At 36.2% G+C, this 71,797-nt stretch overlaps 6 protein-coding genes, 2 long non-coding RNA genes and 3 other non-coding genes across 11 annotated transcripts; 8 read left to right on the forward strand and 3 right to left on the reverse strand.

Moving 5' to 3' along the window:
- Positions 1-10,903: 10,903 nt before the first annotated feature.
- Positions 10,904-11,052, forward strand: LOC145161879 (U4 spliceosomal RNA). The gene has a single exon (XR_013738741.1). It is a non-coding gene; the product is annotated as a U4 spliceosomal RNA (small nuclear RNA).
- Positions 11,053-19,232: 8,180 nt separating this feature from the next.
- On the forward strand, positions 19,233-20,525 carry LOC145160112 (uncharacterized). The gene is made up of 2 exons (XR_013738018.1): positions 19,233-19,578; positions 19,667-20,525. It is a non-coding gene; the product is annotated as an uncharacterized LOC145160112 (long non-coding RNA).
- LOC145161880 (U4 spliceosomal RNA) lies at positions 20,366-20,518 on the forward strand. Its single transcript, XR_013738742.1, has one exon. It is a non-coding gene; the product is annotated as a U4 spliceosomal RNA (small nuclear RNA).
- A 741-nt stretch (positions 20,526-21,266) lies between the features above and the next one.
- On the reverse strand, positions 21,267-22,882 carry LOC145160113 (uncharacterized). Its single transcript, XR_013738020.1, has 2 exons — positions 22,378-22,882; positions 21,267-21,664 (listed from the first exon to the last, which is right to left on the reverse strand). It is a non-coding gene; the product is annotated as an uncharacterized LOC145160113 (long non-coding RNA).
- On the forward strand, positions 22,629-22,781 carry LOC145161877 (U4 spliceosomal RNA). Its single transcript, XR_013738739.1, has one exon. It is a non-coding gene; the product is annotated as a U4 spliceosomal RNA (small nuclear RNA).
- Positions 22,883-24,837: 1,955 nt separating the features above from the next.
- LTO1 (NAD(P)H dehydrogenase (quinone)s) lies at positions 24,838-27,217 on the reverse strand. The gene is made up of 7 exons (XM_079079220.1): positions 27,015-27,217; positions 26,527-26,809; positions 26,125-26,381; positions 25,938-26,050; positions 25,653-25,800; positions 25,426-25,563; positions 24,838-25,283 (listed from the first exon to the last, which is right to left on the reverse strand). The coding sequence occupies exons 1-7, from the start codon at positions 27,129-27,131 to the stop codon at positions 25,158-25,160; spliced, it is 1,182 nt and encodes a 393-aa protein (XP_078935346.1). The 5' UTR covers positions 27,132-27,217; the 3' UTR covers positions 24,838-25,157.
- Positions 27,218-37,926: 10,709 nt separating this feature from the next.
- Positions 37,927-40,742, forward strand: LOC145160115 (RNA-binding (RRM/RBD/RNP motifs) family protein). Its single transcript, XM_079079221.1, has 6 exons — positions 37,927-38,016; positions 38,125-38,144; positions 38,941-39,172; positions 39,246-39,395; positions 39,967-40,036; positions 40,277-40,742. Exons 1-6 carry the CDS (start codon positions 38,014-38,016, stop codon positions 40,570-40,572), a joined length of 771 nt encoding a protein of 256 aa, XP_078935347.1. The 5' UTR covers positions 37,927-38,013; the 3' UTR covers positions 40,573-40,742.
- Positions 40,743-42,254: 1,512 nt separating this feature from the next.
- Positions 42,255-43,417, forward strand: LOC145160117 (pentatricopeptide repeat-containing protein CRR2, chloroplastic-like). Its single transcript, XM_079079223.1, has one exon. The coding sequence runs from the start codon at positions 42,383-42,385 to the stop codon at positions 43,322-43,324; it is 942 nt and encodes a 313-aa protein (XP_078935349.1). The 5' UTR covers positions 42,255-42,382; the 3' UTR covers positions 43,325-43,417.
- Positions 43,418-43,470: 53 nt separating this feature from the next.
- PLDDELTA (phospholipase D delta) lies at positions 43,471-47,017 on the reverse strand. The gene is made up of 9 exons (XM_079079222.1): positions 45,916-47,017; positions 45,504-45,821; positions 45,118-45,426; positions 44,964-45,032; positions 44,724-44,868; positions 44,494-44,642; positions 44,234-44,386; positions 43,865-44,065; positions 43,471-43,767 (listed from the first exon to the last, which is right to left on the reverse strand). Exons 1-9 carry the CDS (start codon positions 46,828-46,830, stop codon positions 43,471-43,473), a joined length of 2,556 nt encoding a protein of 851 aa, XP_078935348.1. The 5' UTR covers positions 46,831-47,017.
- Positions 47,018-54,497: 7,480 nt separating this feature from the next.
- On the forward strand, positions 54,498-55,191 carry LOC145156758 (methionine-S-oxide reductase). Its single transcript, XM_079076010.1, has one exon. The coding sequence runs from the start codon at positions 54,610-54,612 to the stop codon at positions 54,988-54,990; it is 381 nt and encodes a 126-aa protein (XP_078932136.1). The 5' UTR covers positions 54,498-54,609; the 3' UTR covers positions 54,991-55,191.
- Positions 55,192-64,460: 9,269 nt separating this feature from the next.
- On the forward strand, positions 64,461-66,704 carry LOC145156759 (putative prolyl 4-hydroxylase 10). The gene is made up of 7 exons (XM_079076011.1): positions 64,461-64,877; positions 64,979-65,057; positions 65,476-65,573; positions 65,842-65,939; positions 66,025-66,154; positions 66,253-66,440; positions 66,512-66,704. Exons 1-7 carry the CDS (start codon positions 64,672-64,674, stop codon positions 66,583-66,585), a joined length of 873 nt encoding a protein of 290 aa, XP_078932137.1. The 5' UTR covers positions 64,461-64,671; the 3' UTR covers positions 66,586-66,704.
- Positions 66,705-71,797: the final 5,093 nt, after the last annotated feature.

A 71,797-nucleotide genomic window follows, 5' to 3' on the forward strand; every position in this document is an offset into this window, starting at 1 on the left:
AAGGTACTTCTAATCTACTTATAGTTTATTTGGGTTAGATGCAAGAAATATCAGTACACTTACATTGAATTGTTTACTAATGACATCCTACTTTGAAAATTCAAATTAACTTAAGGACCAAGATTGTTTTTTTGCCGATAATATAATGTTGTCATGATGAAACAAAGTTGGTATTTGTTTCATATTTTATGCTAACACATGATATGATTGAAACAGGATTGAGAAGGACATAACTCCAATGGGTGGATTCCACATTACGGAGTAGTGAACCCATGCAAGCTAACAACTTTATTGGGTTACAAGGCTGGGATGACTCACATTGTCAGAGACGCTGACAAGCCTCGATCAGGTAAGGATTTGACCAGTGAACTCTGACTAAAGGTGAGGACTTGTTTTGTTTTTTTTTTATTATTGTGAATCTGATTAAGATACTAAAAACATTATAATTTGGGCATATTTTTTGAATATTCTTTTGGATCTATTTTAAAACTAGTATTTGGTGTATTTATGATTGGCATTTTGGATGGTCAATAATTAGTCTCAGATGAGTGTCCGAGATTGATTTAGCTAGTCTCTAGCTAGTCCCTGAAAGCTAGTCCTAGATAGTGGTTTTTTTTATGTATTTATGACTGAAAATTAGTCCCTAATTTTTTTATTAAAAAAAAATAGACATGGATTGATTGAAAAATGAAAGTTCAATACATATCGATTGAAGGCAAACGGGCAACAAGCTGCGCCGTTAGCCATTTCTGGTATTAAAGACAGTAAGTCAGTCTTAGATGGTATAGCATTCAGTCTCTAATATACATTTCTTGAGCTAACGATTTTATGTTAAATAAGTCTTTGATACTATCTTTTGAAGACTGAATATCAGTCCTTGAAACTATCTCATTCATTCCACAATATGCCTTAGGATTCCCATTTTATGTCAATATCAATCCCTAATACGATATTATAATTCAACTATAATGCGTTTCTAAAACGCTATTTAATATCCTGTAAGTGCTTGATAACATCAATCTAAAAATGAAAAAGAAACAATCAGGTTACCCGTTATTATATGCCCAAAAACAAATCAGCTCATAAAAAAAACTATTGAACTAAATCATTTAACCAATAAAACCCAATTCAACAAATAATAAACTTATAGTAGAAAGGCGTGTTCCAAACCCGTAATTAAAAACTGACTCAAACAATTTAAATTGCCTTGAACAATCGTTTATACTTGGAAATCTTACTAAGTGGAAAAGCATATTTATAATGGAAGCCCCCGCCGCATGTTTCATTGTGGTCTCGATGTGGGATCACATTTTGCCACTAAAAGATATAAGTGATCCTATACATCTGTGTTTATTTTTTCCAAAATTTTTATTTAATGAATTTTTCTTTAAATAGTTGAACACACAAATGAATTTTTATTTAATGTATCAGGACTATTTACAAACCGTTTTTTGTGTTCCCAAACTACAAAAATATAATTGAATTATAGGTTTTTTACAAAAGTTTTATATTTTCATTGGTATTTTAGTTATAAATTTTTTTTAGTATATTTTGTATTTTTTTAATATAATTTTATATTTAGTTATGATGTAATAATGATGTCTTTCGGTTTTTTTTTAAACCGGTTGAACCATCAAATCAATAAGATGACAAGTAAGATGACAAGTGACCGATCTGGTTTTCAAAATGTTATAGAAATTTTCTAACTCAAAAACACGGCCATGTACTCAGCAATTTATTTGGACTCGACCCTCTACAAAGATGAGTTCGGCCTACGCAGCCAAAAAAACTTAAAATTTAGTAAAACTTAGGCAAAGTAGGTCCGAGTCTTAAAAACTTGGTCCACGTCGATCTAACTCATAATCAACTTAAAATCGATCGAGTACAAAAAGCGGACGCTTTAATTAAATATGATGGTTCTGTGAACTTTCGGTTAATTAAAGAACAAGATGATCACTATTGTGGAGTTGCTTCATGGAGGAGTGCAAGATATAAATAGTTTTATAATTTTTTTTTCAATTTCTTTTGGACATTCTCTAATGAAGGGGGTTAGGGATGAAATATAATACACGACGATTTTAGACGACAAATAGAAATAAAAATTGAAGTGTTGTATTGTCCTTTTTCAAATTTAGAAAGTACCACAATAATCATACTTTTTAGAAAATACCACAATAAATAAAAATTGAAGTGTTGTATTGTCCTTTCTCAGTAATTATCTTTTCTCGAATTGAAATATAACACGATGATTTAGACGACGAATTTAGAAAATACTTTTTCAATTTCTTTTGTCATTATAAGATTTTTTTTTCTTATAGTGGATTGAAATTCAGTCTCTAAGGCTTTCCATACAAACCAAATTGGTGCTAGTATATATGAAACCGAAATTCAATCCTTAATATGTTACAATAAAAATAGTATACGATACTGATTCATCAGTTTATGATATATGGTATCTATGACTATATAATTTTCCGTGAATAGTAAAATTCAATCCCTAAAAGGTGCTATGGAAAAATCAATATTGTCCATGTTCATCTAGAGCTGAAATTCAGTCCCTGTGAATTTAGTCCATAATAAGTTTCTTAAAAAAATCAAATTTTGTGCAATTAAGGAATGGAATTTAGTCATTTATAAGTTTCATTCCAAAGTCAAAATTGGCATTAGTCTATTCGAAACTGAAATTCAGTCATTAATGTGTTTCTCTCCAAACTTAAACTAATGTGAACGTATTAAGGACTGAAATTCAGCCCCTAATAAGTTCCCTTCAAAATCAAGTTTGGCGGTAATTTATTCGAGACTGAAATCCAGTCCCTAATGTGTTTCCATCCGAACCTAAACTAGCACAAACATATTAGGGACCGAATTTTAGTCTCAAATAGGTATAGCTAGTCTCAGATTATTCACAAATTAAAATCAGTCCTAGATAGTATATGAGGCTGATTCATCAGTCCTAGATGCATGGTATCCAAGACTGATTAATCAGTTTTTAATAATTCAGTCACAGAAGACCATTTTTCTTGTAGTGACAATACTTCATGATCCATATGAAGCCCTTTGAAGTTGGCCATGCTATTTTAAATCAGGTCTCATTTTCTCTGATCAAATCTATATATTGTAATAGCATGCAGAATTGTTGGGTGGTTATCAAAATCGACATGGAACATGAGTCTGAATGTTGGTAATTAACTCCAATTTGTTTTTGATTGCAAAATACCTCACTTGCAAGGTTCCATATTGCAGTCTATATGATCAAGGGTAATTCATATCTTATATGATAAAAATTATGGTAAGGAAAAGTTCAAACCTACATATATGCTTTCAGATGGAAGATTATAAAGAGTTGGATCCCTACAACTTCAATCGTAGTTGTAGGTGATGAAATTTTGTAAGTTCCTTGATTATTATTTCTATTATTATGATTATTAGATTGCCATTTATTATGTGTTGACTAATGTTGATGATTAGACATATCTCGGGTTTGGAAGGGTGGAGGGTCAATTAAGTCATTTACAAGGAATCTAATGAGGTAACTGGAATACTAGAATTATAATTTTATTAAAAAAAAGTATACTACAAATTTTAATTTGAAATGTAATAATAACATCATAATACAAATTGTTTTTGGATTTTATATATTTTGCATATAACCAATTTGTTGACATATGAAAAGCTTTATGATCCATTGGTAATTACTAATTAAGTTTATTTTTAATAAAAAATAAAATTTGAAGGTCGAAAAAGTTATAATGTGTGTGTATGTTTTTTTACAGATAAAGTGTCGGAATATAATTGTTCTTTCTACAACAAATGTGATCGTTTTTGACCAGTAATGAGACTCTTTGACATATTCAAAATTATTAGCAACTATTTGATCATTTGTATCTAAACATTTCACAACTTCCCTCTCATATGTATGAATGTGTTTCATTAGTTAACAAAGGTCAAACTTTTGCTCTTATTTTGAAAAATCGCATTCATAACTCCAAATTATGTTTCACTTTGTAGGTAGAAGTTCCTCAACCTTAATCAAAGCTTTGTTTTGAATTCCCAAATTTCAACATAGGTATGAATTCTTTTTCAACTATTTCTCAAAAAGCATAATTATATTTGTTTCTTGATTTTTTTTATATATTTTAAAAAAAAATTAATGATGTTATCGCAAATCAAGAACATGGGCACTAACTATAACTTTGGAAGGGAAGGTGGTCACTAATGAGTTTAAACAAATTCCATGTACATAATCTTTCTCTTTGCCTCTTTTTCATTTTCATATTTTTATAAATTTAACATAGAATTAGAATTATGGCTCCGGTTTACTCGAGCGAAGGTTGGTGATGTGTTTGACATACGATTCAGGTAGAAGTATAAGGTAAATTACATTAGATAAGAACACACTTTATCCTTTTTTACCAATATGGAAAAATCTCAGACTTATAGCGTTGTACTTTCAGTTTTTCTATTATTAAAGAATTGGCAATTTCTTAGGATGTCATAAATTTATGTTTCTTGAATAGGTAGTTGGTTTTGGGGGAACTCTTTCATTTTATGATTGTTTATTGATGTTCGTCAATGTAATGAAATATGTGTTGTTTAAAAATGTATGTAAATGTATTTCGTATACTAAACATCGATATACGTATATATTGTTTTCAACCGATAAATATAAGTATACATTCTAAAAGAACAAACGTCTTAGACAAACTTTATATGCTAGACAATTGTAACATGCCTTAAATACAAATCACAATATTCATCCTATGACACATGAAGTGCATTCGTCTATACATCATACTGGCTGAAAAACTGATTAGAATCTACCAACAAATGTTACAAATTATTAAAAACGACGCATGAAGACATCAACCAAAAAAAAAAGAACTGAGTGGCGCGCCGGGTCTTCATCTAGTTCCAATCAATAGAGTCAAACACGTGTGTGTATTTGATATCTTTGCACCAAAATCAACACAACTGTTTTTTAATTGTATTGTTCTTTGAAAAAAGGTAAGATAAGTTTTTTGTTAATGAGATTTCAGCACACATGTACCAAAGAAAAAGCTAAACTTTGCCCTAACATTGCAACACCACACAACGCATAAGGTCATCATGTGCAAGCGAAATTGTAGAACACCAACGGCCAAAAAAGTTTACATGTGTTTGATTTCACAACCTCCGTTATGACTTCATTCATCAAGGCAACATATGTACTTACCTATAGAAGTGACATTTTGACTCGCTTACATATGAAGTAGTCAATTCGTGATATATTTTATTTTTAATGGATCAAATGAGCGAAATAACAAAATTAACTACGTTAAAGGGGTCAAATGGTTGAAATTGTCCAAAAATGTATTTTTACACCATTTAACCTCCTACAACATTTTAGAGAAAAAAAACGGTTATTATTATAATAATATAAATTGTGTAATTCTATTTAACACATTAATTATATAAAAGGACGTACAAAAAGCATTTTGAATCAACATAATCTGACCCGTAACAACACTTATTCAACCCATGTCAGCTTTTTCCATCTAAACATGAAAAGCTTTGGTAACACACAGAGCCAGCCCTAGGGCATGTGTAACACCCCGAATTCAGAAGACCTAGAAAGGAAAGGAAAAAACCCCAAGTCAAGAGGTCTACTCGTCGAGTCTAGGGAGGAACTCGACGAGTAGGAGCGAGTTCCGTGTCGCAGATTAAGTGGCCGACTCGGCGAGTCGGGGGACTGACTCGGCGAGTTTGGTCTGGGTTGGGAAACCCTAATTTCGGGACTTGGTACCCTATTTAAGCATCTCATTCTCATTCTACCAGCCTCATTTGTAGCCTCCATTGTCCAGAGCCTCACCCACGAAACCCTAGTGCCTTTCTTGTGTTATGAGCCATTTTTGGAGTGTGTGTGGTCCACTTGGAAGCTTGAATAAGGAGAAAAGCCTGGAGGAATCAAGAAGAGGATTGTAGATCCATAAGTAGTTTCTCATTTTCATCATTCTCTGGTAATCAAGTTTCTACCTTGACTTGTGATTTCATAGATCTCTTCTTTGTCACTTTTGGGGGTTTTTGGTCCAAGAACCCTAGCATGAGAGGAATGGACGTCCCAAGGGCTTGTGTTTTCAGATCTAGTACCACAAAAGGCTGTTATGGCATAAAGGTGCAAGCTTTATGCCATTAGAACTCCACATGCAAGGTTTAAGGGGGTTGTTATGGGCTTTTGAGCAAAAAGGGTCATGCATGGATGTAAAGGCATTAACTTTGCGTGTTATTCCGACCCTAGAAGGTTAGATCTGGGTTCTGGATGCTTTGTGCTCGACTGAAATCGTCTTAATAGAAATGGACGTAGAGTGACTCGGCGAGTCACTTATGGGACTCGGCGAGTCAGACCGTTTTCTTGCCCCAAAACCCTTATGTTAAAGGGTATGAGTTGAGTTGGAAAGGGGCTCGGCCACTCTGGGTTCTCAGGAGACCTGGAGATCATCGTACTCGACGAGTTCAAGGAGGAACTCGGCAAGTCTAAGGCAATCTCCCTAATTTATGAAGGTGGACTCGACGAGTTTAAGGGAGAACTCGACGAGTCAGATGAAGGAGGGTCCCGATGTGTTGAAGATGTACTTGACGAGTTCACGGAGAACTCGACGAGTAGTATCGAAGTCTAGAGTTTTGTGTGGAATATAGGACTCGACGAGTTGGTAGGCCAACTCGGGTAGTTGAAGTCAACTCGGAGCGTTGACTGCGACCATGGACCGTTAACTTTGACTTTGACCAGAGTTGACTTAGTTTGACTTCCGGAGGGCAATTTTGGGACTAAGTGTTATGTTGGTATTGGTAGCTCGGGGAGCTAGGGGAGCAACGGTTCGGGAAATTGTCGGATAGCAGCCAGGGGTTTCAGTCAGTCTTCAGCAGTGCGAGGTGAGTCTCCTCACTGTGTGAATGGGTCTACGACCACAATGCCGGCCCATGTAGTTTATGAGTAGGAAGACCCGGGGGTTAGCCATAGGCACTGTATGCTAGTATGTTATTCTGGACCAAGGTCCGATGCCGGGCGGGAGCCCGAGGAATGTTTGCATGTTAGTTTATACTTGTTGTCTTTGTGATACTTGTATGTGCCTGGTAGGGAGGTGAGTGTGGGCGAGGTCCCATATCTCACCATTAGCAGAGTATGGACGAGGTTCCATATCTCATTAGTAGCAGAGCAGGGGCGAGGCCCGAGGTAGGAGAGAGATGAGTGTGGGCGGGGGCCCGTATCTCACTATCAGCAGGAGCATGGACGGGGTTCCATGACTCACCAGTAGCAGGACAGGGGCGGGGCCCAAGATAGGCGAGGCCTTAGTACATGAATTCAGTAGAGTATGTTTAGTTTATGTGTTATGTGCTATGTTATATGATTGTATGTGTTGAGTGGGCGGGGCCCGGAGACAGGCGAGGCCTAAGAGAGACAGATCTGTATACCGAGCGGGGCTCGATGTCAGGCGGGGCCTGATGTCTGGCGGGGCCCGATGCCGGAGCTAGCCCGATGCCGGGCAAGTCCCGATGCAGCGGGCGGGGGCCCAGTATGTGGCTATGTATGTGGTATGTGGTAGGTTGGGGAACTCACTAAGCTTCGTGCTTACGGTTTTCAGCTTTGGTTTCAGGTACTTCCAGTAGCGGAGGGAAGAGCTCGGTGTGATCGCATGGCACACACCACTGTTTGTTTAGCCTGAGATGTTTTACTCTGAATAAAAGAGTATGTTTTGAGATTATACTCTGATTTGATATAACAGTTTTGTTTATAAATGAAATTGATGATTATTATGGCTTGCACTAATGTTCAAAAATGAAATTTTTGAACTGTATTTTTGGGATGTTTCAGCATGGGCAATCTGGGCAACCGCCCCGGGCCTCGCTAAATCTCGGGGCCCCTAAAATTTACGATTAATGTATATATATACGGTTTTTATGATATAAAATAAAATATGCCGCTAAAAAAGCATATGACGCTTGTAGTTGAGATGGTAGATTGATAGTAATTAATGTTGTAGATGCCCAGTTCGATCCTTGGTTAATGCATCTTTTAAATTTTTAATAGTATATTTTACTTAATAATCTATTAAATGTTGTGTGCCTCCCACGCAAACAACTTCTCAGTCATCAAGAAATATGTTTTGATTTTTTTTATATATTTTACTTGTTTAATTATTAAAGGCTGTCTAGGGATACTTTTTGTGGCTCTCAAAACGACGCAAACGATTCCCTCTCCATTCCTTTTTTTATTTATTTATTTATTAATTTCTATCCTATTTGCTAATTTCATTGTAGAAATCAAATTTTTGTATTCATATTTAATTTGGTATTACTTTGGTAACAATTTGAATATAAAGTTCAACAGTTAGATGTAAAACAAAATCAACTTTCTTTTTCGTTTAAAAATGTTGTTAGAGACTTTTTTTTTTTTTTTTTACCGTATGGCAATCTCAAATTGTCGATGTGTCTTATGGCTTGCTTCCTCCATTAGGTATATCTCTAATGTGGTACAAATATAGTGGCTTTGTTCACTTTTTTTGCCTGGAGAATGAAAATTTATGGACATGACATAGCTATGTTATGCATCGAGAAAGATACATTTATCGAAACTTGAAAGTCCTCATACATGCGTTTATCGATGAAGTTTCTTTTTTAAGCGGTAGCAACCTCAAATAATTGTACATTTTAGTGAATTAGTACATAAAATTATTTGATTATAAAATTATGTAATTTCAAGGGCCTCATTTTCTATTTCGCCCCGGGCCTCAAATTGGCTAGGATCGGCCCTGGTAACACAACATTAGGGTTATACCTGCTTACTAGCCTGCCAAGAGAAGTGAACGTTATCCATTCTTGGTCAATAACTTGGTTAGATGTAGTAACTGCTTCCTATCTTTTCATATGATCATATGTCAAAATTTTAATTTTAAATGATGTAAGAAATAACAAGGACAACATATGATACAATAATACCTTTGATATTTCTTTTAATGGTATAGTTTAGCTTTTTTCGTTGCCTTTAACAAGCCAAAGGCCCAAAAGACACGATTTATGAGTTTGATGTATCTTCATTCTTATGGTTAGTAATACGAACCTCATCAAGGTGGCCTAGTGGTGATCACATAAACTGCCTGCCTGCCCCACATGCTTCAACCTTGGATGGACAGTCATTAAAAAAAAGTACCATGAACCTATAGAATGTTAAATCATATTTACATTTTCCATGTAGTACTTAACTACATTTTACATGTAGTACTTAACTGGTTTCAGGTTTTGGTTAGCACCTTCCTTGCTCTCTGTAATTAAACACTACTTTGATATTGACCTTCCCATTTTGGCCATGGAACCGGTTGCTCTAATACCATTTTTATGTTTAGGCATGAAGATTAATTTACTAAATTAGTTGCGTCTTCAAATGGAATTATCATTTATAATCATCGGCTTCTGTATGTTCGTTTTTTTATATGAGTGGCACGCCTATGATGCACCATAAGTGCCATGAAAACCATGTTATGCTCAAAGTTCATCAAAGTTTTGTTGTAAGTCAAATATTTAAAACGCCCCTCAAACTTGACAAGATAAAGATATATTGTGGATGAAAATCAATGTCATCAATATTTTGATGGATTACAAATGGGGAATATTCTGTATTTATTCAACGTTGAATAGTAAATTTAACAATCAACCATCATTAACTTCGTCATTTTCAAAGACTTAGAGAGCATCCACCATTGAGTTTTTTTAAGAGCTTATTGGGTCAAAATAAGTTAAAAAAAAAACTATTTGAGAGATTTTTCATCCCAAAGCTTTTTCCACATAGCTTGTAAATTTACAAGCTCAATCAATAGAGGTTTTTCATATTTTTAATACCATGTTACCAGTGGCGAATCTAGAACCAAAATCAACGTAGTTCCTTATATAAATGAAATGGAAAAAAAATATGAAAATATAGGTCTTTTGGCAAAAATAAAGGAGTTCCTTATGTTTTTGTTATATAGAATTGTTGTATTAAAAAAGAAAAAAGGTAGGTCGTAGGACCCACCTTCACATAGTGTAGCTACGCCCCTGCATGTTACTCATTTCTTTTACAAACTGATATTAGTAGAATTCATAAATAAGCTTTGTGAAAAAACTAATCTGATTGTGGATGTAGTCCAATTGTAGATGCTCTTACTATAGTTGATACCAAGTATGAATTGAACTAGATCATATATTAAGTTACACCACGTTTCAGGCAATTGAATGTTTTTGGTCTTTCCCTCTATGCATTTGGTAACTAAATCATCCAGTTCCCACTAAACTTGCTACATAATCATCTTCAACCTCCTCTCACCTAAACTTGCTTCAAACTAGCACATAAATGTAGTTATACTTATACATAATCATGATAGTCTACGGATTCTTTTTATGCATGAATAAGCTATTTACACAAGGGTTTTAATCATTCTATCAGATTTGCACCACGTAAGTCGGTCAATAAAACACCCTTCACCATCTCATAAAAGGGCATTTTAACCACATTGGATTGATCGCACAAAAGAACAAAATCTAAATTAAAACAATCTTAATAATAGTTGGCAGACAAGAGACTGAATCATAGAGCGACATTGAGAGGTATAAGTTGCAGTAACAACAGTACAAGGTAAAAACTGACCCTTGTGATAGACAGCATCGTGAATCGATCGCCAGTCCTCATAAACCCTAGTTTTCCACCAGCATACGTAGCCACAATTTCGAAATCACCATCATCGCTTATGAATGGATTAGCCGAAACAACACCTTTCGACTTAGATCCTTGAAAAGAACACTCAGTTGCCATTGTTTAGGAGTCCCACATCGGATGGAGCATATGGATGGAAGAGGGGTGGTGTGATATAAAAAGAGGTGAAGGGGTAAAAGAAGAAGCATCTTTGCGCTTGGGGCAATGACGCAGCTAATGAGGTAATAACCGAGGCGCGTCAATTGCTGGTTGAAAACTATGTCCAAACCCCCTCCTTGGCCTTGGGTCTCCCTTGGCCATCGAGAATTTCTGGAAGGGCTCCCTTGGCTAAGGCCCTACAATTCCCAGTATAAAAAATTGATTCTCTTATTTTCTCCAAAAACACCTTAATAGAGCTAATTAAGTTATAATATTGTGGTAATATGTTAATTTTGTATAAGATAATAACATACTATAATAGCATTAATATTGTAATATAAGTTCATTTTTTGATATGTAGGTTGTGCGTGTATTATTATTGATTGGATTCACTCACCAGATAAAACAATAAACATAACTCCTTTGAGCAATGCTTTAAAATCTGGTTCGAATCGGGCCGAGAGCGGTTTAACAATGATCGGTTTTATGTCGGTTTTTAGACCGAACTGAACCAGACTGTTTCTTTTAAAACCAGGTTGAAGTGGTATATTGTATTTGGATAGTTGGATTTCACTTACCCGTTAAATAGCAATTTATTTCCAAAACAGAATAAATAGTTTGATTGATCATGTTATTATCCGGAGTGTACACAACTCGAAGGCCGATGCACACCACCACCATATGTAGACCGGTGGTCGAACCGGAAACGGTTATTAAAACCGGTTCAACTAAAAATCGGTTTTTAAAACATTGTCTTTTAGTTGGAGTATCTCATTTTATAATGATTATGTATCTCGATTAGAACAAAAATCGGAATCAACATTCAAAACAAATTTCCATTTCTAATGACAACCTGATTAAAAATAGGATGCACGTGTTTGATCTTAATACCTCATTTATAGGCTTTCAATCATCAAACGTTGGATTATCATTCATGTTTCGTATGTTGAAGGCCACCTATTTGAAGTAGTCGTTCTACTACATGAGAGAGGCATGACTTTCAATATTTACCTCTTCTTACCCACTTCTAATGGAATTGTAGGGTTTATTGTTGGTATTGAGAGAGAGGGAGGGAGGGAGGGAGTGGTGCAAACGAAAGAAAAAAAAAAGGAAGAGACCGGACGACAAAAATCATGTCATCTGCGACATAATCGTTTTGTGTAATATGTACCCAATAATTTTAAAAATATTATTATAAGTCTCATATTCACTTGTACCTCAAATGTACTAAAAGATACTCCATATTTTTAGTATTGATTGTACCTTTTTAAGTTATTTTTTTAGACTTGAGCAAGTTTCTATTTTTTCTTGATCCAAACTTTGTTGTTCTTTTCTATCTTGTATTTTTCTACGATAATGAATGATAGTATCTAAGTTTTGGATCATTTACCAAACTTTTGTTTCTTGTGCTTAAAAAAGGCCATTTAACTAAAATAATATGAAGAAAAACAGGTAAAACATAAAAGATTTGTAAAATTGATAAGTTTTCTTGAAAATTTTATTTCATGGCAACTTGGATATTTGATATCACAGATAACAAAGGCAAAAGTAGAAAAAGACTTGTAAAGTTCAGAAAACATATTTATGGTAAAATCCGAATTTGTTACAAACTTAAGGGCTTTTGTGTCAAAAGCCCTAAAAACCGTGCTATTATTATAGTGATAAAGAAATTGTAACCGAGTCCATATAATCGACCTATGACAACAATTATTCAACCCATTACATGACTTGAGTCCTCATGTAAGCTTTTATCCAGCTAAAATGTGAGAAATTGGCTTTGGTAACACAATATTATAGTTGCAGCCTTCATTTTACATTGATCCAAAGTAGAGTGCCTTTTTGGGGAGCCAATCCGAACATGCTCACTCACTTCCCGACCAGCCTGCCAATACATAAAGGTGTGCATCGGGTCTAGGCTAACCGATATGGGCCCGACCAAAACTATTTATAAAAATCCCAGTCCCCATTATAAATTTTTTGACTAGGACAACCGATTATGCGAGTTTAGAAAGGGATTGGTTATTCAAAACCGGTTAAAATAATTAAGAACCCATTTAGTGTTTGTTTTCCTTTTAGTGCATTTTTTTATTAATTATAATATTTTACTAAAAGAGTTTTAAAAATCGGGCCATATAATCGGTTACGAAGACCAACTTATATTGGTTAAGGATAATTGGAATTAGGCTTGGTTAAGGCCTGAAACCGGCTACATAATACTTGGTTAAGGTTTTTTGGATTGGACTTAAGACATGTTAGGCTGGAGGGAGTGGTGCCACCGAAACCGTACTTCCTCCTCCGCCACATAAGCGCCACGTCATTTTTTACCACACAAGTGTGGTTTCTTGCCACACCAAGGGAGTGGTGCCACATTTTTTTTTTTTAGCTATTTTAACTAAAACTTCTTTTTTAATAAAAAAACATAATTTTTCATTATTTGAAAATAAAAAAAAAACATTACATTAAAAATTCAAAAAAATTACATCGCATTACACACAAAAAAAAAGACATTAAAATAATCCTAAAAACTTAAAAAACAAATGAAGATCCAGAGAAGATGACATTTTTGAGAAAGATTGGTGATTTTTTTTTAAAAAGATTAAGAGGGAAGAGGTTGTATTGTGGTTAAAAACAAATGAAGTGTATATGTATATATATGAAAGAAAGGCAAAAAAAAAAAAAAAAAAAAACAAAAACGCAAAAGCATTCAACAATCAAATATACCACCAATCAATCACAGACCACGGTATTCTACAGCCGCAGTGCGGCCAAAACCGCACAAGACCGCAGCCTGAGGGCGGTGTGCGCGGTCCAGGTGGCACAAAACGCGGTTCCAGGCTGCGGCCACACCCTTCAGCCTTATAACCGGTTAAAGGCACCGGTTAAAGGCACGGCTGGGCACACTTTTTGTTCACCTTTAGCAACATATCACGTGGAAGTTATCCATTTTTTGTCTACTGACTCTGACTTTGGTTGGATGTAGTGCTTGTTGCCTTTATATTCAAGATAGCATGTCAAGTTTTGTTTTTCAATGACGTAAGCAAACATAAAAAAGGACAACTTGTGATGCAATGACATTTTTCATATTCTTTTAGGTAGTGTTAGCATTGGACAAGACTAAACAGATAGAAGCTAGACTGATTGTTTATGTAGCGTTTGATAGCTAGAACTTGATATATGGAGAAGTTAAAATTACCGGATTGTCTTTTATACGAAATAATACAAAATAATCAAAATCATTGCAGAATTAACATATTTTTCACACAAATTATTTAAAAATCAAAAGATTCAAACACTCCAATAAAAAGACAAAACTACACAAATGGTCCATGTGGTTTGCTCAAAATTGCTACTTTGGTCCAAAAAGGTTTGGACTAGCATCAGAGGTCCAAAGTTTTCATTTTGTTGCTTGTTTGGTCTAATTTGTTTTTATTTTTTTCAAAATGACGGATTTGCCCATGTTAATATGATTTTCTTTTTTTCTTATTTTATATTTAAAAACAAAAAATAAAAATAAAATAAAAATAAATCACTCTCTCTCTCTCTTATTTGTTTTTATTTTTCTGATTTAGATTTAAAAAAAATAAAATCTCTCTCTCTCTCTCTCCCTCCCTCCCCCCTCTCTCTCTCTCTCATCCAACATCATCCATCTTCAACCTTCAACAAACCTCATCACCAAAATCACCTTTAATCTCATTCCACCTCACCATAACTTCAACGCCTCCACCAGAAATTTCCAGTTGCCAATAGCCGCTTCGATTCCACACCCACCTATCAACATCGATTACCTCGAAACAGAATTTAGCGGCCATGACACTTCCTTCACAAACCTCAGAGAAAGTTCACGATAAGCAAAATGAAGGGATTCCATGGTCTCCCACTATCTGGAATCTTTGCAATGTTGGAGGAAGTCCGACAATTCAGGCGAATACTCAATTCACGATATCTATTTTCCGACTAACGGGATCGATTATCGGTCACTTAGCTGTGAGCACACCGGAAGCATCATACGCCATCCGGCTCGAGAGAGCAAATTACTTCGTTAAGCCATAAATTTTCTCAAGATCCAGCATTATTCCTCCTGATATCCACAAGAATGATTCGCGTCAATTGGGTTGAAGCGACTTCTATCAGATTGGGGACTCAAGCCCAAATCAGGACTTGTGTAACACCCAAATTTTCAAAACAATTTTTCACATTTTATAAAACACGTTTTCATTCATAATCGTTATAAAAACACCATTGTATCACATAACATCATATCCCAAGATCATAATAAAATCTCCCCGCGTGTGTACTGATCAAGCCGGCGCCTTCCCGCGATCCTCGCTGGTACCTGAGACACATAACACAACACCGTAAGCATAAATGCTTAGTGAGTTCCCCAAAATACCACACATAACACATATTAGCCACTCGAGGCTATAACTCTGTTTGACACTCTGGTCAAAGTGTCTATGTGGGACCCCCCCAGTCCCATAACTTTGTGGGCCCTCTGGCCCTAACTCTATGGGTCCTCTGACCCTAACTCTGTGGACCTTCCGGTCCTAACTCTGAAAACTCTGTAACATACATAGCATATAACACATAGAAATCACATCATGCAAAAGCATACACAATACTATGTCTCATAGCTCTAATTACCACTCTAGGTAAAGTATAGTGAGAAGACTCACCTCGGGTAACTCGGTAAAGCTCGAACTCTGTAAAGTCGGGTCTAGCCTCCGCCTAATCATATGAAATAAACACTCTGAATCAATACATCTCTCAAGGCTAGAATATTCCTCCTCTTAGTACTCTCATAAGGGTAAAAGACCATTTTACCCCTCTCATGGCTCAAAGACCCTAACGTTGACCAAACCCTAAAAGTCAATAAAAGTCAACGGTCCAACTTTTGACCCGACTCGCCGAGTGCACAAATGTGACTCGGCGAGTTCAGTCGTGAACTCGAGTCCTCTATTCCCCCTCTGACTCACTGAGTCATTCCCCCAACTCGGCAAGTCACTCACTGAGTGATTCACGGGAAACCCTAACCCTACTCGCCGAGTCTGCCCTTGGACTCGGCGAGTTCATGTCATGCACCAACTCAAATGACCTCCTGAGGTCAGATCTGTTCCTCTAATCCATAGATCTGGCCTTCCCAACCACTATAATCACGTAAAGTCTTGATCTTGATGCACAAGCAACATTTATATGACCATATATGATGATTTAGCCCCAAATACCTTAACCCAAGGCCATGACCTCTATTGTTCTTCATAAAGCTTGATGAATAAGGCTCTTTGGACCTCTATGGATCCAGATCCAAAGCCTTATCACCAGAAGGGGCTATTTGGACATCAAATCTAACCAACAAAGGGTCTAAGAAACCCTAAATCCATATGATCATCATAAGAACAGAAGGAGAGTCGAATTACTACCTCAAATGTGAAGATCTTAGCTCCAAATCCACAGAATAGCAACCTCCTATGCTTCCTCTTGGCTAGTACCTCCTTCTTCTTGCTAAACAACACTTCCAAGGTCAAGAATGGCTTCCTTTCTCTCTCAAAACGCTCAAGCACTCTAGGGTTTCTCTCTATGGTCTGGTAGCCGCCATTGAAGGCCATAAGGGCCTTTAAATAGGTCCCAAACCCAAGAAATTAGGGTTTCATTAAACATCGTGGACTCGCTGAGTCCACGTATGGACTCGCCGAGTCCGGTCATTAACCCGGATGGAGATTCGCGACTCTACTCGGCGAGTCTGAGCGCCTATTCGCCGAGTCTCTCTCCAAAACTCAATAAAATACATAATTTAAGATACCTGGGAATCCGGATGTTACAACTTGAAAGATGAAACAACAAAAAATAGGGAAGAAGATGAAGAGATTGAAGGTGAAGAGGATGATAACCACAAGAATTTAATTGAGAAACTAAGCTTGATCTCTCGTTCAATGATTTAGGTTGTGAAATTCCCGATGAAATTTGGGGTATGAAGAAGATGGAAGCGATTAATCTCGAAGGGAGCATGCTCGATTGGAATTTAAAATCCAATTTCAGTGATTTGGAAAACCTTAGGGTTCTTCAACGATTTCCACAGAGAGAGAGAGAGAGGGAGGGAGGGAGAGAGAGAGAGAGATTTTATTTTTTAAATCTAAAATCAGAAAAATAAAAACAAATAAGAGAGAGAGAGAGTGATTTATTTTTATTTTATTTTTATTTTTTTATTTTTTTTAAATATAAAATCAGAAAAACAAATAAGAAAAATAGAAAATCATATTAACAGGGGCAAATCCGTCATTTTGAAAAAAATCAAAACAAATTGGACCAAACAAGTAACAAAGTGAAAACTTTGGACCTCTGGTGCTAGTCCAAACCTTTTTGGACCAGACAATTTTGAGCAAACCACAGGGACCATTTGTGCAGTTTTGTCCAATAAAAATAAAAAGACCAAATAGCCTAATTCCATTATCACTTTTGAAGAAATAGTAAAAAAAATTAGCCAAATGTCCAAAATAGCTGTTGATTTCGATTTTGACATTATGTTATTTTTTTTTTACAATTTAGTCATTATGTTTTCTAATTTTTGCAATGTTGACCACTTAACCGGTTAACTCAGAGTTACCCCGATGATGTGACATGCTAACATGTCAGTTTTTGGTGATGTGGCCTGCTGATAATGACATTGTTTGGTTATGTGATGCTAACGTGGTATGATGAGGTATCAAATTTGAAAAAGTGACACAAAAGACACTAAGTTTTGTTTTGTTTTTATTTTTTTTTTTCAATTCCGACACTCCATTTTTTTTATTCCAAATCAAACATTATTTTTTCCAATTAAATTCAATCGGGTGCCCTCTATTCATCTCAAAACGATCAAAACATCATAACCCATGAGAACACAATCACTATCATAACTCATGGGATCAATGATATCTTGCATGGTGAAGTGTGAAGATGGTGGCAAAATCCATGTTCGTGAGCCTTCAGGTTGTGTAGGTTTAGTAGGAGATCAAGATATTCTTAAATCCGAGATAACTTGTGATGATAATTTATCGTTTAATGGAAGTGTTGATAACAAACATACATATGATCATGATGGCCATATCAATCAACAAGATCAAGCCAACGAGACCTTTAATATAGTTATCGAACACCTTGATCATCATATAGTTGATCAAGAACATCAAGAACCAGAAAATGAACAAGTGGCTCAAGAGGTAGACGTTGGATCAGGAGATGAAATTGAGAAGCTAAAGATGAAGATGTTGAAGAAACCAAAATGGAAGAACCAGAACATGTTGAAGCCGAACCAGAAGATCAAGGACATGAAGGAACCGAACCAGAAAGCGAAGAAACCAAACCATGAAGAAACGAAACCATATGCACATGAAGAAACCCATACAGAAGAGGCAGAACATGAAGAAACAAAAACAATTGAACTAGAAATCAAAGAGGATGATGTATAGGTACCGGAAAATGAAGATTCGACATCAAAAGTGGTGATCAAGAGCCAACAAGTTTATTGATATGTGTTTAAATGAAAAATGATCAACACCGAATAAAATTGAAAAAAAAAATAATGTTCGATTTGGAACAAAAAAAATGAAGTGTCAAAATTGAGAAAAAAAATGAAAACTTAATGTCTTTTATGCCACCTTTTTTTAATTTTGACTCGTCATCAGGTCATGTCAACGCCACATAACCAAACATTGTCATGTGAGTATACCACGTCACCAAAGACTAACAAGTCAGAATGTCACGTCAACGGGTAAGTGGGTTGACCGGTTAAATAGTCAACATTGCAAAAATTAGAAAGCTTAGTTTACATTGAAACAAAACATAACAGTGTCCAAATTGATTTTTGCGAATACATACTGACTTTTGTGCAATTTACCTTAGTTTAAACCTGGGAATTTAAAAAAAAAATAAAAATTGTGAACTTTTTTGTTGTTAAAATCTTCAAAGAACATATCCACAGCAAAATGGAGCTTTAAATTGAATAATCAGAAACTGAGATATTCAAGTTCTTAATTAAGGATAACTTGGTAATTTAATACATCTGTTACATTTGTTAACATTGTTTATTGCGATTTTATTCAATTTTCTTGCGTATTCAAACCAGGTCCTATCATATGTATAATTCTCTATATTTCATTATTTTGAATGATTTTGGATCATCTTCTCTCCTAACTCTTATTTTTCTTGTGTTTGACCAATAGTCAAACAATTTATTAAAACTAATGAAGTTTGCCTAGAATTACAAGGATTGAAAGTACAAGGCTATCATTGGTTAACATTATGTGTGACTTTTATATTTGCTAAAAAGTTTACAAAAAAAAAAAATAATAATAATAAATCACAGAGGAAAGTTAAGGAAGCTAGAGGCCTGTATTGCTTTCAGGGTGTGAATCAAAAAGTGGTGATTGTGGATGACAATGGATGGGTCTATGCACTGGTGCTGTTATCACACTATTTCTTGTTTTTTTAAAATTACTTTATTTCAATAAGAAATTCTCAAATTTGGGTCAATTATTCAACAAAGTTGGGAGACAAAATTCTCTGATTTGGGGTCCTTTAAAGACAGAAAAGCATTACGACCTGAAATTTGCAATAATGCTATGATGGCTGATGCTTATGGAAACACAATCAAGGTCTCAAATAGTAAATACAACTTGCAGATTTGTAGAGGGGATTTCTAAACAACTATTGTAAAGCAACCATCTTAACTTAAAAATTCTTTTGTAAAGGTTAGCTTTCTTAGGGATTTTATCGTTTCATTTAATATATGAACTATTTCTTTTTCTGTAATTGAAATGTTATTTTTAATCTCTGCAGGTTATAAATTCCAAGGATCTGTCATTTGTAAGATATGCCATCATATGTACATCAACATTTACATATCTTTCCTTTTGGTAAGTAAACAAGGTATGCACTAACTTGCTTCAAATTCTACTTAATCACCAACTAATTTCGAATACAGATGGTTTATTTTTTAATTCTACGCACAATTAGCCTATTTTCAGAAGGGTTTAATCATTACACCCGTTTTTGGCATGTGGATAAAACCTACACACAGCTACACAGACAATTAAGGCAAGAAAATACTTTGCTCCATCTCATAAAAGGGCATTTTTACAACATTTGGATGATTGCACAAAAGAACAATCTTGATAACAGTTGGCACACAAGAGATTGACTTTGAGAGGTGTAAGTTGCAGAAACTCATGATCGTATAACAACAGTACATCATAAAAACTTACTCTGTGATAGACAGCGTATCATCAATCAACCGATACTCGTCATAGACCCTAATTTCCCACCAAGCGTAGCCACGGATTAGAAGAAACAACACGTTCGGACGATAGTTGGATCCTTGAAAGAACATTCAGTTGCCATTGCTGAATTGTTTATGGTGGTGATTAAAGACGCAGGAAGAAAAAATGGGATTTAGGAACGTCCCACATCGGAGGGAGCATATGAAAGGGAAGAGGGGTTGTGTAATATAAAAGAAGGCGAAGGGGGAATAGAAGAATTATCTTTGCGCTTGGGGCAATGACGCAGCTAATGAGGTAATAACCGAGGCGCGTCAATTGCTGGTTGAAAACTATTTCCAAACCCCCTCCTTGGCCTTGGGTCTCCCTTGGCCATCGAGAATTTCTGGAAGGGCTCCCTTTTTTGGGTAAGGCTCTACAATTCCCAGTATAAAAATTTTGATCATACCTTACCTTTGTAGAAAAGTCAAAGTCATTTTACTGTTTTATCAAATTTTAAGGGATTTCGTATCATAAATGTTTTTTGCGTGACTTGGTATTAAATTTTCAACGATATGTGTTCTATTGAAATGTTTTAAAACAAATTTGAAAATTTCAACCTGAACATCTTGTGGCCATCTCCAGCGAGAATATCATAGACCGAAGATAATCTTGGATGCTAAATCATATGTTTTGACTTTTTGATTTAATCTTTTTCCTACTATTGTTTATTTTATTTTTCAAGAATGAAAGTAAAAAATGTAACTACTGACAATGGGGGGATCTTGACACTCCTAAAAAGAAGTTCAATTCCACTAAAACTAGTGATATTGAACCCTACAAGGCTGCAATTATCAGGAATCTAGTAAACCAAACGAGACCTAAAGAGAAGTAACAAATCAGGTTAAGTAAATTGATGTGTAATGGCAAGTGTAATATTTGAAATGGCTTCAGCTTAATGAGCCAAAACCATATAGTTTTTATGTATAGAAAACATATTTGATGTGATTTTAAAAGCGTATTATTAAATTAATAATCATATTTACTTGATAATGTTTCTCTAAAGCATGCAAACACACTTATGGTCACTTCCACCTCCTACCCATTTTGTATGTTATTAATACCAAAGACAAAGAAAAATGTAAAGAAAGCCAAGACTTGTAGTAAAAAAGACGTACAAATAATGGTATAAAGGATATAATATTTCTAACTCTGTGTTACAAATTGAACCAACAAAATACATACAATTCATGGCATAACTTTATGACTTGATAAAACATCCGCTAACAAAGTTTGGTATATTAATAACCTAATCCCTTCATATACTAAACAAAACAGAATTTTCTCAATTTCTTCTATAATTCCATCCACAATCAAACACTGTCGTTTTATGAAAACCATCGGGCCATTTCATGTATGTATGCATGCATGTTATGTACATTCATCATAATGGTTGAATGTTGTTGGCCTCTTCACTCTTCAGCTTGTTTAGCAAGCTTTGCTAATTCTTCATTGAATTCACCAAGCTTCAAATCCAGATGCTTTAGCAAAGATCAGGGAACTCTTGATACCCTTTCAAAACCTTCAAGATGTGAAAGCTTTATTTTAGGATAAATTACAGGAAAATCATTATACTTTTGGGCAATTTTGTGGTTTAACAACTTATACTTTATTGTTCAAAACAAACCGTAAAAGTTTCAGACATTTTTTCAGTTTAACCATTTTGACCTGATATAACATGTCAAAAATGGTTAATTTGGAAAATTACATTCACCTGATACATATCAACAGGACAAAACGGTGCAAAAATGATTGAAATTTTTTTGGTTTGATTGGAAAAAATAAAGTGTTAGAAGTTAAACAACAAAATTGCTCAAAAGTAACTATTAAGTTGCACCACATGTAGGCATATGAATGTTCTGCGCATTTGATAACTAAACATCAATATATCATCCAATTCCCACCACTAAACTTGCTTCAAACTATCACATACATGTAGTTATACATAATCATCATAGTCCACTTGTTCAATTCTATGCATGAATAAGCTATTAGCATTTACAAAAGGGCTTTAATCATTCCAAAAGATTTACACCACGTAAGTAGGTCAATAGAACACCCTTTACCATATTATAAAAGGGCATTTTAACCACATTGGATTGATCGCACAAAAGAACACGATCTAACTCAAAACATTCTTAACAATAGTTGGAGGACAAGAGATTGAACGACATTGAGAGGTGTAAGTTGCAGAAACTCGTGATGCAACAACAACAGTAGAAGTTAAAAATTTACCCTTGTGAGATAGACAACATCGTGAATCGATCGCCAGTCGTCATAAACCCTAATTTTCCACCCATCATACGTAGCCACAATTTCGAAATCACCACCATCGGTTATGAATGGATTAGCCGAAACAACACCTTTCGAAATCAAACACCTTTCGACTGCAGTTGACAATTTTAGGTGTCCCACATCGGATGGAGCATATGGACGGAAGAGGGGTGGTGTGATATAAAAAGAGATGAAGGGGGAAAGGTTAAAGCATCTTTGCGCTTGGGGCAATGACGCAGCTAATGAGGTAATAACCGAGGCGCGTCAATTGCTGGTTGAAAACTATTTCCAAACCCCCTCCTTGGCCTTGGGTCTCCCTTGGCCATCGAGAATTTCTGGAAGGACTTCCTTCATCGGGTAAAGTCCTTCAATTATGAGTATAAAATTATTATTGGAAGATTATTTCCATATTAAAAACAGCCTACTTAAGTAAATTATTTGTTTGTTGTAGCTTTTAGGTTGCAATATAGATATGAAAACTAATTCCATATTAAAAACAGGACAAAATTGCAAAAATGGTCCCTTTGAGGTTGGCAAAGAAAAATTATGTGGATTTGGTCCAAATTTTTTTTTGCACTGGTCCAAAATTGGATTTTTTATTGTTTTTGGTTCCTATACACTTAAAATGACCTTCATGCCCCTTATATTTGTTTTTTAATTTTTTTTGTATTTATATAAATGTTTTTAATCAATTTAAAATGAGAAAAGTGCCTACCTCTCTCTCTCTCTCTCTCTCTCTCTCTCTCTCTCTCTCTCTCTCTCTCTCTCTCTCTCTCTCTCTTTGTATTTGATGAAAACTCAAGAACACAAAACCCATCTCCATCGACTGGCACCACCATCACCAGCGATTGCCGCCACCATTACCACCGATTGACGCCACCGTTCACCACCATTAACACCGACTGTCACGACTTTCTCTTTCATCATCTCTTTACAACTTCCACCTCCCTTCACATGTACCCTTCCTACTTCTCAATGCCAAAAAACACCTCTCTCTCTCTCTCTCTCTCTCTCTCTCTCTCTCTCTCTCTCTCTCTCTCTCTCTCTCTCTCTCTCTCTCTCTCTCTCTCTCTCTCTCCAGCGAAAAGCTTTAACCCACCAGAAGTCCTTTATCAGAACCACCAGCACCACAATCTTCTCCGACCACTTCTACCTTTTCAGAACACCACCTGCACCCCCTTCCAAAGAAAAGCTCTGAAATCCATTACTGTAACTCGAATCTCGTTGGGGGTATTGTTCACCACCACACCCATCCATTATTCGCGACACCATTTGTTCACTGCTTGCCTACATCCATTTGCAACCACGCCTTTCCTTCTTAGATCTGAAACCCAAATATCGTCGGACCTATCGTCGGATTTAGAGTTTTCAGATCTCTTTGCGGCCGGAGGATTGAGATTTTTCTAGTGCAGGTTTGAACCTTTGATGGAATAAGGTTGTGTAGGTGCTGGAATGGAGCTTAATGAAATTAGGGCTCATAAGTCCCCGTCTCTTGTTTTAATCAGGATAAAGAGGGGACGAACAAAGCAATCGAACGAGGCGATTTGAAAAGAACATGAGGGCTCGTTGTGTTCATTTGTGAGGAAGAAGGGAAACAAGGCAGAGGTCCTTCTGTCGAGAGGGATGAAGCATTTCTTTGAGACCGGTGACCCTTCGTGGGTTTTTCTTCCTCGTCTTCGGCAACGATCTGAGAGACGCAAAGCAGCAGAATCGCCGACCTTGGGTCACTCGAAGAAAGAAGAATGGAGGCGGTATCTAACAATGAAACTCGAAGGGAAGGTAGACAGAAGAATGATCCGGTGGAACAAGGCAAGCAGGTGGGGGTTCGGTGGATTTGCTCGATAGGAGGAGAAGAGAAGTATGAGAGATGAGGCTGTTGTCTTGGTGGCTCACCGACGCACCACCACATCCCATGGTTCATGGCAGATAAAGATTTAGAGAGAGAGAGAGAGAGAGAGAGAGTGTGGTGAGTTTATTTTGCTTTTGTTTTTTATTTTATTATAAGAATAAGAAAATAAGTAAAAGAAAATAAAATATAGTTATTTAAGGGGCATATTAGTCATTTTAGGTGGGATGTGGACCAAAAACACAATAAAATACAACCATAGGGACCAAAACCACACAAGGTATCCAAAATTGGACCAGTGGTGCACCAACATTTATTTTGGACCAAAACTACATAATTTTGCCAACCACAGGGACCATTTTTGCAATTTTGTCTAAACAATGCGATATACTTAATGGAAATAAAATATAATTAAAAGAAATGAAATACAAAATGGTTGAGAATAAACTAAATGGAAATAAAAAGATGAGGTTAAGTAAATTGATGTGTAAAGGTGATAATGTGTCAAACAATACCTCTTTGCAAAACCAAAGATGAACAAAAATGTAAAAGAAAACCAAGATTGTAGATACAAATAAAATAAAAAAGAAGTACAAATAATGGTATAAATAATACAATATTTTGATCTCGTGTTACAAATTGAATCAACAAAATACATACAATTCATGGTATAACAATATGACTTGATAAAACATCCGCTAACAAAGTTTGGTATATTAACAACCTAATCCCTTCATAAAATGTCCATAACCAGGACCTTTTATAATATTAAACAAAGCAGAAATTTCTCAATTTCTTCTACAATTTCGTCCATAATCAAACACGTCGTTTTATGAAAACCCTCTGGTCATTTCATGTTCATGTATTCATGCATACATGTCATGTATATTCATCATCATGGTTGAATGTTGTTGGCCTCTTCAGCTTGTTTAGCTAGCTTTGCTAATTCTTCACTGAATTCACCAGCTTCAAATCCAGATGCTTTAGCAAGATCAGGGAACTCTTGATACCCTTTCAAAACCTTCAACATGTGAAAAGTTTGTAAGTGTAATAACCAATAAATAATAATCCAATCCATCCGTTTAAAATATAAATGCAACCATTTTCTTTATATGATTCCAAAAGATGGAAACACTTCCTTTAAGCAACAAAGTTATACTCACCTGACCATTGATGATCCACATTGGAAAACCTTCTATTTTAATCTTTGCACATTCTTTCCCTAATTCAGTTCCAATTTTAAACCCTTCTGGATAACATTCAACATAATCCAACACCTTTGCTGCTTCACGTCCAAACATCTACACAATTACCAAAACCCACAAATCATGTTTAAGAACCACAAATTATGCATAATAAATCACAAATAAACCATATATATATGTGATACCTGTTTTTGTTCTAAACAGTGTGAACACCAAAAAGCTCCATACATTTTAGCTCCAATGGCACGCAAGTGTATTGCAAGTTTAAGTGCAAGAGGACTTGATGGTGCCTTGATCTCAGTTGGAGTGTATGGAAGAAACTTCTCCCCAAATCTGCATATACACAAAAGTTATATTTCATAAACTCTTCCACAAGAAAACAAATATATGAGAAATGTAAAAGATTAAGTAAATGTTTTGTTTCACAAATGAAAAAAGTAAGAAGCTTTGTTTATCAAGAATGAAGTTACTTTTCAGGGGGAGGAAGGGTTGCATTATATGAGGTGCTTAAAGCAGCAAAAACAAGACCAGCTATGCATAATTGCAAACCCAATTCTCCTCGAATCTTTTGCCACCCCAAAGTCTGCAGAAATAACAATAGAATAAAAGAAATCATTTCATTCACTTGATATTTAAAATTAGGGTGAAATTTTGTACCTTTGTGGTTGTGAAGAACAAGGAGAATGACAAGAGAACTGAGACTAAACAGTAAGAACATGAAGCTCCTGGATATTGTGTGCTTAAAATGTATAAAAGGTATGCGCTTGTAGTTGCCATCGAGGTAGTTGTCCCAAGTAAAAGCAATTCACCATTAATTTCATCCATCCCAAAAGGCAAGTCCTTTGTAGCCAACTTTAGTGCAAGAAATGCTGCAGCGCCATAGGCAACCATTCCAATCAAGGGAAGGGGAATACCTGACAAATACATGACATAGAAGAAGTAAATGTTATAATTTCTGTAAAAACGTTACATAAATCATATGAACTTGAAAGGTAAAATGGACTGTATCTATCATGATTGTGAACTGTAATGATAATGTCGGAGGATAGAAGAAAGTACCGTAAACGACAGCATAGTTGCTATTAAGAATATCGCTACATGAACCACCTCCGATGGGGCAAAATGCTTCTGAACCTGTGAGCTTTGAGTACGTTAAGTAAGCTGTTTCAAGAAACCCTAATCCTCCGAGTCCTGCACACCAACTGTATGACGAAATGCCAGTAGAAGTGGAAGAACTGGAAGATAGTGAGGTTGGTCCAGATTCCGAAGCATCTGTACTCGGATCGTTCAAGCACTTCACTTTAAGCAAAACGAGTCTTCCATGACCCCAACCCCGATTACTCTTCAAACCAAATCAGAAACTTACATCAGATCAGCTAAAAAAACATATTAAAAAAGGTATGTTTGGGAACGCCACTTCCAAAGTCTGGGATCGAAATTCCAGAAATTTGTGCTTGAAATTTAGAAGTCTATGCACGCCAATTTCATTCCAAATATCGAAGTTCATGATCCCAAACACTTAAGACTTTATGTAGAGACAGTAGTACCTTGAGTTGAGTCGAGAAGGAAGAAGAAAAAGGAAGAGGATGATGATGCCGAAGAGGTCTTCCATGGGAGTATACCATGGAAGACGGAGGAGATGAGAGGCTGCTGAAGGTCGACATGGCTCCTCTCCCGGTTGAGCGTTATTGCCTGGTATCGGTGCTCTTTTGGCCGGTATACGTTACCAGTCTGTTTGACTTTTACTTTATCTTCCATAATTTTCCGTGCCTCACGTGAGATTAATAAAACAATTAGAGGAGGATAAGAAAACGAGTTATTCCATAAAGATCAATATCGCATTTAAAAAATGTCATCCTACCATCTTAGTCGTATGTTATAACACCAAATAACTTTTTATTTACCAAAGGGTTTCTAGCCCAATGGTATCAGGTGTTGTCCTCTCTCCTAAAGGTTGAGAGTTCAAGTCTTATTGAATACATATGTGTCCTCTCTCCTAAAGGTTGAGAGTTCAAGTCTTATTGAATACATAGGTGGTATTAAGAGTAGTTTAGGAGTAGTGTAGATTTGTTGTTTTAAAAAAAAATAAAAAAAATAACTTTTTATTTTATTTTTTGATTTTTGAATTTCTATTTTTCCAATTGTTTTTTTTATTTATGTCATGATATTAATAAAAACATATAAATTAACAACACATGCAATTTAATTAAATCCTAAGTTAACCATCCGCTTGCGTCTCAACAACTAAAATTTGCGTTTCTTGTGTGGGTGGTGGTCGTATGGTTGTTTGTGTGAATGTGGTTGTTTGTGGAATGGAAACAAATGTGTTGAAATGTTTTGTTGAAGGTTTGGATTTTGTTGCATATATGGCGATGCAAGATTGAAAAAGTTGTCGGAAAATGGTAGTTATTGTGAGTTTTGCGAGTTGAGGAGGTTCACATAGCCCTTGTATTGTGCGAAACTGAGTGGAGTGTATGTGTTTGTGTTTGGAGGAAGAGTGTTTAGATTTTGATCAATATTTGTTGAATGAGAAATTGATTGAGTTGTGTGTAATATGTTGTAGTGAAATAAAGGTTTTGTGTAGGTAAAAATGAAGTGAATATGTGTATTTATATGTGAGTTAAAATGGAAAAATAATAATTTTTTTTTTTACTTTCTGACGGTTTTACAACGATCCTTTTTTTTTACCATTCCACATTGCAAGCCAATAGCCTCACTCGTTGCTAGGAAAACGAGCAATGTCATAACGCCTAAGGGGGGAGGTGTTCCAACCGTTATACCGGCTTTTTCTTGGGTCACGTCATGATAACGCACAAGGACATTGCCCACACCGAGCCGTCTAAAATACTATATTTCTATGTTGAGAAATCAAATATTCTTATATTTTCCTCAAATCTATTTTTATTGTGACAAATATATTATAATACTATTAATTTTATTAAATACGATCATATCAATATTTGACATGCATAAAAGGATGAGTATGAAAAAATTATAGAATAATATTTAATATCTTTTTATATGATGTAGTTGTCGTCATCGATATACGTTAAACTAACTTAACTTAACCATTCCTTCCAACATTTTATTTTTATTGTTCATGTAAGTATAAAAAGAGTATGATTTTGGATGTCTTAGGCGAGAGAAATAATCATACATGGTTGTATTAAAACCTTGTTAGAAAACTCATTGGGTTAAAAAAAACTCTAAACGAATGACAAACGAGTGCATAATAGTTAAAAATTACTCAACTAGATACTTCCCTCATTTCAATAATCCTTTGTAAGAATGAGATAGACTTTGTGTCTTGTTAAAAACAACTTTGTCAAGGTAAATCCTATGGGACAAAACCCATGAACTAAATATAAAAAGAATATAAAAGCATTCGTCGGGATGCTCTCATCTCACATACACTCAATAAGGTGCTAAACATACATCAAGATATAATCTTTATTTTCAGACAACTAAGTATATGATACATGTGTAAGAATTGAATATTGATGAAAACTTTACATAGATCATAATGCAACTTTTAAGATTTAATTAATAGCTTATTTGAGTAAGTTAGTTAAAAGTCAAATTTAATTCAAAAAGCTTATTTTAGTTAAATAATTTGGTAAAAAAGAACTGTCATAGTTTGTTAGTAGTTTTCAGTACCAACCAGTGTTGCAGAAATCGGTCTTATCGGCCGATTAATCGGTGATTAATCGCTAATCGGACATCCACCGATGACATTTATTGCTAATCGGTCACTATAATCGGGTTTGGTCAATACAGGTCAAAGTCGGAATTAATCAGACCTAATCGGACTTAATCGGACCTAATCGGGTTTGGTCAACGCAGATCAAAGTCGGACCTAATCGGCCCTAATCGGACTTAATCGCCGATTAATCGCTTTTTTTGTAGGATTAAAATTAGATTTATAAATTTTTGAATAATTTCCTTAATAATGAATGGTCCCCGATTAATCTCTCGATTAATCCCCGCCTAACCGATTAATCCTTAATCGCTGGTCCACCGATTAGCGGCCGATTAGCGATTTCTGCGACCATGGTACCAACTTAGATATAACATTAATTAAACAACCATATATGGATTTAGGAGAGTCGTCACATAATTGAAACGTCTTTTATTATTGAATTTTCACAAGTTTATTTTTATGCATTATTATTTTGTAACACCCGATCCTTTTAGGTAAAATCCCTTCTTTATTTAGTAAGTTTTAATTGTGGGTTTTAAGTTTACGCATGGTGTAGATAGACTCTATGTGCCGCGTAGAAGGTTAAGTAGGTGGCGGGTTTTAATGATTTACGTTTATGCGTAAGTAAGAGGTCCACATGGCGTACTCGGCCTGGGTGCAAACCCTAAAATCTGGGGATGTGACCCCTATTTTAGGACATTATCTTCTCAAGGACCTTCTTTTATGACCAACATCCATCCCTTTTAGCTCTCACCTTGAAACCCCGATTCCTTGGAGAGATTTTTGAAGCTTTTAAGTGACTTTTGGTGGTGACGGAAGATCATTGTGGAAGTTGTGGTGCACTCAAGCTTTTGGATCTAGAACCTACACCCTATTGTTCATCTTCTGAAGATATAAAGTTCAAACCTTGAGGCATACTTTACTAGATCGTGTTAGGTTACAAGTTTATGTTCTTTTTGTCCCATAATCTTGTTCTAAATGAGTATGGAATATTCCAGACCATTTGAGTTGTCCTTTCAGACGTTTTTTAGTGCATGTTGTCATAAAAATGCAAATTGGTCCCTCCCTTCCATCCATGCAATAGTTATGGGGCTTCATATGGTGTTATAAGTTAGGGTTTTGGATCTGAGCTCTCTTTAGCCATGAAAAGGCATAAACTTGGAGACTGTATGGAGTACGATGCCTTTTAGGTTCAAATATGAGGTTTGGGTGAAAGGTCTTAATGAGTTAAGAGCTTAAAGTTGGATTTTGGAGTTGGCAGGTTACGTCGTGCATAACTTAGGTTACGCCCTGCGTAGCCTGTTGGGAGCCCGTAAGTAGCATGGTGCTCTACGCCATGCGTAGAGCTGTATTACGTGGTGCGAAGGTCAACAGTGGATTAACCTTGACTTTTTGACTGAGTTTGACTTTTTGGTTAACTGTGAGGATATTGTACTTGGAAGGGGCAAAATGGTCTTTTGTCCATTTAAGGATTAGATTTGGTATTTGGACTAGTTGAGTTTGAGTAATTACCTTAGTTGTTAATTACGGTTATTTTGGATGATACGAGCAATTCGGGTGTGAGATTATCAGTCTTTTATGAGAGGTGAGTCTCCTCACTATATTGTCTATGTCATAGTATGTATACATGCTGACCAGCTGGGTCTTACTTGATATTGTTGTTATGTGTTACGGGGTGTGTTATTAGCCCATTGGGACTGTTGATAGTCTCCAGGGTTGCTGATAACCCACTGGGTGTGCTGTTAGCCTATTGAGACTGCTGATAGTGTTCAGGGTTGCTGAAAAACCCACCGGACGTGCTGTTAGCCCATTTGGATTGTTGATAGTCCTCAAGGTTGCTGATAACCTATAATTGTTTATTTTGTGTTGTGTTGTATGTGGTATTTTAGGGAACTTAATAAACCTTGTGCTTACGGTTGTTGATTAATGTTTTTTGGGTACACCAGATGATCACGAAAAGGCGAATGTTTGATTGTACACATTCGCCTGCAGACTGTGTTTCCGGATGTTTTGATACTCTGATATTGTGGGATGACTGTATTTGACACTTATGCTTGCTTAATATGGGTTTATAAACAATGTTGTATCTAAATTAAAATGAAAAAAAAATTGGTTTGAAAATTTGGATGTTACATATTCACTGCATTTTTATTTATAATTTTAAACAAAAGCCCCATTTTCATTTTATTGTTTTGACTAGTATGTGTCTTACGTAAAAAAACATTGACTTCTAGATTGTATCCATGTGGATTTTACCATACTTCCATGCACTACCATTTAGTGCAACCAAACAATTATTTTATTACCCCTTCATTATTTGTTTAAGTTTTAACGTGGTTGTTCCACCACGACAAGGTTGAGTTCGCAAATGTACGTGCGACGTATTTGACCTTGAACTCATCTGGGCAGGCGCAAATTTCGAAGATGGACTCAGTTTTCTCGAACCATCTTGTCAAAGTAACGACCTCGCCGTCACCATGGTACGTCCTGGGCTTGCAGTTCATGAATTCTTTGTATGAGAACATCCGTTGGTGCCCTTGGTTTTCTCCCTGATTGGAATTGTCAATCCCGTTTCCGCCTCCGTTGTTGTTACTGTTGATTTGGGCCACAACAGCAGCCACAACGACTGTTACGGCTGCCTGGAACACAACAAAATCCATTTGTGGATGTGGTGGCGGTGGTGGGGCTGTTGGTGTGTTGTTCTTGTGTTTGTTTGACTTCCTTGGTGGCATACTTCTGCCATAAATTGTAAAGGTGGAATGACGATAAGTTTTTGAGAAAAGTTATGAATCGGGCATCACCATAATGAAATGCCATGTTTTGTAGGTATTAGGTCTCGTTGTTATTGTTATTGAAATTTGCAAGCAATTCACAAATGAAATTTACTATAAGTAAACAATTGCATAACAAACAGTAACATCCAATGAAATAAAAATGCATAACCATTTCATTGATAATATGGTACTAGTACATAGTTTCGCAAAAATTGACCTTTAAGAAGGTCTACATGAAAGAGTAGAACTAACGCTTACTCATAAAATAAAAACAAGACATGAGTAGGATACGCCCTACTCACGGCGGGTAGTCTCCTGTGGACCATGAGATGAAGTTGAGGCGCCCTGTAACTTTGCTATTCGACGCTCAACTGCTATTACCCTTTCCTTGAGAGCAGAGTGCCTCTCCTGGTACTCCCTCACTTCCGCCTGAGCGGTGGTAAGGTCCTCATATAGACTGTCAATGAGATGGCATGTCCGGGGGTAGTCTCTCTCTAGAAATCGAGTCCGTGCGTCAGTGGCCTCGGCAGCGGCCCCTAGCTCCATGATCTGATTTGCTGACGCCCTAGTCTGATCCCCGAGGTGCGAGATTCACTGAACCATGACATGGCCATGTCTGCCGGTCCTCCATGGCTGAGGTTATAGAAACCTCGATGCATGTCGTAGGGTGAGCATTGGTGTTGTTGCCTGCTCCACCTCTCCAACTCATTTGCCCAACGGGGCATGGGTCCCTGGTAGCCCATCCGATTAGCAGGAACCTGGGCGACGTAGGGTGGATTAATGACTTCGTACTCCACATCTGAGTCCTCCTCTTCCTCTTCCTCTTCCTCGTCTTCCTCTTCCTCGACTTCTTATTCCTCCTCCTCTGGATCCTCTTCGCGATCCTCTTCGGGTTCTTCTTCGGGTTCTTCTTCCATTAGTTCCTCAGGATCCTCTTCGATCCACCCACCATTTCCCTGGTTAGGGAAATCGGGGTCTCCGGGCATGTGAAATCCTACCATGATGTCTGTGCGAGAATTAGAGATATGAGAAAGATATAAAAGGCTTAAGTGTATGATTCAGTAGTATCCTAAAATACTCTTATAGTATTTTAACTTTATGTTTTGGTTCTAGAGTTTCTTGGTATATAGGGTTGGTAAGTTTTAGATTCGTTACCCATCGCGACCATTCCTAAACACATGTTGGTCATATATCGTATAAATATAATCGATCAAACTATATTTATCACATATATGATTACATAACTGCCCAGGCTTAATTGTAGGGTTTAACTCATCTAAATACTTTTGATGTGGTTCTTATTACGATGTTGTTTCTAGTATGTATGCATGTATGTATACTCTTATAAAAATACTTATATTTTAAAAAGTATACTTTTAGTCAAAGTGTTTTAGCCCCGTTGTATTTATAGTTGTATATCTTAAATGGTTTGATATACTTAGTTCACTATAAACAATGCTCTGATACCAATCTGTCACACCCCCAAACCAGAACGGCGGAAACGTCTGGGGACGGATGACTTTATGTACAATATCATAACAACTGAATAATAGAGATCAAAGCATTACAACCATTGTATTGAATATTTAATAAGTTTACATTGTGCTCAAAACATTGTTTACATGATATCAAATGCATATGACAAAAATGAATAACAAGATGTGACGACGTCCCATCCACCAAAATCTCTTGTGGTTACATGTTTACTAGTTTCCTGAAAATACAAGTGATTTTGAAAATTGTCAACAATTAAGTTGGTGGGTTCATAAGCGTTTTGTATGAGAAGAATTTGTAACTGTTTCGTGTAAAATGATAGTGTATACTTCCAGAAAATCCGATATTTTCTTTATAAACGAGCTGTAAGTCTTAAATCCCAAGACTAAAAATGTAAGTAATATTGTACTGAAAAATGATGTTATGAAGTTTTATCTTTATATAAAACTACTTGAATGTATGTTAACCCGTAAATCAAATGTGTTGTCGATACCTTATGTGACTTATTATAACCATACTAATGCGACTAATGGCCTGAACGACGCGCTTCGGACGCCGGAACTTTTATGACATTTGTCACCCCCAGACCTGCCGATCTAACTGTAGCTAACAGTTTAGGTGTGGGTTGTCAATCTCGTATAGATCTAGACACAAATGTCACACTCTCCCTACAAGAGACTATGGTTATAATTCAGGACTCTAGTGTGTACTCTGGTAGGTACGGTGAAACCAAATGTCTCACAACGAGTATTAATCGATTTACGTGAACTGAAAAACTCCTTTCTTGTAAATGTAATAATTATACCTTTAAATAATTATAAGTTTCTCCTGAAATGGTAGTGTAATGTTTTTGACTCTCAAACTATACCAGTTATAGTTTATCTTGTTTGTTTGTTGAGACCATTTATATAATCCTTTATATAAATACCTTTGTAGTGATCTTGTCTAGTATGAAAATGTAAGTTTAAACATCATGTTTTTGGATTGTAACCCAAAATAGTGAAATAATTAGAATGTACTCATTTTTGTTAGAAAATCTACATTTTTGGTAAAAGCTTCCACAAAAAACCTTGTAGTTTTACAAATCATAATTTTTCTTATGATTTTAAGACATGGAATATGTTTTGTCTTTGTTAGTTTTGCATTTGAAAACTAATATATTACAAATATTTGGATAAAAGCTAGTAATAACCATAACACATTCAAATAATATGTTATTTTAACATGAAGATGAACATTGCAAGTATTTGTGTGTTAAACCAAGTTTTTCTTGTATTCCCCTATAAAACATGAAAAAATCGAAAATGTGGGGGTATGAACTCACATTGAGTGGATTTGTGGGTTGTTTGAGGAGATGGTGTGAAGATTTCCAATCCTAAACTCTTGAATGGGGGTTGATGAACTATTTGAAGATGATATTACCCTGAGAGTTTTAACACATAATAATGTGTGTAAATATAACGAAACTAGTGTAAATGTGTGTAAAAACACTAGATTAACAAGAGGAACTTACCAAAATACTAAGAACAAGCTTAGGGAATTTTGAACTTGGAAGATATTTGGTCTTGGTTCTTGAGAGATAAGTGAAGTTAATAGAAAGTAGAATGGAAATGGTAGGGATCTTGGGTGCTTCCTGTTGTTTTTAAGGAGGAAAGGTGATAAGACTTTTACTTGGTTAACTGTTGGATAATGCTTGGATATTTGTTGGGTTATTGCGTGGGATACTGCCGAACTTTGCATGGGAAAAGGGTGATACATCTAATCATGAAGTCAACTTACTTATCTCTTCTTTATCTTGACCGAAAACCCACTAAATCACATGTGATTTCGGTCCTAGGCATGGTTTGACCAAATGATTTCGGTCCTAGTGGTTTTGGTCTTGGGGATTTTGGCCTAGGTGTGTTCTAGGCTTGTGATTTCGGTCCTACACTATTCCTTCATGATGTTTTCGGTTTTGGTAGCACTTATTAAAGGGTGATTTCGGTCCTAAGCCAACCGAAATCACTAGGTTGGTGGGGTACTAGGCCGAAATCTCCAAAGAAATGTGTAATTCATGATTGGTTCCAACTATTTTACTTGTCTTGACTTGTTATAACTTGTTGACTTTCAAGTTTTTATTATACATAAGATTTTCAGAGTATATATATATATATATATATATATATATATATATATATATATATATATATATATATACTAATACAAATAATGCCCTTTTGGCTTTCAAAGTTTTATTGCAACAAGGTTACATTGTGATTTCATTTATACACAGGTACAACTTAGACCTTGCTTGACACAAAATTTTCTAGTTGTCACAAGAATTATCGGGACCCGCGTTTTGGACCATTGGAGTGAAGTTATGACTCAAGCCTGATTACATTGTATGTTTGACCTAGTAGATTGATGGAGTTAATGGATTAAGTCCTTATGGGTTAAGTAAGAACACTTAACCCTAATTGTCATTCTATGTGAAAACCCTAATTTTGTTTGGACCTTGAGTTGGGCCTCTCTATTGGGTTTTGGTGATTGAGTTATTGATGGGCCATCCAAGAGCAATTATATGGACTAGAATATTTGAATAGGCTTTAGAGTAAGCCCTATGTGAGGGGTTGGGCTCAATTTGGAAAATTAGGCCATAGATGGGCCATAACTGGGCCTTGATGATTATTAGATGTTGGACCATTGGAATGCCAAATGTTTGGACTAGAATAAATGGTTGGGCCTTAGGGTAAGACCATGTAAATGTTTGGGCCCAATTTGGAAAATTGGGCCATATGTTGGGCTTTGATTCATTGTTTGACTTTTGGGCATTGGATTAGGCCTTGGGCTTGAATCAAGCTAAGTTGGGGGTAAAGAAGTATTTTACCCCAAGCATAGACTTATGGTTATGTGTTGGAACCCAATTATTAATTGGGTGTTATTTTGATGTTGACAGTTCGGGAATCTGTCATCCAACAGCTTGAGTTTTGTCCGCGGGACTTAAACAGTGTGAGGTGAGTTACCTTCCAGTAGAAGTGGGTCGAAGGCACCAATGCTGGCCCATTAGTAGTTTATTATAGTTAATATGATTGTCTTTGTGATAATCGTCTAGTATGTCACTATCTGTTATGCTTTATGTGCCGGTATTATGATATTATGTGATAGTGGTAGGAGGGGTAGGTTAGACCCCGTAGCCGGTTAAGATAAACTGGAGGGTAGGTCGGGCACCCAGATATGTCTGACAATATGTTTATGCTATGTTAGTATGTGGTAGTGGTAGGGATGAAATAGTCCACGTAGCCGGTTGAAATAAACCGGAGGGTAAGTCGGGCACACAAATATGTCTGACAGGGTTGGTCGAGCACCTAGATATGCTTGACAGGGTAGGTTGGCCACCCAAATATGCCTCACAGGGGTAGGTTGGGCACCCCAGTATGCCTGACAGGGGTAGGTTGAGCACCTAGATATGCTCAGTAGGGTAGCCCGGGTACCCAGATATGCCTGACAATATGTTTATAGTATGGTATGTGGTATGATGAAGGAACTCACTAAGCTTCGTGCTTACGGTTTTCAACTTTGGTTTCAGGTACTTCATCTTCAAAAGGAAAAGAGCCGGCATGATCGCAGCGCATCACACTATGTTTTTCGCACATGAGATCTTTGGGATTATACTCTGATATTGTTTCATTATGATATGTTTTGGAATATTGACATACTGGTTTGACATGGGATGACACTATGAATGTTTTTATACTTTTAGTTTTATAATAACTTAATTAAAAATGAAATTTTTGGTCTTGAATTTTGGGATGTTACATTTCAAACAAGGAAAACGTAAAATTTTACACATTTATGGGGAACGTATTAAAAAGTTGTGTGTACGGTGCCCACAACATGGAATCAACGATTACCTGTTCTACAGTGGTTTTGCGAATGACTGACTCCCATGGAGCGGAGATTGGTAAATACTTCAAGTGTGAGATTTATAGGAGATATGATACCAACCTAAATCCGTGCGTTGATCGAAAAGCTGATTATAGAATCCACACATTTTGCGAACGAAGACAAACGACGTTCTGATCACAAATTTTAAATTTTGACGAATATATCAATATTTTTAAACATGATATAAATTTATATTCACCATAAATAATTTGGAAAATCAGGGCCTAGTTCGAAAATGTTAGAAAAAAGCTCTTGTCGAATTTGTTTTTTTGGTTGAAAAACATAGTTTGAAAAATAATAATGAAGTTAAAAAAATACTCCAATCGAACTCGATGAGTATTTAAGTTAGTTCTTGTAATTTGAAAACGATGGTAATTCTTGTGATATAAGGTCGATGTAATTTTATCATTTTGGTGATTATCCATGTAAAATATCATTGAAAGGGCCTCCATGTCAATTAATGTAAAGTTAGATGTCTTTTTGTCAATTGACTAAAGTCAGTAGACATTATTGTAAAATGAGCGAGCGCCTGCCCCTTTTCACGTTTCAGTAAATATTTTTTTTTAAATAGCGTCGAAAAGAGGTCTGCTGCAAAAACCCTCGAAGAAGATAAAAAAATCAAATTTCGCGATCTAGGGTTCTTGGCTGCAAGAAATGGTGAGCTCTTTATCCGTCTGTGTTTTTGTCACCTGTTATTTCCGTAAACATGTAAATTCATCCGTTTTTTCTCACACATTTTTAATGCGTTTACTCTATCATTTACAGGCTGACTCTCCTCGACGAAGGTAAACCCTAAATTCCTAAACATCGTTTTGTTCTTTTTATTTCTCGATTCTTGCTTATTGGCGTGCTTTTCGTTACCTAAAGTTTCTCGATTTGTTAAAACCTACCTGTATTATTGTTTTTATCATGTTGAAACCCTTTACGAGGTTAGACTGTGTTATTCGTTAAATAAAAAGATACTATTAAGCCTATGAAGTGGAGATTCGTGTTGTCAGAAACTGGGAGTAGTTATAATTGGAATAGAGTCTTATACTGAATACTGAGCTTCGAGGAGCATGTTATTGTATATCGACATGTCCTTAAAAGAAGTTACTATTTACCCTGAGTTTTAATGCAAAATGTTTCAGAATACACACTATATGTTTTTGTCTTTTTGAGCGTGAATATTTTGAATAGCTTGCTGAGAGTTTGAGGTCTTGATATCTTCATAGGATTTGCATTTAATCTTCTAGTTTCCTTATAATTATGATCTATAATACTAGGATATGGAGCCAATAAACTGCAAAGTAAAATCTTTTGTCACAGTATGTTAGCATTTTATCCAATTTGTATGCCTTGAATCAGAATTTTATGTTTACACTCATCATGTAAGCTTAGCGAATCTACAATTCATCACATAATGCTTCTTGATATAATGCACAGCTTGACAAATGACAACAATGAACATGGTTATGTGAAACAATTCTAGTCCCTCTTACAAAATAACAAATATTCAAACAACATCTAGGCTACATACTATGAAATGTCATATTTTGAATGTTTAAGTGCTTGATGTATGCATATGAATATGATTTCCAGGTATTCACGATCTCCCCCCTATGAAGCACCATCCAGGTCAAGATCCAGGTCAAGGTCTAGATCTAGGTCAAGATCCTGGTCAAGGCCAAGAGGTAGGCCCGCATCAAGATCAAGATCCAGAAGTCGTGGAAGGGAAGAGGTTGTAAATCCCGGAAATACCCTTTACGTAACCGGCCTTTCCACACGTGTCACACAAGAACAGCTAGAAGAACACTTTTCAAAAGAAGGGAAGGTTAGTTACTTTCCAAGGGCACAACTGTCTTTTTCTTGGAATGACTAAAGACTAATACTTTTTCTTTCTTTAGGTGGCTAACTGTTTTCTTGTTGTGGAGCCTCGTTCGCGTATTTCTCGTGGGTTTGCTTTTATAACAATGGATACTCTTGAAGATGCGAATCGCTGCATAAAGCATCTTAACCAGTCTGTTCTTGAACATCGCCAGATAACTGTAGAGAGGGTGAGTTAAGTTAAGTTAAGTTAAGTTAACTTAAACCATGGTTAAGTGATATGTTTTGAAAGTATTGAGGTTTACTTTACTCTACTGGGTATATTATCAGTTATGTTGGCAGCAATCAAAATTGATGAGTTGAGTTGATCATCCATGAATCAATCAATCACAATGCAACTTTTAATCAGCTTGATCAAATGGCCAGCTTCCTAAAACAACAGCATCATTTCAACAACTAAACATAGCAAAAGCTTATTACAACATGGGCATACTTTCAACTATCAACTAATCAACGGTCATTATCAACTGCAAATATATTCAACTATCAACTAATCGCGGTTAATGGTATCGTTTACCCGAACCTGATATAATGGGGGTACTGCCAGGCACATGCTTTTTTTTTTCTTGACCTCTTTTTCCTCATCCAAAGATTCATGGCTTTTTTTTTTTAAAAAAAAAAAAAAAATGTTTTTTAATAAAAGTTTGCATGTTGATAATGTGTATGTAGTTGTATGATATTTGAGGTATATGTTTGTTGAAAGAAATTTTACTTGAGGTTGTTTATTTTTATTTATTTCAGTCGCGAAGGAAACGTCCAAGGACACCTACACCTGGACATTACTTGGGCCTGAAAAACACTAGGGACACTGGTAAATTTTCTTCCTTTTATATCTTTTAGGTAGTGTTTGGTGTGATGGAATCAGAGAAGGAATGGAATGGAATTAGCCAGTTCTTTTGCCAAATGATATAACTATAACATATTCCTATGAAAATTGATTCCATTCCTACATGTCTTAACCAAACATTATCATGACATGTAAATTGTAATGACACATTCCATTCCATCCAACCAAACAAATAAATGAAATTTGTTGTCATGTTTTGTTTAGGCTATCGTGGTGACAGAGGAGGAGGAGGTGGAGGAGGGAGGTATCGTGGCGGCTCTGGGCGGGATGACTATGGATACCGGAGGTCCCCAAGGCGGTCACCACCACCGTATAGAGGTGGTCGTGATTACTCTCCAAGGAGGTCACCGCCACCATACAGAGGTGGTGGTGGTGGTGGGCGGGATTACTCTCCTAGGCGGTCACCTTACTATGGTGGGAGATCAAGGAGGGAGCGAACACGGTCTCCTCCTTATTCCCCCCCTTACAGGAGTCCCGAAAGGCACTATGCTCGTCGCTAGATGCTTAGTTAACTTTTCAATCCAAATATATGTTGTGCTTTTTTTTTTTTTTTTTTTTTCCTTTTCTTTTTCTGTTGGTTTAAAACGGTGAAATTGGGTCTATCTTGTGAACTCTTATATAATATGTTGCAGACATCTATGTAGTCTATGCATATGGTTTTAGTCTTTTAGACATGCTTTTAGTTTTTTAATGTTGGAAAATCAAATATGGCCCCATTATGTGGAAGAGTACACATTTTCAACAAGTATGAGTATGGTAGTTACATTTTTGGTTACAATGACGATTTAAATTGTTATTAAAATTATGTGAAGAGTGGTTTGACTAAACTTATTATTTTGTTGGTAAATTTATTAAGAAAAACCAAGGTACAAGGAGGGTGGGAAATCACTTCGAGATTCGAAAGATCACGTCGCAAAACATGCATAAAAGTTAAAACGTTGAGTGTACAATTTTAGTCGCGTAATGTGCAAAGTTGCTGTATCTATATTCTATTATGTTGTAGGTCATGGGTCATGTTCATTGAGATTATTAGTTTTAGCAAACCAGTCAAAAATTGTCTAATTTAATTGTTAATCCATATAACCTATTAGCTGTTAAGTTTAAAAGATTTGTATAGTCCTTGGAGAAAATGACTAATTTACACTGCAAATTTGGATTTGGATGTAGGAAATTCATACTTTTTTTAGTTTTGAAAATAGGTTACTCGGAAAAAGTATTATAAATGACTCAACTTTGATCCTCATAACTTTTTTATATAAATTCCGTTTAAGTTGAATTTTGTTTTTATTGTATTCTTTGTAACAAGGGTTACATATTAAACTCCTAATTTGGATGTCAAATTCTTTTAGCTCTAAAATAGGCTATTCGTGAAAAAAAACCTTCATATCTTTTGCATGTGAATTTCATTTGATATTTGTTAATTATTGATGATATAACAATTATCAGACCATTTGAGTTCTCTTAATCACAAGGACTGACATGCAAAAATACAAAAGATTAAATCCAAAAGAAAAATCATAGGCCATCAAGATTTTCGTAAGTAATGATCAGCTGTTGGGGTTGGGTTGAGTTTTCTGACCCACTAATCTCTTTATTATGTAGGTCGTGTTCGAGTTTACAAATAATTTCGTCAGTTAACCAGTAAATCGTTTTATTTTATTAGGTAAAAAATAAAATAAAATATATATTTATTAAATAAAAGAAAGTAATGACTAATAAGCAATATATGATATTAATTTTTTTTTTCTTTTATTGGTTCTTGGAGGAGAGTAAGGACTAATATAAATAGTGCTATCTACCAAAACTGATTATGACCCATAAGCCCAGTTGTAACATGTAAACCCATAAAACTAAGTTAATCAAATTTGCATATTAGGCTAGAAGGTGTGGAGTTCATACACATCGGCAACCGTCTCGACAAACTCAACAAACACCGTGCCGTGCCTTTCAACATGGCAAGAATAACAACTCTTTCGGCAATAAGTTACCGAGCTTTCTCCCCCATTTCTTTCATTTGACTTTTTGACCAAACAATCACAATGCCTTTATTCTTTTTATTTTATTTTATTTTTCCATTTTTTTTAACTTGGCAAAAATGTCACAATGAAAAAATTTTGAAGTAGCATGACAAATACCTATGTTGACCTAGAAAACTTGGCACCACTCCAGCGAAATGGTTGAACAAAACTACACAAATGTTTATATGATTAGTAAAGTTGAGCTTTCTGACTAGTTAACCGGTGTGACACAAACACCGCCCTAGCCGGCAGTAAAGTTGAGCCTTCGGTTACCTGAGGCTTCGCCATAACCATGCCCACACCTCAGTGGACTATACCCTTCTTCTCCACACTGCTCGACTACTGTTCTTCCACAAGAAATTTACGTATACTCAAAAAACTACATGCCCGAACGATAATCACAGGAGTCTCCCACCACGATTTCATTCGTGCAAAACTCGTCTCATCGTATTCAGTTTGTGCTCAATTACTCGAGGCATCCATTATCTTCTCACTCACTAATCGCCGATCCACTTTCCTCTACAACACCCTTATCCGAGCCTTCTCATCTCTAAATCACTTCTCCGATTCTCTCATCCTTTTCCGCGAAATGCTCCGTGCTCATAAACCCTTAGACCGCCACACTCTACCCCCGGTCCTCAAATCCTGCGCCGGTGTTCCAGCTCTACGACTCGGACGCAACGTCCATGTCCTTGTTTTCTCAAACGGGTTTGATACCGATGTTGCTAATTTAAATTCTTTAGTAACAATGTACGGCAAGGGAGGCGATTTAGTGAGTGCCCAGAAGGTGTTCGATGAAATTTCCGAAAGAAACGTGGTTACATGGTCGGCTATGATGAGTGGGTATGGATTGTACGGGAGATGTGAAGAAGTGTTTGAACTGTTTGAGAGAATGGTTGGTGATGGGGTGGTGCCAGATGGACTGACATTTACAGCGATTCTTACTGCATGTAGTCATGGAGGATTGACTGAGAAAGGGAAGGAGTACTTTGAGATGATGAAAGATAGATGTGGATTGAAGCCATGTTTGGAACATTACACTTGTATGGTTGATATGTTGGGGAGGTCAGGGAAGGTGGAGGAGGCAGTGGCTATGGTTAAAGAGATGGATGTTGTTCCAGATGAGGCTTTAATGGGTGCATTGGTGGCTGCGTGTAAGACTCATGGAAAGTTGGAATTAGCTCAGAGATTATTAACTGAAATGACCTATGCAAGAAGGTCAATCTCAACATAATGGATACAAAATACATTTCAGATCTATGGACTATGATAAAGATTGTATAAAGTTTCCACAATGAAATCAGTGTTACAAGTTACAATGCTTTAATTCACAAATTCCTTAAATGTCCAACATATTTACTATCTTAACAAATTCACAAATCATGTAGTTAAAATATCGGGCAGTGCGGGCGAGTGGGACCCCATTACTTTACCTCCAACATCAGGGAAATTCTCAAATCCGGGCAGCGAGCTCACCTTCCCATCACCATTAACTTGTAATGGATACCTTAAAAGATGACCTTCCAATGCTGTATACTTCTCATCTGTATATCGTTTCCAGTTATCTTCAGCTATTTTATTAACACTATTTACACACTCCAAACTTTCTGGCTCCATGTAGCATTTCTTTAATGCCCCCAAATGTTCAGCCCACAACGACATTCTATAACCATACACCTGAAATTTGAATTATGTTCGTCAAACTTAGGTTGTTTTTATTGATGAAACTGAAATATATATGAGCAAGATATTGTAAGGTGTGGTGATATGACACCTGTCCATATGGGTGTTGGTTTTTTGATGCCCACGTGTGATGGGGTTGATATGAACCCATGGCTATTTCGGTGTCTTTTGAACCAGCTAAAGATCTTTGATTAATGTTGGCAGACCCCACAATTACATACTCATCATCCACGATCATTCCTTTAGCGTGTACATAAATCATGAATCTCATGAACTTTTGTGAATCTGAGACCTATAACACAATCAACTTGTAAACCAAATGCACAAACTGTTGTATGTATAAATGGTATTTAGAAAACATTTTGATAAAATGACTTGAAAATTGGAAAAAATAAACGAAGACTTTCTCTTGCATCAAGTAGAAAGAAACATATATACTAGAGTAGAATGTGTTATATACCTTGTCATCTGTAAATAATTGATTCATTTTAAAAGGTAATTCTTCCCGTTTCCCAAGGCAATAGAAATTTAAGTAGTCTTGAGGGTGCACTTTTAGTTGCATGGATTTGATTGCTTGTGTAACAACGTTGTACATCATTTGCATTGTCTGCCTCTAATTACAGATTCCAACATTTTGGAAGTCAGATAATCCATTGAAATTTGTATCTTTATATTTGCTTTTAGTTTGTGATTATATTTTTTTAAGAAAATAAATAATACCTGCCAATAAAGAATTTCTTGCACTGTAGCAGAAGTTGGGACACCCTCAGGCCACATTGGTATCACAACATAAACCGAAAATCTCTCATTCTTTCTTATCTTACTTGCTATTTTTTGAGCCAACTCCATAGGGATTAAGTTATCAGCTCCTAAAAATTATCAAAATATCAACATGTTATCAAACACAGATTACAAGATTTTGAAATTAAAATTAAAAATAAAAATGGAACCTGCGTTTTCGTATGACCATGCGTATGATGATCCAATGAAATATTGATTCTCAATGTAAATGAAATGCTGAGCTGATCGAATCGCTTGGATATATGCTGTTTGAATACTCTTGTCTATAACCATATTTTTTGCAGTAATAAGATTCTACAAACAAACATCAAAAAAGAATACTATGTATCATATGATTCATATTCGGAATTAGATATATAACAAAAAAAAAAGAAGCTTCAATTGTTAACCTGTGCCTCAGCAACATCCACAGTTTTGGGAAATCCTTTCAAAGATCCGGAATCAATAGACCGAAAAATCTACAATGTAAGAAAAAACCATGAGTTTATGTAAGAAAGAGACTATTTTTTCGAGGAAGTTGATGAAAATCATGAAATTTGTCACCTGCACGTGCCAGTTTTCAGGGTCTTCTTCACTGGACACGTGTAACATTGGATCATCTTCAGGAACAATGGTGTGATCTCCATGTTCTGGAACAGGATACTTAGGGCTAGCAATCCATGAAATTCTGTCAATTTTTAACAATGCATCATCTTTCCAATGAGCCATTCTTTTAGCAACTAATGCAAATTCACGCCATTTTGTAGCTTTTCTCCATCGTTGCTCAAAGTTTAGAAGAACATCATATGCAGCAGGACCATCCATTTTGCAGTGTAAGTCATGCCATGGCTGCCTTGGGGCCTTTGTTCCTGCCTAATTTGGATAATAAGAAAATGGAAATTGGAAATCAATCATTGCAGAATAATGGAAGGTGGGAATGGCAAACTCACAGGGAAGGTAGGTTGGTGAAAATCGTCTCTGAATACAGAGTCAAGATCTTTAAATAATCTATGTTCAGGTGTGTCATATCGTCCATCACAGAGATCAAGACCACCTAAAAAGGCTGTAATCTTTCTGTTATTGTGGTATGATAATGATTGTGTATCCACGAGTACACATTTCTGATGGTGTGTAAAAGCACCTCCAACAACCTGTTGTTTGAAAAGCCCTAGTTTACCACTTCCATAGCGAGGTGAAAGCACACAGTGCACAGATGAATGCCTGAAAAACTTCCTGGTTTCTTCATCGTGAGTTTGCATTACTCCAGTCTGAATCGATCACCATTAAGACAATTAGCTCGAATCGATCAAACCACATCGAACAATTAGAATGCTGAATTGTAGATTGATTTTGAAATCTTACCGTGTTAATGAACAGCTTACTGTGAGAAGTTTTATCATCCCAAACCAACAACAAAACCCTAACCCCTTCTTCGGATTTGTATTTGAGCAATTCACCAAGTGTCAAGTCACCACCTCTGGGCAATTGACGAGTGGGTTCTCTGATTAGTTTAATTTTGTCAAAAATGGACCAACCGACGATGTATATCATATGATGAGCTGATGATATAGCCTCACATATATCTTCCCAACACGAATTGTGCTCATAAACCTTACCTCCGTCCAATTCAATCTTAGGCATCATAGATCCAGGCATGATGTGAGCATCCTGGTATAATCTCACCTCAGAACCTTTCCTCACCGGAAAATATGTGTTCCGGACGCCTTTCAGCTCCGGATCTCCAGCAATCCCGTGCCGGTAAAGCGGATTAGTTTCACAGGGTACGAACTTCATCTCCAGCCTCAGCGACGCGTCATCCTTGCGTGAATTTTTCAGAGGGAACCAACCGGTGATCACTTTTCCGGTAGCGATCTCCTCCGCAGGGATGTGAACGAACCCCAACAAATCAGCCCCGAAAATATCGTCGTCTTTCACTTCGAACTCCAAGTGAACAAGCTCGTGAGCTAACGGAATGATAAATCGCTCGTTCCACCTTGGGTTTTTGGAGTTTTTCAACACACGCGTACGTGCGACGGCTGCTTGAGGCACCGATACTTTGACGTAAGGATCGCTTGCAATGATCTTCCGACCGCTGGAACGCAGTTTCTTGTCTGGGGATCCAGCGGTAGAGGTGTCTTCCGGGCAAGAATCGAAGGACACGCAACGGAGGATGTGACCGGTGACTACATCCATATTCGGTAAGTTTTGAGCTTCGATAACTTGGAGATATAAATCACCATGTAAGAATACAACCTTCGCAGAAGCATTATCCGCCATTTTGCAATTTGAAAAACGGATTAAACAAATCGAACAACTTCAATATTCGAAAACAATCAATGAACTACAAAACGCACATAATCTACACAGGTTATGAAGTGTTTTCTGTGAATATTTGGCACAGTGGCTAATTGAACGGAGGTGAGCTGATAACAATGGCGTCGCCACCATCCGTTCGCGCCATAATCAGCTAGAAACTGTTGTATGGGAAAATCTCTTGGGCGCGGTGGTATTTATTGTACATTTTGATTTAATTACATAAAACACCCTTAAGGTTTGTGGTTGTTTCCAAAACTAGTTTGGATACACAATAATTTTAACAAAGAGTTATATGATAATTTAAATAAGTCTTCAAGATGTAAAAACATAAATAATAATAATAATAATAATAATAATAATAATAATAATAATGAAATTTTTTTGAGATGATTATCCGATTATTATTATGACTAATAAAGTCCCAATAATGACATTTTAACAAACACATTTTGTTATAGGACATAGGTATTCAAAATTTGAAATCGCCAATTTGTATTTTACTCAACACATTTGCCATGAAGATGTTAACATTTTTTTTTTCTATTTTTGTAAGACTGATTTTGTACGTATCTAATATTTGATAGATTAAATTTTATAAAATCTAAGCCAATAATACTATGCAATTGCTTTTTTTTTTTCCCAAAAAAAGGCTTTGTAGTTTCATTTGTAGAAATTATAACGTAAGTGTTTTGGTATGGCCCAAGTGTGTGCTTTTGTCAAAGGATAACTTTGATTCTCCATTTGCTAACACACCACATAAAAAATTGGCATATTCAATGGTTTCTTTCTTTACGATTATTCTTCCTTCCTTGTATTTTGTTTGCATTTTTATTAACATCACCTGTATACCTTAAACTCTTAAAGTTATTGATTAAATATCCAAGTTTTATCATCAAGTTGATTATATTTGTTAAGTTTGTTGAAATGAGATTACGCTTAACTAAACGTTCACTACTTGATTTATTTATTACTCTATTTTTTTTGTTAAGATATGCGATATACTTTAATTTTTGATCCTTAAATAGCAATGTACTTTTGTTGGAAAAAATGGGTTTTGCCCATTTTCGAACACAAATTTCGGTTCATGCATGAAACCAAAATGGAAATATGTTTATGCATGAAACCAAAATGTCTTCTTTTCGGCGATACATACATTTTCGTATAATCTTTAAAACTCAAATTTAGGGGGAAATAGTGCAAAAGTTTACTATAATTTTATTAATATATGTTATGGAAAAAAGTGTCCAAAACCTCAGGCCATCTAAAACTCACAACTCAATGTCCCTCGTCTCTTAGTAAACTCCGAGAGGATGATGTTTAAACACAAAATACACAAGAAACAATATATACCACCATATTAGATGTATAAAGGCCTCAACTTCAACACTTCAACCAAACGGGTTACATGTGAACCAACACAAATGAATTACATGAGGGTTTGTAAAGACTAACACGTACATGAAGGAATTTTAGAATGTCATTCGCAACTTTTATACTTCAAAACTTTAAAGTGTAGATATCCAAGTTGTCAAGTGTCTAGACCATACTAGTCTCAAACCCACCTAATATATGAATACACATGATCATGAATTTAGAAACTCGAAATTTCTTGAAAACATATGAAATGCGTCCCCACTTCAAACATCTGTTCTTTAAAACATTTACATGGGATAAATGCAAGCAAAACCTATGGAAAACTAGGTAATATATACATATAGTATTGCAAGTAATATATAAATATATTATATCATTTAAATGAAAACTCAAAGTACATTTGTTATATTTTGGGGACATATGCTCGTATGGTAGGCTTGAGGAACCAACATAATTACCATATCTCAAAATTATTGAAGATAACATCAATTAGAAGTTTATAACCCTATTTCATCCATATAGTACCCTTATCGCCTAAGAGTCGACCAAAACAAGTATAAAAGACTTACATTTCTCATATGTACCCAAAAGCCTTTTCACTTGGAGCCCTTGTATAGTCTACATAATGACTTTGTAAGTTCGTACAAAATTCTATAAGAGCTGTAATATGAATTGTAAGGCTGGAGGGAGTGGTAACATGTGGTAGCATGTGCTAAAACATTGCCACGTCATAATTTTATGGACACGTAAGCTTAATATGATGATATGGAGTGAGGATGTGTTTAAAAGACAAAACATTTATTTTCTTAATTTTTATTTAACTATTTATATAAAATAAATTATAAAATGGTACAAGTTGTTAAGCTGAATGTAACATCCCAAAAATACAGTCTAAAAATTTCGTTTTACTTTAATAATAAAACCATAGTCATCGAACATCATATAAAAATCATAAACAGTGTATCTCAAAATATCATAACAATTGTCCAAATATCAGAGTATAAACATCCCAGACTGAACAGATGGTGTGTGCACTGCAATCTTCCCGAGCTCCTCCTTTGGAAACTGAGTACCTGAAACCAAAACTGAAACTGTAAGCACGAAGCTTAGTGAGCTCCCCCAAACTACCACATACCATACAATAACATATAAAGCACATACTGGGCCTTGCCCACTACATCGGACCGAAGTCCGGAAACTGCATCGGACCGAAGTCCGGAACTACCCAGGGCCTTGCCCTCTGGATCAGACTGAAGTCCGGAAACTGCATCGGACCGAAGTCCGGAACTAACCAGGGCCTTGCCCTCTGCATCAGACCGAAGTCCAGAAACTGCATCAGACCGAAGTCCGGAACTAACCAGGGCCTTGCCCTCTGCATCGGACCGAAGTCCGGAAACTGCATCGGACCGAAGTCCGGAACTAACCAGGGCCTTGCCCTCTGCATCAGACCGAAGTCCGGAACTGACTGAACATAGCATAGCATAATCATAACTACTAGCATAAACACATATACTGCATACTGTATCAGACCGAAGTCCAGAACACATAACACAAAGACATACTTGAATCACAAAGACATCAAGCACACTGAACTACTGCATCGGACCGAGGTCCGGAACTACTACTAACTAAACGGGCCGGCATTGTGGCCGTAGACCCGTTCCTACTGGAAGGAAACTCACCTCACACTGTTGAAGTCCCGTAGACACAATCCCACACTACTGAAGTCCCGCAGACTCAACCCCAGCTGCTAGATAACAGATTCCCGAACTGTCAACACCAAAATAACACCCAATTAATAATTGGGTTCTAACACATAACTATAAATACATACTTTGAATAATTACTACATTACCCCTAGCTTGGCTTACCCAAGCCCAAGGCCTAATCCATAGGCCCAAAGTCAACTAGGGATCAAAGCCCAACATATGGCCCAATTTTTCCAAATTGGGCCCAAACCTCTACATGGACTTCCCTTAAGGCCCAATTGTTCAATCCAGTCCAACATGTCTCATTTTAGGGGCCCAATATCATACAACCATCTAGGCCCCAACTATGGCCCAATTTTCCAAATTGGGCCCAATTCTTCATATGGGCCTTACCCTAAAGCCCAACTAATTACTCTAGTCCATTTAATTATTCTTGGATGGCCCAACACAAAGCCCAAGTGAAACTAGGGTTTCACATAAAATGACGATTAGGGTTAAGTGTTTCTTACTTAACCCATTAAGGACTTAATCCATTAAGTCCTTTACTCTACTAGATAAATGATATGGTAAAATCGGGCTTAATACATAATCCAATCTCAATGGCCCAAAATTGGGTCCAAATAAGTCTAAGGCCCAATTACTCACAATTAGGGTTTTCTAAACCCTAATTAGGGTTTTCTAAACCCTAAATAGGGTTTTTCACCCAAACACGGCCCATTAGGCCCAAAACTAATCCGTAAGCCCATTAGGGTTTTTGCTGGGTCAATTAGGGTTTGCTGGTGGGGCACCACCCACTACCACCTCGGGTAGTGGCGGTCCATGGCGGCTCACGGCGGCGGCCACCACCTTACGGTGGTGGTTTGAGTTTCTTTTCATTAATATTTTGGAAATTACAATTACAATGCTTTATCCAAAATAATCCATATACTCACTAACACACACACTAACTAATTCACACACTATATAACACACACACACAGCCACACCATGGTGGCCGGCGGCGGTGCTTGGCGGCAGCCACCATGGCTGGCGGCCATGGTGGGTATCCTTTCTATTTTCCGGCTATCAACACTACCCTCAACACACACACACACACGAGCTGGACACATAAAACACACCCCATATGATCACAAAGCAACTCCAGCCACCCCCCGGTGGCGGTTAGCGACGGCAGCCCCAAGGAGAGGCGGCAGCTGCGAAATGGCCGTTGAAACGGATGCATCGGCGGCATGACGACGATGGCTAGAAGCTTATGGACTCAACAACATCGAATATCCCTTCCTGATACGAGACCACCGTTCTAATCCATCGACTAGGCAGCAGGTGGCGTTGGAACGAGTTGAATCGGCGACTGAGAGCCATTTCCGGCGGCAACGACGGGTCATACGGGCGGCGGCGGAACAGCAGCGCCACCCCAGAGCTTATAGCGACTGAGTCTTCCCAATTGCGTCGGTTCATAGCAGCAACACTCAATACAGTGGCGGTTAGGAGGTTGACGGCGAACAAAACAAACCGAAGAAGAAGATGAGGCGCGTGCTCGAGTCCCCCGTCGGCAGCTCCGTCTTCAATAGCTTGGCAGCAAGCATCGACAGCGCCCATGGAAGGAAGTGGCGGTGAACGCTGGAGAGGATGGCGGCTGCTTATTACTGCTAGGGTTAGGGTTTCGCATGCGTAATAAGGTGACGGGTTTAATACCCGTATCCTTTCCAAACTTCAAATGATTTTTACACATTCGGTCCTTCCTTGTATGATTCCTTTCAAAACAAGCCCACAATTTACCATTTAAACCCTCAGTATCAAAATCCATTACAAATTAGGTACAATATTTACCTAATAGCCCTCCACTTTTAGAATCTTTGCAAAACTAATCCAGGATTTACCTTATTAACCCCCAATTCTCAATTATGACATATTCAACCCTTCCCTTCTCTTTTCCTTTCAAATTAAATCCATATTTACCCAATTAGCCCCTCTTCTACAAAATATTTCCAATATAAGTCCACGAACTATGAAACGAACTCAATTGATTACTCTTAAGCCATATATTCAAACATTCTTCGCACTACAAATCTCGAAGGCACTCTTAGACCTCCAAAACCGATTATAATGCCAGTTACATACTTTTCCACTAATCATAAATCAGAATAAATAACACTAAAAACACATTTTCTGATTTTAGGGTTTCTCTTGGAGACGGGGTGTTACACTGAAATTACAAGCACATAAAGCTGATATAGTCAGCTGGGACCACCAGTCTTACTCTTTCTTCTCGCCAAGCAACCAACGAGTTCATCTTAGCGCAGGTGCTTGGCGCATGGTCAGGGTGTGGTAGCGAGCTTTTGGCAATGGCTTAGCAAGGGAGGGTGGCGAGCCAGCCTAAGGCTTTATAACACCCAAAGATAAGCCCTTCCATTAGTTTGGTTTGTACGGGCTATAAAATGGATTTGTAAGGTCGTACCAAATGTGTTGAAACTCAATTTTAGTCAAAACTCAAGGTTCGTACCAAATTGTTTTTTAGATCCCCTCTTCTAATAAAACACTCCTAAACCTGCCACATGACCATTTTTTACATGCCCTCTTTGCCACATGGCATTTTTCTAGACCTGCACCATATGATTTTCCCGCTCATGTATCATTTACGATTTCTAATTAATGATCAATACCACATTTAAATAATTTCGTTTTTTGAATAATAACTTAATCCCTTAATTCTCGGGATGGATATCAATTACATCTCTTTACAACTAAGGAAACGTGAGTCAAAGAAGGAACGTAAATTAGACAATATTTCCATAATCCCGATTTACCAACCAGCGATCATGGAGTAATCCCCTTTCCAATTTCCATGTATATGCCCTTGATTCGCTCAATAATTACCTATAACTAAGCGAGTTCAACATTTCAATTATCAATGAGTAATTTCAAACATAAAATTCTTGCTCTCCAGAAATATAAAGTTTCGATGGAGGAAAGATTGATTCTGAGCCGGTAGGGAAGGTGCTAATGTAGTCGGAAGAATCAATTTCATCGACTTTACTTGTGAGTAATTGCTATATAGATTTATCATGTATCAAATAATATATATATATATATATATATATATATATATATATATATATATATATATTGGTGTTCCAGTTGTCTTTTTGATACAACAAGAATGAAGAATCTGGAGTTTACAAGAGAAGTGATGACAGATAGTTAGTTTATACATGTTGAACTTCTTTTTAGAAGGATGGGGATGTTGAAATGGCCACAAATATAAAGAATTGTATAAAATTTTAAGAGATAGTCATATTACAGGTTTTATAGTAGTAAAGTAACTCTATTAACTAATAGTTAGCAATCACTTGTTTTAACCTTTTCTTTCTTACTTTTTTATATAATTTCTTACATGTATCCATGAAAATATCAATTCATAGTTTTTGGTTTTGGTTGTAAGGCAGTGTAAAAAAAGATACATTGGGAAACCACTTTAGTTTGTAATCTGTTAAAACTGATGCATGACATTGACGCGTCTTCTTTTCAATTTACTTTGTATCTTTGGTTTTATTAGTTTTGAGTTATGTCATATACCTCCCTCTGTCATAATTTACTTATATAAGTTTTCAAATGTAGCTTGTGCAAACAATAGTGAAGAGTGAGGGGAGATTCTCTTGGATTCTATATAATTTTATTTTCATTGATACATATTTAAAGCTAATCACATGTAAGTATAACGGTATTGTCCTAGAAAATGGGTTTTATCAACTCATTAGTGCTAATAAGCTTCGATTAACAACTCATTAATGACCTCCTAAACAATATAGAGCCAACAGTTGCACTGTTTATTATCATTCATCACTGCTGTTTATGGCCATCATTTTCTTAAACTTTGTTTTAGTTAGATCAATTAATATTTTCACATGTAGATCCCTCTTACTCAAACGAATGAACATTTTTTTGAATTTAGTATATGTTGCAAAACGAAAGAAATATAATGAATCCAATACATTGTGTTTTTTTTTCTTTTGTTGGTAATCACTTTGTCTTTTCCCTATATAGTGAAATGATGATATGCTTTGACTTATGTGTTGCATTGTTAGAGTGGTTATTTATTCAACTCCTCTTGAAAGTAACAAATTGATTGGAAAAATCCTAAAAGTCATCGGAAGAGAGGTTTTTTGGTTGATATATATAACAATAACCGTCCTTTTGAACCCATGAGTGGTGTTGGAGAATTAAATTAAAAGTGTATTTTAAACATATATTTAAAAAAATATATATATATTTACTTTAACAAAATTGATGTTTAATTAAATTTACCTTTTTTCATGAGTGAAATATAATTACCATATATATATATATATATATATATATATCTTATTTTTAAATTTATCAATCCTAGTTTTTACGGGTTATAACCTAGTATGACATTATAAATAAATAATTAACATTCTAGATATCTACAATTTTTATTCTTTTGAAAAGTATCAAGTATCAACATTCTAGTTACAATGTTTATTCTTTTGAAAATATTAACATTCTAGAAATAAAAATTTGGAACCGTCTCCGCGTTCCAAATCAAAAGTCAAACACGAGTACACGACACATTCTTCCCAACCCCCTTCAAAATATCATCGACTCGCCAATCATTCTCCCACCTTCAATTTCATCAATGGCGTCGATCTACACCTGCAACGAATGCGGCACCAATCTCAGCCTTCATTCCGCTAATCTCTTCCCTCCCGACTTCTACTTTGAGGCTGGCAACAAAGGCACTCTCTCTTTCGCAGCCATCGACTCCTCCAAATTCAGATTCGTCAAAGAAGATAAGATCAGACCCTTTTTCGAGACAATTAATTACTGGGGGATTCAGAGAAAACGAACTAAACTTCTTTGCAATAGTTGCGGTCGGCTCGTCGGGTATCTTTACGATGATGGCCCGCCGATGATGACTGGAACGGGGCAGTTTGGATTTGGACCCAGTCAGGCTATTCCTAGGGCTCCAAGGTATCGATTTAAGACCAAGGCGCTAAGGATTACTTCGGAAACTTGAAAATAATTTTGGGGATTTTAATTATATTGATTTTGTGTAGTATATGATTTGTATGTTGATATTTATGTATGTACATGTACAAATTGTGGTGTTTTATGGAAATTGATTGATATTTTCTACTCATGTAGTCATGTTTCATAATCAGATTGCATATATATGCTATCTATCAGTCAGATGATACCATGTTCAAAAGTGTTAAAATTTGGTTACAATCTATTGAAATAATTAAACACAATACAACTCTTGTATATGGTGATACTCCAACTATCAAGATGCACCTCGCCCAACAACAACCGATGTGCGTTTGGGACATTGATAAGAATATATACATGTCCAAGTTGGTAAATACCCAAATTATTACCTGATAATTTTACTAACTCTAATTATTAGTAATATACTCATCCTATCAACGGTTCACCATGCTGATTAAAGAAGTGTGTTGGCATGATCAACCATTATCCGATTTCCGGGCTTACATCCATCAAGAAGATGCACATAAAATAATAAAGTTGTATGGCACATTCAAGTTTTACTAACTATTCGAATCTTACCATGTTGCCAAACCAGACGTCCTCTAACCACGATCTACTTAGCACGATCCACAAGCATGGAATGTGTCTTTAGATTCCCCTCGTTCGTATTGTTCATGGTGGTCATCTACAAGGGCTTATTTACCTCCCTTAAGCACCATGAAATAAATACAATATAAATGAGTTTATTAAGTAAATGTTAATAAAAATACAATACAAACGAGTTAGGTAAATTGTACTTGGAAGAAACTTTGTCCCTTAAGCACCATGAAATAAATACAATATAAAGCCCAAGATCAGGCCTGATATGCCGCATGTACCAAAAGTAGGCCCGATGTACTAGGCCGCGTGCCTGATTGGGGACTCGAACGCATACACACAACGTACGCTTGCGTACGCCCAACGTATGCGTCCATTAAGCACTTTTTCCCATAAGCACTTAATGCTTACAACCAGACGTCCAAACTTCAGATCCAAACCTTGGGGAACGTCTTAATTCATAAAGTCATTAACTTAGAACCTTTGCATGACTCAAAAGAACTCAAACCCTAGATTTAGCATCCTACTTTCACCTAATGGACATAAACACATGCATAGTTGATCCACAACCATCAAGATGCTAACTTTATGGACTAGGGATTTCAGAAACATCAAGAGAAGCAGCTCCTAACTTCTAGAGTGGAAGAATCCCACTAGATCTCATTCATGTAGACCTGTCAATGGGGCGGGTTTGGAGCGAATCACCCTTGATCCAAACCCATTTAAAAAAATAAAAACATGATCCGTCCCGCTCCAATAACCCTCAGGGTCTTGATTAGTCGAATCCATACCCGTATCCACCGAATCAACGAATACCCGACCCATTAACCCGACCCTTTTATAATATTAAAATTTCTTAATTTTTATGTGTTCCACAAAGTAGTATTTCTCAAAAAGATAAAATGTCTATTTAAACAAGATGTACATAAATTAATACTCAAAGTCCAATACAATAAAAATCACATTTTACTTAGACATCGAGTTGTGTGTATATATATATATATATATATATATATATATATATATATATATATATATATATATATATATATATATATATATATATATATATAATGGGGCGGATCATAAGTGGAGCGGATCGACAATGATCCATACCCGACCCATTTATTAAAAGGGTAAACGGGTATGGATCGTAAACGGGTAAAAGGATCAAAAATTAAAATCCAAACCCGTTAAATTCTTACGGGTTTGGAGCGAATCAGGGTCAAAACCCGCCCCATTGACAGGTCTACATTCATGAGACTAAAAAGTGAACAAAACTCCATAATACTAGATCTAAGTAGGGGTGAGCATAATAACCGAAAAACCGAACCAAAACCAAATTAACCGATATAACCGAAGCATACTAACTGAACCATTTTAAAAATCGTTGGTTCGGTTTCTAATTTTTGTTAACCGATAACTAACGGTTCAGTTATGGTTTTAAAGATTAACCGAACCGCTAACTTTATATTTTAATATATAAAAATTATAGATTATATATAAAACAATATAGTCAAACTTATTTAAGACCCATTAAAATTTCAAAATATAATTCATTAATCATCACTTATCAAGAGATGAACGAGCAATCAAACCATCAAAGGCTGATCACACAGATCACGCAGACACACACAATCTTCCAATCATGCATTGAGTTAGATTATTGATTAATGTTGTAATTCCTAATCGGATAATTCTATAATTAGTAAACATTATTCACCATTTTTTTAATCTTTACACTCATAATCCTAATCAGAGTCTTCTCAGACCGTTAATCCTAATCAAAGATTGTTTTGACTTTGTAGTTCTTTTCGAAGGATTTTTTTACTTTATAATCACAACTTCTAGGTAAGTTAAATTTTTGGTTCTTCTTGACTTTGTGATATATTAAAAATGTATTTTTTTTGAATGTTTTTCTTTTTTTATTTACTGTTTTTTACTTAATCACATTGAATGTATATGAGTGATTGACTTTTTTTTAATCTAGATAACACATAAATGTTTTCGAAGGATTTAATCGCATTTAACGTGTATGAATGTTTGGCTTTATTTTAATGTTAATATCAATTATCAATATATAAAACTATTAATGTCAATTTTTTTAATGTTTTATATTTTTTTTGAATGTTTTTGATTTTGAATGTGACTATGTGTTATCTCACACCGAGTATCAAATGTACACATTTTATTCTATTACTATAAGCTAGGTTACAAACATTGGTGCCAAGGACTCTTTGGTATTCTCTTTTCATTTTTTAAGCCACTATACTTTCGCCATTTATATTATTTTGAACATTATGGTTAACCAATATTAACCATTAACCAAAACCGGTAACCGACAAAAACCATTAACCATAACCAATATTAACCATACCCAATGGCTACTAAAATGTATTAACCAATCATAATGGTTATGGTTCGGTTTTGACCAATAACCGAACCAAACTGCCCATACACACCCCTAGATCTAAGCATACAATGAGCAAGTTCCAATCTTTATACCTCAATGAAGCTGGAAATGATGAGTAGAAACCGGATCTACAAGCTCTCCTTTGGTCAAAGCTCCTTCTTCAAGACTCTTCTTCCCCAAGGCTCACCAACACACACTAAAACACACACAAAGAGGGTCAAATCTTCTCTAGAGGGGTTAGGGTTTCGAAATGAGGCTCAAAGGGTAATGGAGGATGAGAAATGAGGGGATCATGGGTCATAATGTTGCTTAAATAGGGTCCAAACCCTAAATTTTAGGGTTTGTCCCCTGTTTGCATTCGCCCAACGTACTCCCACTTTTCCCAAAATTGCAACAATGCCCCCTAAGGACCAAAATTGCAAACTATTTACACAACAAGGGTAAAAAATGAAAAGTACCTTGAATTAGGTGTTACACTCCTTTGCTTCGATCTTGCATGGACATTGCCAAACTATTCTTTGAGGATGTTCCAACCTGTTCACATAGAGGATGCTGCTTTGTTCTTTGGTAAAGGGTTATGTGGCTCGATTAAGGACATTATGGTTTGCATGTTTCCTTTCTTTGTGGACATTCAATGGCGAATTTCTTCATTACCCATTATATTTGGTGGTTTGGGGCTATACTCAGCGGTAAAGGCTTCCTCCTAAGCTTTTGTGGCCTCGCGTGCTCAATCGTGGGTGTTACAAGATCACATCTTACGAGATAGTGACATATGTGGTATAGATTCTAACTATTTTGAGCTTTGACATATCTTTGTGATATGATTCAGGCTTTTACTTCAACAATTTGACTAATAAGGACACCGCCCCTCCTAAAGCCCAACATGCATTGGCGAGTGCCCTCTTAAGAAAATTGTCTAAGACATGGAAGTTCACTTAGACATGACTATTAGGTATAAAGCTACTTTTAAATGTCAATGTGCACCACATGCTCATGATTTACTTATGACTATTACCATTGATGGTTTTAGCCAATATATGTCACCGATGGAGTATCGTACTATCTTCAAGTATTGCTTCCCGATTTCTTTATTTCCGGTTGACGAGGTATGCCCGATTTGTCACAAGGCATGCTTGGACTCTTTTTTTTGGGGCGCATGCAGTTCATTGTAGAGAACTCCTAGATTTCAAGTACCAACACGATCTGGTTAGGGATGTTCTTTTTGAATATTTAGACACGCCGAGTTTTCTTCCTAGAAAGAGGCACATGTGAACTTATTGACTAACTCTTTGGAAGGAAGATCAACGCTTAAACCAACTGACGTTTTAGTTTTTGGATGGGTAGGACGAAATCACTCATGTGTGGATCTAACAAAGGTTTCCCTTCTTGTGGGCTTGGTGAGTGAGGTTTTTACTGTAGGCCTGACTGCTTTCAAAGCGGCAAAACATGAGGAAGTGTGTATGAAAATTAAACACACCTTTATATCTTTCATGTTTGACACTTTTGGTATCCTTGCGCTAGATGATGTAGAGCTCATCAATAGAATCCAACGGGTTATGCATAGTAATATCTACTCTAATAAATGAAGTTTTTTTTGCCACATGTCATATTCTCATTCAATTCGCCAAATGTCATTTTGTGGTTATTTTTAATTAATTTCTTTTCCACATGTCATTTTATGGGTTTTTTCTATTTTAATAAATTCCACATAATATATTAATGTAATAATTACAATAAATATAGTAATAAATGATTATCAATTTCATTAATGGACTTAACTTCTTATTTCAAAATTCTCAAATTAAAGCTCATTACTTTATTTTGTTTATTTATTTAAATTTAAAAGATAAAAAAATCAATTTTAATAATTTATTATTATTATTATTACAAATCCAAAGTTCTTAAATATTTAGACATGTATATTTAATTTTTTTTAATTAACCCATGTAATACATGTGTCTTACACCTAATTATAGTAATGTTATGACTTAAAGATGTATGAATGTGGTTCTTAAAAAAAATTCACTAAAGAACCAGAGAAATTTGGAGGTTGAGAAAAGGTCCTCAATTTTGTATATTTTTGTTATTAGGTTTTGATTTTTTCTTTTTTCTCTAAAACTTTATATCTTTATTACTTATTATGCAAATTTGTCAAAGACTGAATTTTAAGAGGTACAACCCCTAAAGCATCTTATACAAAAATTGTATGCATTCCAAAAAAAAATCAGATTTATCCGGTCAATGATTGAAAAAGTCTACATTTAAACTGAATGCGTCAAAGTTGAACAAGTCAAAGTTGAGTAAGTACTCCTAACCTCCGGCCATTGAATCGGTCAATCTAAGAGCCTATACACTTTATAAAGCATTTACATTGTATTTCTCTTCTCACCCTCTCTGAATCACCAGTTTCCAACAAACCGTAAAATACACTCCCCTAAAACTCAGCCTCCACTACCACCATTCGTTGCTACTGTCACAGACTTCTTCAACCACTGCCATGATCTACACTCTACTAATCACTGTCCAGCGCCATCACCACCCTAGAGCCGGTAGTTGCCACCATCTCTCAAAACTCTGTAGCCATGAAATCCGTCATACATATGTCGGTTCTAGCTGGTGGTCTCCCCACATTTATCTCCCCCATCTACGATTGCCACCTCGATCTCTCCAGGCCGCCTTCATCTATACGTCCTTTCCAACTCAGTACACCTCTCCAATTCAATACCTGTTACACTTTCCTAAATACTCTATGCCATATCGACTTCTCTGCCCTTATCTGAATTTGCCCATCATTACCATCATTTTTTCGCCACCAACAATAACCCTCAAATCGATATTCTCTATGCCTGCATCTGCTATCTCTGGACAAGAACATAGCTAAAGACACTGGAAACGAAGCAAATCTAGGTTTTTGTACTTCTGATTTTGTCAATTGGATCTCAAACTGAATAGTGAGTTTTTTTTCAAGCCCTCATAATCAGTTTTCAAACTGCTACCTCCTTCTCCTCTTCGACCACCACCGCTCCATTCCTAAGGAAGCACAACAAACACCGCCAGTCGTCGCCACTGTCTCCATTGCCGAAATCGTTTTCTTTCTTCTCTAAAATTTCTATTCTTGCTTCTTTTCTCAATTTCTGAAATCAATTTGTTAGTTGAGACTGGTTCAAGAAAAACATTAGATATTCAACTTGGATCCGAGTGAAAGAACTGTGACCACGTAGATGTGTATCCAAGTCTCTACTGTTCACTACTGACCCATCCATAGGGACAACAGTTATCGATTCAAGGTCGATTATTTGACTATTTTTGTTTTTGAAGTTTCGGGTAATGGAGTTCTGGGATCCTACTATGTAAAAAACTTGATTTGATGCTCAAAGTTTATTGATTATACAAAATTTGCTTGCTATGTCGCAAATTCTTAGGCAATTAAACGTAATTCTCTTGCGAATCGGGTACATATCTTTCCTTTTTAACGTTCCGTTCTTTTATATAATTGAACTTTGTGTGCCATGTTTTCAGATTCCGATGTATGTGCACTGTTTTTGTTATATTTTGGTTAGGAATGACTCCATGATTGCGAGTTGTGATCATAGAGCTTCATGTCTGTCACTTACTTGTGGGCCTCTATTCAGATTCTAAATTGGATTTAAGGTAAAATATTTCCATCCGTTTCATTTAGATTTTCTTAATTATTACTGAAGTAATGGTTTCTATTTATATATATATATATATATATATATATATATATATATATATATATATATATATATATATATCTTTGTTTCTTGATATGCTCTTACAACTTACACCTGATGGTTAATAAGAGACTAAAAGAAGGGAAAAAGGGATTTTTTTTACTTACTTATGGTTAAAAAGAGCATAAAATATGGAAAATGAGTTTGTTTATTGATTAAGATCTTCATGGTGAAGTAAATATGGCTAAAGTTATGATGATTATTATAGGCTTTGGAATGGTCAATCTGCATTTTCAACTTGCTTTGGACGATTATACCTTTTATGTTGATGTTATATTCTTTTGAGGGCTTGGTTGAAATATGGACAATTTTTCCCTTGCCTTCATATAAGATGTTCATTTTTATATTGGGTTGTTATTTATTACACTTAAGTGTAAATTGATGACTTGTAGTTTATATTTTTGTAGCTTGTGGTGACCACCATTTGGATATTCACGCCCTTTTACAAGCCATTTTGTTGTGGGGTGTAGGGATGTGATTTACAATAAACCGGTTAATGGAAATCTAGACAAGGAAATAAGTTCTTTTTGATGGTTTTCTAGGATTTCATGCTTGTCAATGTTTCACATCTAATTCATGATTTATTAATGCATATATTGCTTATTCAAATCAAGTGATATTTTCTCAATCTTCAGTTTGATCTAATGTCAAGTTTTGCACTTGCCGACTCCCAATCAGCCATGACCACCCTGTTACTTTCGTTCTCTATTCAAAGAGGTATTGCACCATGTCACCTTGATAGGACAACTAACTTTGTTGATTTTTTTTTAATTCATAAATTTGTATAAGCCATCTCGACCCTTTTTAGTTTTACATGTATATTCGTATTTTACACTTCAGTGGTCTTAATCAATTTGTTTCATCTACACAGTTTTTGTTACTGGTGATCTTATAGGGTGAAGCCAAAACTGTCATGTATATATCATTATGAGTTGAGTTAACTAGACTCTTGCAACATTTGTTGGGTGTAACATCAATGTATCAGTGATATTGCAATGTTTACTCTGTTATGAGAAAGAAGATTTACATGAATAGAATACTTTAAGGTTAAATTCTTCATTTTCTAACTTCTACTTCCATTTATTCATAAAAAATAATAGATTCATATATATTAGACTTATATATACTCATGTCGTGTTTGTTTTTAATTTCTATATTGTTTTTGTTTCTATATACACATCAGTGAAGTACTTTACAGTTAAAGACTTCATTTTTAATAAACTGAATTGATCTCTTTCCCTCTTATTCTTTCCCTCCATGTTTACATATTTGAGATCAGTACACATATTTCTATTAGTCACAATGTAAACTATTATGACATTTTCATTTTATATATTTATCATCATGTAGATAAACTTGAACTTAAAAAAAACATTGTTTTTAATGTTGGAAATGAAATGTGATAAGATATTTCTGTCAAATATTTCAAAAAAATGAAACATAACTTAGATAACTTTTATCATCGAAATTAACAAAAGATAGTGATTGGACTTTTTGATAGTGGTCCTTTGTTTGACTATATTTGTTACTTTGTTTAATATTATCAAATAATTATAGTATAATCAAAATGATTCAAAAGAAAAATAGGTTGCATTTTTATATTAAATACAAAATATTGTATTTTAGACCAAAGTAGTAACAATTAGATGCAACATATTTGATCCATTTTCTATAAATGAAACAAATCTTATATAACTTTCATAGGTGCTTTAATTTTTTTATTATCATTTATCAACTAATAAGTTTGAATGTTTATGTTAATATCGATTACTATAAGCAACAATTTCCAACCCCCTCTTTATCTATGACCCATTAGAAGCCAACTAAAATAAAATAATTTTGAAACACTTCACCGCCCCTTCCAAAAACCTATTCCCAACTAAAATGTGTGAAATGACATCATACGCAACTTTATTTTATTATATTTTATGGTCGTTAAACTACAAAATTCTACTAGAACACCATGTCCCTCATGTTGTATTGACTTATTTGTATTGTAAACCCAAAAAACAATGTGATCAAACCATAATCATCCAAACCAATGTATGACCAACTTTATATGACATTATCCAGAGATATCACATGTCCATACAAAAGTGTTAGTGAAGCTTGACGAACAATTCAACGACAGTATTGCACGATTAATAATGCACAATCAATCATTTGTTCACGTACATTTGTAAACAATCCCAACTTTTCATTTTTAATTCCTAATGATTTCTTTTATGCTAGGATTACTCTAATTGATAATTGTTTACATGTGGTAAAACATTTGCGCAAAATAATTAATTGTTTCGAGAAACTAATTTCTGAAAGAAATTATTCGTATCCGTCGCTTGGCGCGGGTAAACGGCTAGTATTTTATAAAGGGAAAATGACTCTTGAGGGTAACTAACTGTTGCGTTTGTTTTCATTTGATTCCTTTTTTTTTTGTACTCAATATACCATCGCACTTGTTGTTTGTGTTCACCATAACCTTTTTGACCGACTTTTGACATGTGATTGCCGGTCAAAGGGTTATGGTGAACACAAACAACAAGTTCGATGATATATTGAGTACACAAATAGAAAAAGAGACCAAATGAGAACAAACTCAACATGAAGTTACCCTCAAAAGTCATTTCCCCTTTTATAAACTTTTAATTATATAATTTCTCTCTTTTTTTTTTATGTATAAAAAGTTGCCTATTTAATTAACGCATTAGAAAAAGTTGAGAGACCCGACATCGTTTGTTTGCTTGCTAATCCTATGTTCATTAGATTTTGTAATAAGATAATAAAAGTTTTATGCCAACATCACTGGAATCAAAACGATGAATAGCTGATCAAGGCCTGAGAGATCTCATTTCACATTTCCAATTTCCTATCAATAAACAAATCTCCGGATTAATTAAGCGTTAATTCTAGGGTTTTGCTCGTGATCCGTGTCTTAGGATTTTTGAAAATGGTGCCCAAAGGGAGATTACCCGTTCGGGGTCCTTCGCGGAGATCTTCATCATCAACGCTCATCTTTTCAATACTAATTATCTGTTTGTTCTTCGTATTGATCCTTCTCGCTCTTGGAATTCTATCGATTCCAAGAACATCAAACACTTTCCCGGGTGCTCATGATCTCAGCTCCATCGTTCAACGGACTACCGACGCTGTCAGGTCAGTTTACGTTTAGATTCAAGTTTGTTCCAATTTGTTGTTGTAATTCGATTCGATAACGCATTCTACTTAAACTGCTTCTAACTTTTCGCTGAATGTAGAAGCGACCGCAGCCATAGCGATCGTTGGACTGAAGTGATATCATGGGAGCCTAGAGCTGTCATCTATCATAATTTCCTGGTCAGTGTTTTTTTTTTGATCGATTTCTTTCAATACACAATCAAATAACCACTTACAATTCAACTGTAACGCTTCTGTATGTGAAGATAAGCATCAAATGCATGAATACATATAAATTTTTGCAACCGACTTTTCTTAAACAGAATTTCATAGCGATCTCCTTCCAGATAACAGTAGTAATGTTTATTTTGATCCAATCATTCAGACCTCTTGAAGAATTGCTATTACACTTCCGAACAGAAGGAAGTGCCAACTTTTGTTGCTTGCATTTCCTATAGCTTTCTATGGTTAATTTGTCGTGTTTGAAAGTTTGATGACTTCATAACTAAAATGGTCAATTAGTCACCAATTATATCATGTTTAGTCTCAAACAATTACTCAGGTAACTCAAACTCATTTCCTTCTCTATATATGGCAGTCAGAAGATGAGTGTGAACATCTAATTACACTTGCTAAACCTCATATGGAAAAGTCAACTGTGGTCGATAGTGTAACTGGCAAGAACAAAGATAGTAGGTGTGCAGTTTTTTGTCATTCTTGCTACTTTTGTAAGTATTTTGGGAAATATACAGGAAAGCCACTATATTTTAACACTCTTTTTGCGGTTTAATCACTACAAGCCACCCTTTTTTGAATTTTTTTTTGACTGCGAAAACTGACATGTAGGTAAATAAGGAAATTTCTTTCAAAAAGGCATTGAACAAAAAAATATAGTGGTTAAACTACAAAAAAACCAAAATATAGTGGCTTTTATGTATTACTTAAACCACATCTTTTGATTCAGAGTCCGTACAAGTTCCGGGACATTTCTAGCGAGAGGACAAGATAAAACAGTTGAATCCATTGAGAAAAGGATTGCAGACTTCACCTTCTTACCTGTAGGTATGGCATTATCATTTATCAATCTTTTGTTGATCCGAATCCGATTTCACATAAACAGATTTAGTGATTTGACTTTCTGCTTAAGAACATGGTGAAGGATTTCAAGTTCTCCACTATGAAGTAGGTCAAAAATACGAACCACATTATGATTACTTTCGTGATGAATATAACATCAAGAATGGGGGTCAAAGGATGGCTACAGTTCTCATGTACCTGTAAGTAATGACAATAATGTCTTATTGTTTTTGTAACTTATGTATGTATCATGTATCAGCACCTATAAAATTTTCATTTCTCTCATGGTTTTTATCAGATCAGATGTTGAAGAAGGAGGCGAAACAGTGTTCCCACAAGCAAAGGGAAACATTAGTGCTGTACCTTGGTGGAATGAACTATCTGAATGTGCGAAAAAAGGGTTATCTGTTAAACCAAAAAAGGGGGATGCTTTACTTTTCTGGAGTATGACACCAGATGCCACAATAGATCCTTCAAGTTTGCATGGTCAGTTATTGTTTTAGGGTTTAGGGTTTAGTTTTAGGACACTAACGTACCTTCTCTTCTTATTTTCGTAGGTGGTTGCCCCGTTATTAAGGGGAACAAATGGTCCTCTACAAAATGGATCCGGGTCAACCCGTATTACGTTTAATTTTGGTTCCAAAGGAACTCACTTCATTAAAGTACTAGCCAAGTAGCCAATTTTGATGCTCTTTTTTATCACCCTGTGTATACATGTTTTGAGGCATATACGTTTATTTAACTGATTCAGTGGACATGTAAATCTGTGGACCAAAACCCTCTTTCTTTTTACATATCTTGATCCAATTCTATACAAAATGCAAATAAATATAAACATTTCCATATTCGGGTTTTATGTATTTTTGTTACTATAGGAGTAATATATATGGTTGCAACTACTAACTACTTGCATGCACAAATGCCATTTTTTGAACTAATGAAGCTCAAACAGAGAGAGCTTCTCTCCACTAGCTAATACTATGAATGGTATTAGGTCCAACTTCACCTTCCATTAATTTATTCACAAGTCTTATATTACCAAAAGTGCCCCTAACCATGACCTCATTGTTTCCACGTCTACTACCATATAAATTGAAATCTCTCCTATCAACCCCAAGTTCCTTTAAATATTTTGCAGCTGGACTATCTCTATGGATACCCCCCCTTCCCTTGGTGGAATATGATCTGTTGTAATACTATCACCCAATTAGTCAATATATACATAAAAGGGGAATCTAACCGCAAGCCCCAAATTGCAAGCTTTCTTTGCTAACAAATTAACCAGAGTGAATCATGACACTAGGATTTGATGTATTTGTACGGCTCGTGATGGCTGCTACTACAATATCTCCATGTTTAAGTTGTGCTGGCAACCCACCGGATTCAAACTTCACAATCTTCCTTTGGTCCACTTTTGGTATACCATATCCCTAAAAAGCTATTTCAAAGAAGTTAGATAGAAGAAAAAAAGGATCTAAGAACTCAAATTGACCCAAATACACAACCTTGAATCCAACTTTACTATCCAAGCATGCATGCCAATTAATCACCTTTCATATCTTTCAAAAGAACTTGATCATGAAGCCTACAAACAAGAAAACAAAACATACATAAGTACAAGTGTACAAGCTTATACAACAAAAGATCGTACCTCTTTGGTCCAGACACACAGGGCTCCACATCTTCAAGATTCAACTTCAAATGAGAACTAAACACCATCTCCTTCTCAGGCTACCACAATTGGGTAAAAAACATAGGGAATAGTAAGTACAACTGTACAAGCACGAGGTACAAGCTTAAGTATATCCGACTATTTGTATGTACCTTACTGTAATCCATGAACATCTTGTTTGCCCGCCAATACGTCTCTATCATGGATATCTACATGATTTCATAACTCACTGTAAGTATATAAAAAAGACAATATAAATAAGGTATTTACCAAATTACCATATCATCACTTCTGCAAGTTAGCTTTAGATATTGAAGTGTGACATGGTCCACAGCAAAGAAACCCATGGTTGCACCATATCATCAAAACCCTTGGATGATGTTGAAAAATGAAAATGTTACCAATGGATTAATTAAATAGGATCGCCACCGAGCTTGTTCATAGCATTACGCATGCCCGCAAGGTCAACAGTTGTAGGAACACCAGTAAAATCCTGCAGTACACTTGCACTCAATTCACTGGCTTCACTAAACTCGCAAACTAATTGTAATTGCATATGAGTAGATGAGAAACGACGTCGTTGGTTGGCATACCCGAAGGAGAACTCTAGCAAGTTTAAATGGAATTTCAACTTTTTTGGGAGAAGTCTTCTCCCAGTCAAGAATGTTGTCGACATCATTGTCACTTGGAAATCGCCGCAGTTACGGATTGCAGACTACAAAAGTATTCTAATCGAGACTGGTAGCCTATCTGTCGAATCATCATGTATTATCGATATATAGCAAACTATCAATTAATAATATATCGTCATGATTCCAATTTCCAGTTTTTATGAAAATGATTTGATTAGCATGATATCTAAAGCTTGATGATTTCAAATAACATGAAAACGATCATAGAGTTGATGAGATTACATTTCAGTTTTAGTTTACGAATCTCAGCAGCTTTACTTAAACATTTAGATGAGTAGTACCGATTCTGAAATCACTGATGATTGTTATGATGAGTATTCTGATGATTGTTATGGTATATTTCCGAGTATAGTGACGCTACGTGGTAGACCAGATGGCAGTTTTGGTGCCGACGAGGGATCAGGCTCGGACTCTGGAGCCGGGCAGCTTGATGGTCAGATGAAGGAGTTCATTCCATCTGAGAGTACGCACAATATCACTTACCAGACTCCTGTGATCTTCGGTATGGTCAAGGAGGACATTTTGGAGATTCTTGATGAGAGGCGGAGTGCATTCCGCACTGAGATAGCGGCCATGATAGGGACGCGTACGTGAATGATTCGGGAGTTCAGAGCTTGTGAAGCTCCATATTTTCATGGGGCGAGGGACCCTATTGCTAGCAGCAGATGGTTGGTAGATGTCGCCAACACTTTTCGTACCAGTCGTTGCCCGAGAGGGACAAGGTCCGACTTACTTCCTGCCTCCTGAAGGACAGGGCACGTGATTGATGGGAGGAGGTTGGTAGTGAGTTGGGTGATGATGCGGTCGATGCTATGTCATGGGATGACTTTTCGACCAGATTTCGGGCAGAGTTTGCCCAGGCGGTTGAGGCGCAGCAGTTGGCGCAAGAGTTGCTAGATTTCCACCAGACTACTGAGATTGTGGCAGAGATCACTGCCAAGTCTCGGGAGAGAGCTTATTTGGTACCGCAGTATGCAGCAGATGAGGAGTATCTCGGAGTGCGAGACCCTGAATTGTATGACTTCTAGAGCCCGAGAACGGGATATTGACTTGGAGCACATTGGGAAGAGGGAACCAGATCAGTTGCTCATATTGAAGGGTCTCGGAAGGAGACCCAAGATTTCGGATCAACTTTTGAGAGGCCAGCAGGGCCAGATTTAGTGCAGCGCGTGCTGGAAACTGCACGGTGGAGCCTTTCGTTCCAAGGATTTGAGTAAGGTTATCCTCTGTTTGTGTTTGAATTATATTTTCAAGAGATGTCATATGCCAATTGCATACCGAGAATTATTAGTGGGTAGCGGAAGGTCATTTCCCTAATTGTGGATTCGGGAAGTGTTCATCTAGTTCTTAGAAGTTGTGTGATCTTTTGGATTGGTTAGTAATGTAACACTAGTTGATAAGAGCTGGTTGTCATCGAATCGATCATTGGAAAGTGAGGATTGAGAATTCTTCAATTTTCATGTATTGTGAAGACTTAGTCGAATCTAAGTGGGGGAGAATCGTCCAGGGATCCAGAAGCAGGAGCAATTTTGAAATTGGGATAAGTTTCACATCATTGCCAGAAAGGAAGACAGCCCAAGCGGCTATATGGAATGAGGATAGTATGAGTTGGAAGTTCAGAAAACTTGCCAGTAGTGAGATCGCGTTCTCGAAATGTTTGATAACCGGCTTCAGGGAATTAGGTTGGGAATTCCAGTCAGGACATGAGTTCAGTTGGGATGTTAGGTCGTGTGTATGCTCGACGGTGGATGTGTTCGGATGGGTAAGCAGCGATTGAGACAGTGTGGAAAGTATTGTAAGACTGCGGGATAGCCGTAGCATTCACTAGCAACCAGATAGTGTAAGAAAGTGTTGTAAGTCTACGGGTGTAGCCGTAACATTCACAAGGTTGGCAGATAGTATGGGAAGTGTTGTAAGTCTGCGGGTGTATTCGTAGCATTCACAAGGTTGGCAGATAGTGTTAGAGTGTTGTAAGTCTGCGGGTGTAGCCGTAGCATTCACAAGGTTGACAGATAGTATGGGAAGTGTTGTAAGTCTGCAGGTGTAGCCGTATGTAACATACACGATCAGTTATCGTGTTATGTAATTTTAAAAGTGAATAATATTATGAAATATTATATAATTATGAGTATTGAGTTCTAACGGATAGTTTTTATTAGAAATGAAGTAAAACTATGTTTAGAATCAATCAGAAAATATTGGAAGTCTTATGAGATTCCAATTAAAAGTTAAAATATCGAAAATTTAACGAAAATATAAAATTTGAAATAAGTAAAATTTTATTATTGAAAATTGTAAAGAATCTCATTAGAAGCATTTAGGCGAAAACCTCATCGAAATCCGAGTTATAACGAAGAAGTTATGACCAATCGAAGATCCGCGACAAAACTGGCACGACGCCGAATGACGTAAAAAGTGAATTTTTGATAAACTACTTTTTAGACTTGGTGATCTAAATGAAAGTCGTAGTATTTGTTAAACCGAGAATTTTGATAAAAAGAACGCCAAAATCTGACTTCGTATGAGGAAGTTATGATTTTTCTAAGTTTCAGCTTAGCAATAGACAGCTAAAAACTTGAATTTTAGATCAAGTGATTTTTAGCCGACACAGCCTAAACGAGAATCGAAGATCTCGTCAATAGTAGTACAACCGTAAAAAGACAGACGAAAACGGACATCGGATGAAGAAGTTATGAATTTTTAATGGATTTTCCTATCCCGGTCTGTTAAAAATAATAATATTACAAATAAAGTCAAAATTAGCCAACGAAGTCTAAACGAAAGTTGTAGAGCATAATTTTACCTACGCGTGCATATAAATAACGTCAAAAACGGAGCCCGTATGCGAAAGTTATGGATTTTAGAAGATTTGGGCTCATTTTCCGAGGAATCTCGCAAGGATAAGGCCGATTTCGGTGAGTCAGCAGCCACGTGTCGCGTTCTTCCCGGGTCCGAGCTCGGTCCAGTAGGCATCCGATGCGTGTCGCGGTGACTCCTCGCTTCCGAAGCCGTGGCGGGTCCGAGGAGCGACGCGTGTGTAGCCTCGTCCGAGCCTCGCTCTCCCTACCGCGTGTTCCGAACCTCGCATCCAACTGCCTCCCCTCCAGATCCGAGCCTCGCATCTGCTGACGCGTGGAGTCCTCTCAGCCGCTGATATTCGGACTTCGCCCCTATAAATAGAAGGCTGCGCGCCTTCCCGAGTAATTTTGGAAAATTGCTACTTTTTACCCCTTTTTCAATATTTTCACTATTTTGACATCTCGAAGCCCCGGTATCAATTTTAGCACCCGAAACACATCCCGAAGTGCCCGGAGACCCCGAGAAATTTATCTTTTCGGTTTGAAGCTCTACCTTCGCAGAGTCCGGTTTTCAACGAAGAAAGCTAATTATAGTAACGAAGTGCTGCCCAAATTACTATTTTAACCCCCGGTTATTTCACGGTGAGTTTAATATATAGGAACAATTGTATGTTATGTGTT

This window comes from Lactuca virosa, chromosome 2 (assembly GCF_052849685.1).
Source record: "Lactuca virosa cultivar CGN04683 chromosome 2, Lactuca_virosa_CGN04683_v6, whole genome shotgun sequence".
NCBI lineage: Eukaryota > Viridiplantae > Streptophyta > Magnoliopsida > Asterales > Asteraceae > Lactuca > Lactuca virosa.

Bases quoted from the DNA above. Each gene is read 5' to 3' on its own strand.
- LOC145160117 (XM_079079223.1), top strand. From the start codon at position 42,383: ATGCCCACACCTCAGTGGACTATACCCTTCTTCTCCACACTGCTCGAC.
- LOC145160115 (XM_079079221.1), top strand. The intron at 38,145-38,940 runs GTAAACCCTAAA...TATGATTTCCAG, and splicing joins GCTGACTCTCCTCGACGAAG to GTATTCACGATCTCCCCCCT. The intron at 39,173-39,245 runs GTTAGTTACTTT...TTCTTTCTTTAG, and splicing joins ACTTTTCAAAAGAAGGGAAG to GTGGCTAACTGTTTTCTTGT.
- LTO1 (XM_079079220.1), bottom strand. From the start codon at position 27,131: ATGTCGACCTTCAGCAGCCTCTCATCTCCTCCGTCTTCCATGGTATAC. The intron at 26,810-27,014 runs GTACTACTGTCT...TTTGGTTTGAAG, and splicing joins CCTTCTCGACTCAACTCAAG to AGTAATCGGGGTTGGGGTCA. The intron at 25,801-25,937 runs GTAACTTCATTC...GTGTATATGCAG, and splicing joins ACCCTTCCTCCCCCTGAAAA to ATTTGGGGAGAAGTTTCTTC.
- LOC145156758 (XM_079076010.1), top strand. From the start codon at position 54,610: ATGGCGTCGATCTACACCTGCAACGAATGCGGCACCAATCTCAGCCTT.
- PLDDELTA (XM_079079222.1), bottom strand. From the start codon at position 46,830: ATGGCGGATAATGCTTCTGCGAAGGTTGTATTCTTACATGGTGATTTA. The intron at 44,643-44,723 runs GTTCCATTTTTA...GATAATTTTTAG, and splicing joins ATGGTCATACGAAAACGCAG to GAGCTGATAACTTAATCCCT. The intron at 44,066-44,233 runs GTATATAACACA...ATTGTGTTATAG, and splicing joins AATTATTTACAGATGACAAG to GTCTCAGATTCACAAAAGTT.
- LOC145156759 (XM_079076011.1), top strand. From the start codon at position 64,672: ATGGTGCCCAAAGGGAGATTACCCGTTCGGGGTCCTTCGCGGAGATCT. The intron at 64,878-64,978 runs GTCAGTTTACGT...CGCTGAATGTAG, and splicing joins CGGACTACCGACGCTGTCAG to AAGCGACCGCAGCCATAGCG. The intron at 65,058-65,475 runs GTCAGTGTTTTT...TATATATGGCAG, and splicing joins TCATCTATCATAATTTCCTG to TCAGAAGATGAGTGTGAACA.